The sequence below is a fragment of the Zalophus californianus genome, chromosome 10 (genome assembly GCF_009762305.2).
Source record: "Zalophus californianus isolate mZalCal1 chromosome 10, mZalCal1.pri.v2, whole genome shotgun sequence".
In the NCBI taxonomy this organism is placed as follows: Eukaryota; Metazoa; Chordata; class Mammalia; order Carnivora; family Otariidae; genus Zalophus; species Zalophus californianus.
In genome coordinates this window covers 38,053,977-38,121,599 of record NC_045604.1, presented here as the reverse complement: position 1 = coordinate 38,121,599, position 67,623 = coordinate 38,053,977, and the positions used below count along the sequence as shown (strand labels likewise).

General features: G+C 42.1%; 1 long non-coding RNA gene across 2 annotated transcripts; it reads left to right on the top strand.

Moving 5' to 3' along the window:
• The first annotated feature begins 27,129 nt into the window (after nucleotides 1–27,129).
• On the top strand, nucleotides 27,130–65,265 carry LOC113933013. Of its 2 annotated transcripts, none has more exons than XR_003523208.1 (3): nucleotides 27,130–27,241; nucleotides 36,120–36,223; nucleotides 64,605–65,265. It is a non-coding gene; the product is annotated as an uncharacterized LOC113933013 (long non-coding RNA). The 2 variants fall into 2 exon arrangements; XR_003523209.1 differs by lacking the exon at nucleotides 27,130–27,241 and adding an exon at nucleotides 27,639–27,854.
• Nucleotides 65,266–67,623: the final 2,358 nt, after the last annotated feature.

The window sequence follows — 67,623 nt, the reverse complement described above, 5'->3', positions numbered from 1 at the left end:
CTTCCCGCGGAGCACGGAGCCCGATGCGGGGCTCGATCCCAGGACCCTGGGACCATGACCTGAGCCGAAGGCAGACACTTAACGACTGAGCCACCCAGGCGCCCCTCATTTTTTTAAATAAACAGAATGTTTGTGACAGTAGATGGTAAAACAACACTTGTCAACTTCATCTGCGTGATCCGGATTTTTGTTGTGAAATTTAACTGGTCTGTAAAATGGAGTTGTCTGTGAGCCCCTGCCACACTTCTGTTTGGTTGCATTCATGCTAAGTCCCGGTGACCAGGCAATAGATTAATAGGTTACTTTTGGCAACACTCTCTCTTCTTTCTCCTGAGGTAGGGGCCTGTGAGGGGCCCAATAGCTTTAGCCTACAAAGCACATTCACACCTATTAGCTCCATGCATCTCACACAACCCTAAAAAGGGATCAGGACAGGGAGAGTTATCCCCATTTTACAGAATAGAAGTTAAGAGAAGAGTCTGAGCAGTTTGTTCAAGATCTAGGGCAATTTTATCCAGTATGAGAGCTACCCACCACAGGTAGCCATTGAGCCTCGAATGTGGCTAATCTGAGTTAAGATATGTTGTGAGTATAACATACTGATTGGATCTAAGACTTAATACACCAAAAAGAAAGTAAAATAGCACATCAATAATTTCTATATTAATTACATGTTAAAATGCTATTTTGAATACATTGGATTACATAAAATAATATTATTAAAATGAATGTCACTTCCTTAATTTTACTTTTATTAATATGGCTACTAGAAAATTGAAAATTGTATGCATGGCTCACATTTGTGGCTCGTATTTTATTTCTATTGGATAGTTGATCTAGCATCCAGCATCCTGGCTCGTGCTCTGTTTCTATCTATAGACTCAAGCTCTCCACTTCCCTCCTGCTACCCTCATCTCAGGCTCTCCCTTCCCACTGTCTCTGCTCTGTCTTCTCCCTCCTGTTGCTCCATCCTTCCTCCCTAATAAGGCAGAATGTGGAAGAGGTAGACTGACTTTTTAAGACTGGCACCTGTTGGCCTCTGCTAATTTATAACGACACAAAATAAGCACAATATCAATTCTGAACTTTGGAAAATGGTCAGGACCTTTGTAGTTCATATTCTCTGAATATTTACTTTTTAAAAAACAGCTTATCTATATTTAATTTTAAAAGAAAAATAAACCCAACCTGGGAAGTTACAATAAAACATATTCTAGTCCTTGCCAATCTTTTGTTAAGTTCATGAAGCATGTAGGCTATCTAAGATGTGTCTTAGCCTCGTGCATCATGTCCCCAGACCCCGTCTGCAAGGGAGTCTTCAGCCCCACCAAGCCACAAACAGAGGAAACAGAATTCAGCTTCTAGACCGGGCAGAAGGCAGGCTTACTCTCTGTGAAACTTAGCCATTAGAACAAGCATTCACGGCAGGTGGGAGAGGGTTCTTTTTAGGTAGATCTGTGTGGCTCGGGGTGGGTTCCCATTTGTAGGCAACTCAAGGACTAACTGGAAATAGGGAGCTGTCTTGGATGAATCCTGAGAGCTCAAGAATCCTAGGAGTGGCTCTGCAGCATCAGAGGTTGAGCAGGAACAGTGGGGAGTTTTGAGGATCTACAGAACAAATAGAAGACAGTTGTGGGGCTGAGCATGGCGGCTGATATAAATACATACACAGAGAGACACAGACACATATGTATGCTGAAGATCACTTACAAGGACTTAAGAACACTTATTTTAAAATGCCAAATTATCAGCAGGTGGATCAGGCTGACAGCCCTTGAACCCATTGATCCACCTTAATATCCTTAGATGTGGGACCACCAGACACCAGGGACCTCTCTTGCTGAGGTGTAATAGGATTATTGCTGTGATTATTACTTCGAAATCCTTATGAGTCTTAAAAAGGAATGAAATTCTGATACATGTTACAACATGGATGAACCTTGAAGACATTATGCCAAGTGAAATAAGCCAGACACAAAAGGACAAGTGTTATACGATTCTGCTTGTATGAGGAATCTAGAATAGGTAAATTCATAGGGACAAACAGTAGAGTAGAAATTACCAGGGTCCATGGTGAAGGGAGAATGGGGATTTAGTGTTTAATGGGTATAGAGTTTCAGTTTAGGATGATGATAATGTTCTGAAGATGGCTGTCGGTGATGGTTGCACAGCAATGTGAATGTACTTCATGCCACTGAATTATATGCTTAAAATGGAAAAATGGTAAATTTTAGGTTATGTATACTTTACCACAATTTTTTAAAAGTACTTCTCTGTTGGAGATATATCCTGAGATGCCTGGGCTTTGTTTTAAAATACTCCTACCTCCTTCTCCATTAAAAAAGGAGTGGGGAAGGAAAGATAAAATAAGATTGGCAAAATATCCATCACTGTTGAAACTGGGTTTTGGGTATATGAGAATTGATACGTGCATGTTTGAAAATTTCCACAATCAAAAGATTTTAAATCACAGCAAAATGCCTGACTCTCAAGGGTAAATGAATTCAGGGGAAATCTGTTGGCAAACATACCCGAGTCCAGCCGATTGGGAGGGCACATGCCATGGACCGGGTGCGGGGCTGTGAAGAGCCTCTTCTACTGCATGCCCCCTGACTGATCCACACACCATCCGAGTGTAAAGCCTGCTTGCTTCTTCACAACTCAGTTACAACATTTTCCTGACCTCTGCCCTTGCTGCAACACCTAACGTCTTTCTCAACCAGTTTGATGAGCTTCTGGATTATATTTTTCCTGCAGGTATAAACCGAGATATCACTTTAGATTTTCCTCACAATAGGGTCCTAGACACAATGGTTGAGTAGAGTTAAGGAACATCTGTTAAGCGACAGGACGGATCTCTATTGAGTTCCACTCTGCTGGAAACACTGAGAAGGGGTCCTGTCTGCTAAGGAGCTTGAGGAGGCTGCAGTGGGGGAGGCTCCTTCAAAGACAGTGGGTCCAGAAGACATTGCCTTAATGGAATGCCTGGAAAAAAGCGTTCCAGGTAGAGGAATCAGGACATGCAAAGGCATGGGATCACAAAGGAGCGTCTCCTGGTGCAGGGACATGGAAGGGAAGAAGAGGCTGGAAAAGCTAGCTGGGGTCAAATCGTGGATGCTTTTATATCTTGCTAGGAATTTCATTCTTTTAACAAATTGAGAGCCTACTAAGGGGCACATTCTTTGCAAAGATGGACACTGCTCCTTTCCCTCCTGACTAAAAAGTCTGACCAAGATGAGAGATGATGAAGGGAAATGTATTCTTTACGCACAATGTGGGACACCTAGCTACGGGGGCCCAAAGTTATTTGAATTGAATGGTCCTTTAAACCCAGCTTTGCAGAAATGGGTGGGACTAAAGCAAATAAGAGAGACCTGCTTAGGTAATAAAAGAAGATTCCAGATGATAAATTGGGCTTAGTACAAGAAACCAGGTCCATCACAGAGAAGCTATTTCCCACTTCTGTGCAGACTGTCCTCATTATCTGAGTGGTTGGCTCACTTACCTTGTAGCCAACACTAAGAGCTATGAAAATACATTATCTACTCCGCTCATGTTGCCCGTATCCAATGCTAACTTCGTAAGCCTCTCAACAAGAGGCCCATCAAGCTTATGTTACCATTTAAAGAAGTGCCTGGAAAATGTGCCATTTTTGAAGGAATGATAATACAGATTGCTACTGCAAAATGAACACTTGTACTATGGCTCTGTATTCACGTTGGAATCGACTTTTAAAAATGTGTGCATTTCCCTCTTTTCCATTTGAAAAATTAAGGTAATACGTGCCCAAAACTTTTCAAAATCCAGTCATTTGGGAGAAAGCCCACAGTGCTTGCCCTACATGCACGCTGCTTTCCAGAGACCACGGCTTGCGCCCACCTCTTTAAAAAATTATTTAAAAAAATATTCAGATTGTTTTTTAAAACAATTTCTTGGTCAGTTTAAGACACCGTCTCCTGACTCACCTCTAGTAAATATGAGGATTTAGCTTCCTACTTCCTTGCTCCCAGCTCTCTGATTTATAATTTAGTTCTCCTATTGGCCCCCTCTGTATACGTATATGACATACTTAATCCTCCTTTTCTTCTATTGAGGCAGCACGTCTCGACTCCCTACAATGTTACTTCCTCTATTCTCATCATCTGCTATTTGCACTCTTTTATATCAAGAATGAAATCTCTACAATCAACTCTGTCACCATACTTAAGTCTTCCTTGCTTTGTGGACGGTTTGATTTCTTTTTTTTTAAGATTTTATTTATTCATTTGACAGAGACAGAGACAGCGAGAGAGGGAACACAAGCAGGGGGAGCGGGAGAGGGAGAAGCAGGCTTCCCGCTGAGCAAGGAGCCCGGATGCGGGGCTCGATCCCAGGAGCCCGGGATCATGACCTGAGCCGAAGGCAGATGCTTAACGACTGAGCCACCCAGGCACCCCGGACGGTTTGATTTCAAGAGTGGAAAGCGAATAGACAGGGTCTGTATGATTATGACCATGTAAATTTGGATTACTGTGATGCCCAGGAGCATGCGAGGACCGTATTTCCCTCTCTGCCTGGTCAAAGTCACCGCCTTTCTTGCCACTTACAGGAGAACATGCTCAAAGTAAAGCCAGTCCCATGCATTCTCTCTTACGCTCCAAGTGATGCTATGTTTTAGTTGGCTTTCAATTGGGGCAATAGTTTTCTTTTTCAAAATATGTCTACATAGTCACAGAAAAAAAAATCGTACCTGTATGACTTATATTTTTGAGAAGGAAATTCTAGACCAAATATGAGAACAACTAAATTGTGGCATTATTTTGAGCAGTTGAGGGAGGGATTATGAAGATGGTGAGGAAGAAAGCTAAATCCAAAATGTCCAAAGTGAGAAGTCAATAATAGATAATATCCAAAATGGAAAAATCAGGAAATTAGCAGTTATAAATAATAAGCACGTTATTAATAAATATGGAGGAAAAAACAGCTAAAGGAATGAAAAACCGTTGCCTTTGGAAAATGGAAATCAAGGGTGGGGTTGCCTGGGCCGGGAGACGGTGTGTTTTTAACAGAGCCCTGCAGAATAGTTGGAATTTCTAACTTGGTCTATGTGTTGCTTTGTTAATTTGTTAAATTGAAATTAAGTTTAAAAAGAGAGTAACTGTCCCTCTCATCCCATTCCTCAAACGATCCCTGCCCATCCAGTCGAATAGCTGAAAGCAAGGCACCAAAAAGAGAGAGACTGGGACTCTTCGTGTGAGGCGAGTTTGCGCGTGGTGTTGCGGACCTTGAGGGTAGCAAGCCCAAGTCCTTTTTCTGGCTTCCCTCTGGTGGGGGCTGGCTGTAACATGCATGGCTGGGGACTGTCTGTGAGCCGGTTGGCAAGTGTGCTGAGCACCCCAAAATTCATAATGTGTAGCCTCATGTAATCCCCTCAGTAGCGTCCAAGTCCATACCCTGCCCGCCGTCTTCATATCCTGAGCCTCTCCAGTTTTAATTTCTTCTTAGAAGAAGCTTCTCAAGGTGGGAGGAGTAGTTACCTGGCTACAGGGGGTAAGGGCAGCCACTTACAGGTCACCCTCTTGATTCAGATGTGTAAGTCTCCCTGGTTTCAGCCTTGTCCCTCACCCTCCCCGCCCTCAGTTACTGCTGCCCCCAGATGCTGAGCCTGGCAGGGTTCTGTAGAGAGACTCCCATCCCCTCTGGCAGGCACCTCATTTGGACTCTTCTGCTTTCCTAAATTAATCACAGGTGACCCACCCCACCCCTACTTTCCATCTTCTGCAATTCTGTTGGCATCTCTTATCTGCTGATCTCTAACCCCCTGTCCTTTCTGTCCTTATAAGTGACTACATTCTTTATCCCTTTGGTGTTATTTTCAGGAAGCTTATGGGGAGAGAGAATGGAAATATACATGTATTTTTAATGAGTGAGTGAGTGAGTGAATGAATGAATGAATGGTTAATTCTCCCTTTTAACTGGAGTTGCAACTGACTTGAAAACAGAAAGGCTGGATTTTATTTACCATTTCCTGTCCTCTGTTGTAGGTTCATATTTTGAGGTATTTCCCTCTTAGCAAGACTTTGTCACTTTGGCCAATGACGGCTTCCCTGAGCCCAGCCTGTGGGCTTCTAAACGTGTGGGTTGGTCACAGGAGGCCCAGTGGCTAGTGGCTATAGTATCTGTCATGTAACCCACCCCCATGGCAGCAGCCCCAGGTTCTGCAAAAGTCTCAATGCAAGTCAGTTGTTTGGAATGCAAAACATTTTCCTATGGGAACAAATATAAGAAAGGACTATTTTAGTTCCTAGGCCAGCTTTTGAGAGTCTATTTATAGCTCATAGATACGAATATTCTTTATTTATTAATATACTCATCCCTCAAATTTATTGAATACCAATTATGTGTAATTTGAGCATTATATTATTATCATATGATTTTATCAAACACAGTTTCTTAAATACATCACTTTGCTCAATTTTTAGCTTCTATTGTTTCTAACTTCCAAATGGTCATTTCTTTTCCAAACATAACCCCCTTTTTTTCTCCTTCCCCCAACTCACCAGCTCCACCTTAGAGAGAAAAGCAAAACTTATGTCAGAGTCAGTGAAAATGTTCATTTATCAGAGACAGAAAGTTCTCGATGATGCTGGAAGGGAGAAGTGCCCAGAAGGCTCCTCTGCCCAGTGAAGGGCCAGCCTAAGAAGTCACTCAGCGTGTTCTTCAGCACACTGTGGTGACTTGGGTCAAATTGGGAATTAGCTCGATATCAGTATCTTTGGGATTCCTAAGGCTGCAGCATTGACACAAACAAAAAGGTGCTTTTTTAAGGCTTAACACTCATAACCATTGGCTATTTTTTGCCTTCCCAGTGCAGCACTTCATGTGTTTATTTTCTTGTACGCTGGGCTGCTTCTGGCTCACAGAGAGCAATGTTCTCACTCATGAGGAGAGGGGACAACTACCTTGCAGTGGACATTTGAAACTCTTACCAAATTAAGTTCCTTGGCACTTTCTCCAAGGTTATTCTGGGCAAGAGTCTCATCCAAGATGGCAGACATTTACTGATAACAATCATTTGTTCATTCATTCTTTTATTCATCAAATCTCACCAGAGGCTATGTGCCAAACACCATGCTTAGGGCTGAGAGTACCTTCCTGAAGCTACCTTTACACCATCAACCCTGCACTGTGAGCAGCAGAGAGGAAGAAAGCACCATGGCCCAAGAAGAGTGTTCCCTCCCGCTGACCTTCCCCTTGCCCCAAATAAAGTTCTACCAGCGGGTAGCGAAGGGAGAAGCAGGAGAGGTAGAAATAGGGGAGCTGGCTCTGTGGGTCTCCTTCTATCTGCTGCCAGATAGCTCTGGAGTCAGAAGATAAAAGAAATTCCATGGAAAATTGGAGAATCTCAAGGCAGAGGAGACTTGTACCCCACTTCCACAGGTAAGTTCCCAGAGGAGCCTGTGTGGGAGAGTAGAAGAGGTGTGGGTGAGGCAGGCATCTGGGTGCATGGCCCGGGGCAGCCTCACAGCATGTGCAGCCAAAAGAGTAGCCAAGACCTCGCCTGCTCACAGGCAGGACCCAGGAGAGGTGAGGGAGGCCAGAGGCCCCATCAAGTTTGGGAAAGGGAGGATGCAGAGGGCTTCAGAGGCCACAACAGGACCTGGGTCATTTAGGAGGCAGCCAGGTGGATGGATATCAAAGACCAACAGACCTTCCCTTGTAGGGTTCCTCCTCACCTCCTCCTCTTGGTATGTGGCAGGTTGGGAGGGGGCATATTAGGTGATTAAGGGCTTAAAAATGAGTAGATTTTTAGGTTTCCCTGCGGGCACTCTCACGAAGTAGGCCTGGGTGGGGCCTGCACTCTGCATGGTTAACAAGCTCCCACAGGATTCTGATGCAGGTGGCCTGGGAGTCACACTCTGGGAAACTCCAGGTGAAAGAGGGGAGGCCATATTTAGGCAGGAAGGAAAAAGAGTGGGGCAACTGAATGAAGAATTTTGACTCCAGAGTAAGTGTGACAGTTAATTTTATCTGTCAAGTTAACTGGCTCATGGGGTGACCAGATATTGGATCAAACATTATTCTGGGTGTTTGTAGATGAGGTCAGCTTTAAAATCAGTAGACTGAGTAAAGCAGATTACCCTCCATAAAATGGGCCTTATCTAATCAGTTGAAGGCTTGAAGAGAACAAAAGGGCTGCCCCTCTTTCCAGTAAGAGGGAACTCCTCCTGCCTGACTGTTTTTGAGCTGGGACATCATTTTCTTCCTGCCTTAGGATTTGAACTGAAACATTGACTCTTCCTGGGTCTCAGGCCTGCCAGTCTTTTGTCTGGAACTACATGGCCAACTCTCCTGGGTCTCTGGCTTGCTAACTGCAGATCTTAGGACTTACCAGCCTCCATAATCATGTGAGCCAATTCTTATTATCTATCTATTTTTTCTATCTATCTATCCGTCCATCCATTTAATCTCCTATTGTTTCTGTGTCTCTGGAGAACCCTGACTAATATAAATAGTAGTAACTGCTTTTTCCTTTTCAGCATGCTCAGAACTTTATAGTATGGTGGGGAAGCCTGTCCTGATGGCAGAAGTTGTTCGCAAACATTGGTATATGAAATGAAAAAGGGCTATGTGACTTGGGCCTCTTTGGGAGACTTTAAAAAATAATTATAGCTACTATTTACGAGTGCTCTTGGTGATATTTTATGTCCTCCCCCTTGTAAACTGGCTTTCTTGTAAGTATAATCTCCATGAGGGCAGAGATACTCTCTGTTTTGGTCACACCATATCCATGAGAGAGAGCCTGGCACACAGTAGGTTCTTGGTAAACACTTGTTGAAGGAGTCAGTTGATCCATGGCTAATCTTCATCACAGCACCACATGGTAGGTACTGTGATTCCCATTTAAAAAAAAAGCAAACCAGAGCTCAGTTTGAACACTGTTATTCTCTGATTACAATGCCTCACCCCCTTCTTCTGTGTCTGCCCTGCTCTGGGCCCTGGGAGACTGACCTCTCTCTACAGACACGCATACAGTGGAGTCCTGGCCAGGGAAAGAGAGGTCAAAGTTAGGACCACTGTTCCAAGTGTGGTGCTGAGACAGTGGCTGTGTTCCTCCAGGGCCATGGCTCCTGTCAGGTGGCCCCCCTTTCATGGCCCCACCTCTCAACAGGATCCAATAAAATATTCCCTTCCCCCCCATGCCCTTCAGGCCCAGTGTGGTAATGGCTTCCTGCTCTCATCAGTTTCTCGGTACTTCACCATCCCTTGTTGCCAAATCCCTTAATGCAGCCAAAGTCTCAGTTAATAGTCCCTTTATTAAACTCTCCTCAGTTAAATCATGAGTGTGTGCCATCATTTTCCTGCTGGGATCCTGACTAATAAAGAGAAATTAGGTAACAAAATCATGCAGCTAAAAAGGTGGTAAAGGCAGCATTCATACCCAGGTATGTCTAGCTCTGAAGCCCATTTTCATTTTGTTATACATCATGACCTCCACTCTTCCCTCACAAATTGGTTAGGAATGAACCTACCCCATGAACATCCTATAATTTCTTCTAGAACATTCTACAACCCTAGCATTCTTTTTTTAAATAATATTTTTATTTATTTATTTGAGAGAGAGAAGAGAGAGAGAGTAGGAGGGAGAAGGAGACTCCCGCTGAGCAGGGGGCCTGATGTGGGGCTCGATCCCAGGACACTGCGATCATGACCTGAGCCAAAGGCAGCCTCTCAACAGACTGAGCTACCCAGGCGCCCCAACCCTAGTATTCCTTAGCATCTCCCTCCTCTTAGAGAGAAAGATTGGTAGCATGGAAATTGGGCTTGGCCTTCTGTAGCCCCAGACACCCGAATTTGAATCCAGGCTCTGCCACTAGTTATGTGTCTCTGAGCAAATGGCTTGACTTCTCTGAGCCTTTGTCACCTGGTTGTAAAGTGGGGACATGCTACAGCAGGGGGGAAGGAGGAGTAAAGAAATCAAGGTATTTGTATCACGAGCTCAGTAACATTGGTGTTTCCTCCTGGTTCTCCTATGTTTCTAAGTCCCATGGCTATGCCTGAATGAACACCTGACTGAAATCACTCAGTCTCTTTTTTGGTTAGAAACATGTTGCTCGGATGTGGTATATATATACAATGGAATATTATGCAGCCATCAAAAATGAAATCTTGCCATTTGCAAAGATGTGGATGGAACTGGAAGGTGTTATGCTGAGCGAAATAAGTCAATCAGAGAAAGACATGTATCATATGACCTCACTGATATGAGGAATTCTTAATCTCAGGAAAGAAACTGAGGGTTGCTGGAATGGTGGGGGTTGGGAGGGATGGGGTGGCTGGGTGATAGACATTGGGGAGGGTATGTGCTATGGTGAGCTCTGTGAATTGTGTAAGACTGATGAATCACCGACCTGTACCTCTGAAACAAATAATACATCATATGTTAAAAAAAAAAAGATAGTAGGAAGGGAAAAATGAAGGGGGGAAATGGGAGGGGGAGACAAACCATGAGAGACTACGGACTCTGAGAAACAAACTGAGGGTTTTAGAGGGGAGGGAGGTGGGGGGATGTGTTAGCCCAGTGATGGGTATTAAGGAGGGCACGTATTACATGGAGCACTGGGTGTTATACACAAACAATGCATCATGGAATGTATGGTGACTAACATAAAAAAAAAAAGAGAGAAATAGTATTTCGGGAAGACGAATAAAACCCAAAGCTGGTTTTTTGGAAACAACTTACAGAAATAGACAAAACTTGAGTAAAGTGATCAAGAAAAAGGGAAAAAAAAAAACCCTTACAAACAGAAAATAGGAATAAAAAGGGGTTAGAAATAGAATGGAGATGTATTTCTACACAATTTCATGGTGATAAATATGGAAACTTAGAAGAAAAAGATATTTTTTAAGGAAAAACAAAATTTTAGTAATGTATTCAGATGAAACCCGAATAAAGCCTTAGCCATTAAAGAAATTAAATTGGTAACCAAAAGTTCTCCCACATCTGAGGACACCAGGCCCTAATGGTTTCATCAGATCTTCAAAAAAAAAAAAAAAAGATAAATGTCATTTTTAAAATCTGTTTGTAAGAATGGGGGTAAAAGGGAAAAAGACTACATAATTTATTTTTTAAGATACTAAAGCCAGACAAGTACAAGTAAAGTATAACTTAATCTCACCTTTCATGTAGATAAAAAATCTTTAAAAACATACTACGGCCAGACAGGATTTAATCTCAAATTGAAAGCATAATTCAAGACTAGGAAACCTATTAAAGTTAACAGACTAAAAGAGAAAAGTTTTTTAAAAATCTTTTAGTATCATCTTGATAAATGTAGAAAAGATATTTCATAGAACGTAGTATTTATTCACAGTTTTAAAAAAAGTCTTTGCAAACTAGGTATAGAGAGCAATTTTCTTTACCTAAGGCCACATATCTAAATTCTATAGCAAATACTACACTAACTCGTGATATGTTAGAGAAAGCTCCAAAAAGTCAGGAATAACATAAGGATACCAGTTATAAGTCTTTTTTTCAGCATTGTATTGAGGGTCTTCACTGATGCAACAGAAAGGAGAGAGGCAGAGAGGGAAAGGGAGGGACAGAGAGGGATTAGAAAAAGAAAGAAAACTGTTCTTGTTTGCAGAAAAGGTGATTGATTGCCTGCATAAAGAGTTACAGAAAATTCACAGAGAAACTCCTAGAGCTAAAAAATTTTCAGCAAGGATGCTAGATATAATAGTCACACAAAAATCAACAGCATTCCTACACCTTAATAACTAATTAGAAAATTTAACAGAAAAAAAAGAATCCCATTCACGGTAGTAGGGGAAATTATGTGGCACCTCAGGATAAATTTGTTAAAAGATGTGCGAGACTTTATGGAGAAAACTAGGAAAGTTATTATTGAACAATATAAAGACCTAAATACATGGAGAGAAATACCATGTTCATTGATTATTCAATAATGTAAATATGTCAATTTTCTCCATATTGACCAATAGACTTGATGCGATTTTAATTTTAAAAATCTCCAAAATGTGTATGTGATTCTTTTTTTTTTTAAAAAGATTTTATTTATTTATTTGACACAGAGAGAGAGAGAGAGCACAAGCAGGGGGAACGGCAGGCAGAGGGGGAGGGAGAAGCAGGCTCCTTACTGAGCAGGAAGCCCCATGCCGGGCTCGATCCCAGGACCCTGGGATCATGACCTGAGCCGAAGGCAGACACTTAACGACTGAGCCACCCAGGCGCCCTGTGTGTGTGATTCTTAACAAGCTAATTCTAAAATGCATGTGAAAGGGACAAGAAGAATCAAGACAAGTTTGAAGAAGAAGAGGGCAATAAGACTGTGGTGGCATCGGCACAGGAGACAGACATACAGATGAGTGGATCAGAATAAAAGCCCAGAAATAACCTACACACATGAGGGAACTCTATACCTAAGGCTAAGGTGGCAATCACAACACAACGAGGGAGAAAAGAGAAACTAGAGTCCTACTCACACCAACCACAAAGATTAAAGACCTAAATGTGAAAAGCAAATGTTTGGAACTTTTAGAAGAAACCATAGGAAAATAGATTTTACTATCACCAAGTAGGGGAAGATTTTTCCTATAAGACACAAACATACAAACAATAAAATCAGAGGGATATATTTGATTACATTAAGACAAAAAAAAGACATGGTAAACAAAATGGAAAGAAATTATAGAATGGCAGAAAGTATTTACAACGCATAGGACCAAAAAGGGGAAATATTTTAAGGAGGAGAAATTATACAAGCTTAATTCTTTGATTTCAGGACAATAAAACAAGCTATTAATACTAGCAATTAAAATTAAAATAACAAAGTATAAGGACAGAATAAAAATTAAAACAACAATCGAAGTATAGGAGCATGGCACTTAGAAGATAATTAAAATAAGAACACATCATATCCAAAGTTATGAAATGTTATCAAAGTATATTGAAAGATGAAATTACAATCTTTATGTTTTCATTATTTTCAAGGAAGGGAAAAATGAAAGTATTCAACCTAAGGATTTGTAAAAATGATGACAATAAAATTCCGAGAAAGAATAATAAAGGCAAAACCAAAACTACATGAATTAGGATATAGGAAAATTTATAGACTTAATTTAAGAGCTTCTTAAAATAAAATAGACAAACCTTTACAGAAAGTAAAGAAGGGAAATAACCCCTGTGGATAAAAAAATTAGAAGTAAAAAGAGGGATCCAACATCAGAAAAGGAGATACTTTATACATAAGATAATACTTTGTAAAATTTTAAGTTAAATTTGAAAACTCTTTCTTTGGGAAATATATACATTACCAAAATTAGGAATATAAAATCTAAATATACTAATCATAGCTAGAGAAACTAGAAGAGAAAAGAAGGAAAGAACTCTCTCCAGAAAAAAAAAATTGTCTAGGCCTAGAAACTTTAGAGGGAATAATCTTTCAACTCTTAAGGAATGGGTAATTACTATGCTTCAATAATTACTTCCAAACATTGAAAAATAGAAAAAGTGTACCTAATTTACAGAGATAACCCAGATGTCAAAACCCGGAAAAGATGAAAGACAGAAAGAAAGAGAGAAAGAATGAAAGAAAGACAGAAAGAAAGAGAGAAGAAAGAAAGAAAAAAAGAAAGAAAGAAGAAAGAAAGAAAGAAAGAAAGAAAGAATCTAAATTATGAACATAGAGAAGAAAATCTAAACACAGATAACAGAGTATCAAAAGAATAACCCCAGTTATTCTTAGAATAACATAGAATGAAAGGTTTTATGTTCAATATTTGAAAAATCCAACAGAATAATATACTACATCCACCAGTTAAAAAAGAAAATCCAGATGAGATTCTCAATCGATGCAAAAAAAAAAAAATTAAAATCTAACAGCTGGTCTTTATTAAAAAACAATTACAAACTTAAGAACTTTTTAACATACTAAATAGTATTTATTTTAAACACCCAATACTATTCTTAAGAATGAAATACTAAGGCAATATTAATAAAATCAGGAACAAAATAGGGATATAATCTATTGTCATTTTTATTTAATTTTGATCTGAATGTTCTGACCAACTAAATAGCACATATATAAAAATAATATGCATATATAAAAATAAGATGCATAAAATAAAAATTAGTTCTGACCAACTAAATTGTACATATATAAAAATAAGATGCGTAAGTGTTACAAGGGAGAAAACAGTTTTATAATTTTTTGTAGATGATATAATTACACTCCTGGAAGCTCAAAAAAATAATTCAACTAAAAATCTTTAGAAGTAGTATGAGAGTTCAAGAAAACTGCTAAATAAAGAGACACAAAAGCCAGTAGCTTTTCTACACAGAAATTTTCTACATAGCCTTTCTATATAGAAATATTACTCAGAAAATACAATGAAAAATAATCAAATTATAATAGCAAAAAGCAACAATGATGACACTGAAAATCTCTATTAAATGCCCTGGGATAGCTTTCATAAGAAAGTGAAAGATTCATTTAATAAAAACTCCAAAATGTTACTGAGAAATGTAGAGAAAATTTAAATATTAAATTCGTGGCTACAATGCAGGGTTTTTCAAATTCATTTGTGTGCTCAATATACTTTCAATAAAAATCTCAATAAGATTCACTTTAGAATTTGACATTATCATTCAAATGCTTACTGAAAGAATAATTAGGTATGAATGGCAAAGAAAATATTGAGCACGAAAAGGAATGATAACAAAGAGGCCCTGCCAGATATTAAACCATTTTAAAAAGGAAGTATCAATAAAATAGTGTGCAACTGACAAAAGGACAAACATACAAATGTACAAATCAATTTTCCATTATATTTTCTAACAGAGTAGATATTTTGAGACCACGTTATTATACATAACAACTTCATCTATGATGAAGAAAGCATGATAAGTCAGTAGGAATAAAATTATTATTTAATAAACTATGCTGGGCTCATGGATTATTTAGAAAAAAATAAACTTAGAGATTTACTCCAGATCATAATTGAAATAACTTTAGATGGATAAACAGATGTAATTAGATATAAAATACAGAACTATTAAAATAAAACTAAAAGTAGAATCACATAAAAAAATGTTCAAAAACTTAAGTCATCAAGGAGATGCAAACTAAAACTACAATAAGCCACCACTGCACGCCTCAAAAAATGGCTAAAATTGGAAAAGACTGACAGTCTCAGATGTTGGCAAGGATAAGGAGCAGCTGAAACTCTCCTGCGCTGTTGCTGGGAATGTCAAATGGTATAATCACTTTGGGAAAAAGTCTGGCAGTTTCTTATAAATCTCAACGTACATCTATCTATTCCATGACCCAGCAATTCCACCTGAAGGTATTTCCCCAAGAGAAGTAAAAGCATATGTCCACTAGAGGACAGATGCAAGAATGTTCATAATGGCCCCAAACTGGACACAGCCCAGGTGCCCATCGATAGAGAAATGGATAATCAAGTTGTAACATAGACACATAATGAAATATTACTCTTAGCAACAACAACATAAAACTCCTGATACACACCAACACAGATGAATTTTTAAAACATGTTGAGTGAGAGAAACTTTACCCAAAAGAGTTCATCCTGTATGTTTCCGTTTATATGAAGTTCTAAAACAGGCAGATATAATCCATGATGAAAAAATTAAAACCTGTGGCTGTCTCTGAGGTAGAGTTGCGAGTGAAGGACTACTGGAAAGGGATGCTATGGAATGTCTGGGATGATGTTAATTACTCTCTCTCTATATTTTAACAGCTTTATTTAGATATAATTCATATACCATATAGTTCACCCATTTAAAGTGTACAACCCAGTGGTTTCTAATATATTCATATGTCTGTGCAACCATCAGCTTAAAAAAAAACACAACCCATACCATTTGAACTTCTAAATCTTTATAGGTTTATGCATTTGTCATTTGTTGAGATTCAATGAATGGTCCACTTAAGATTTGTGCATTTCACTGTAAATATATAAAATATATAAACTTTATGGTTGCCAGAGGGAAGGTTGGGGGTGGGGATGGGTGAAATAGGTGAAGGGGCTCTGAGTAATGTATGGGACTACTGAATCACTATATTTCACACCTGAAGCACTGTATGTTAACTACACTGGAATTAAAATTAAAAACAATTTTTAAACCCTTTTTATTAGAAAAAATAGGAAATAATTTTCAAACTTCTATATGGAAAAGCTGTTTCTTCAGAAACGAAAATACTGATAGATTTTTTTTTTTTTAAGATTTTATTTGTTTATTTGACAGAGAGAGAGACACAGCGAGAGCAGGAACACAAGCAGGGGGAGTCGGAGAGGGAGAAGCAGGCCTCCCGCCGAGCAGGGAGTGAGCAGGGAGTCCGATGCGGGGCTCGATCCCAGGACCCTGGGATCATGACCTGAGCCGAAGGCAGACGCTTAACGACTGAGCCACCCAGGCAGGCGCCCCAGTACTGATAGATTTGATCACTTTAAATCTAAATGCCTTTGTATGTAAAAATATATAAATATAATCAACATTAAAGTGCAAATATCAAGCCAGAGTATAATTATTATTTAAAAATATTAGACAAGGGAGTCTTTGTATATTTGATATATGTGGAAACATCCTAAGTCATTGCAAGTATTAAGATACCAACCAATATGTGGGCAAAAGTTCTGAACAGGAAATTCATAAATAGGAAATAAAACTTATTAACAAACATGGGGGAAATTTCTTCAGGAGTGACATATATCAAAGGCTCTAGGATTTGTATACCCTGATGTATTTTCCTTCGAGAAATATATTTATTCTCTGTGAGAAGACATATTTAAAGTAAAAAGGAATAGTTATGCACAGAGATTTAAGTACAAGAATGTTTACTGTAGCACTAGTTGTTATAATGACAAATCAGATATTACCCAAATGTTTAACATAGAGTATTAATTAAATACAGTACAAAGATAATAAATTAACTTAGGACTCTTGTATAACCATTAAAAATGATGTTGTAGGAAAATACTTAATGATGTGGGAAGATGTTTACATCTTGAGTTATAAAAAAGAAAAAAAAAATCAAACTTCCTTGATCCTATTGGGCTAACCCATTCCCCTATAACCTTGCTGTGGACACAGAGACATTTAGCTTCTGTTAGCTTTCCCCCTTCCCTTCTTCCCCATTTCCCTTTGGAAGCTGTTTCTGTCTTTCACTTCTGGTAAGGAGGAAATAGACTGGCATTAACATTGGGGAAGAAAACACTTAAAAACAGGAAGGTATGAAATACTGCTTCACTCACTATTTTTTTAATTGGGAAAAGGCATAGGTGTGCATGATTAAAAATCGGAACAGTGGGTGCCTGGGTGGCTCCGTTGGCTAAGCGACTGCCTTCGGCTCGGGTCATGATCCCAGAGTCCCGGGATCGAGTCCCACATCAGGCTCCCTGCTCAGCGGGGAGTCTGCTTCTCCCTCTGACCCTCTTCCCTCTCGTGCTATCTCTCATTCTCTCTCTCTCAAATAAATAAATAAAATCTTTAAAAAAAAGTTGGAACAGTAAAAGACATGCATATGATGCAAAGTCTCTATCGGTCCCAGGTGCCTTGATCAGTTTTCCTTAACCCCTAGGTATATTTTTCAGAAAGACACCTACCATAGCACCAAACAAACAAAACACAAGAAAACAAAGAAAGAGGAAAGAAGGAAGGGAGGAAGGAAGATGGGGGGAGAGAGAAGGATACAGGGAAAGAAGGAAGAGGGGAAGAAATCAAGAAAGGGACAATATGCGGGAAAATCAGAATAAGCTTTTTCTATAGGAGTTTAAAGAGCCAACATTTTTTTAGAATATATGTTAAACATTTGTATCTCAAATGTTCAGCAACCTGTCACTAAATAATACTGTTAAATGAATAGTAACTATTTACAAATATTTATAAAATAAGTAAATCCAGATAAAGAGTGAGGAGCTTTTTTGCTTGAGATGTCTTAGGGAACGGTGATCATGTCATTCAAACCCAAATTAGGGTTCCCAGCCTGACAAGCATCAATGTACCCATGGGGATGAGGGAGTAGGGGCTGTGAAATCAGGATCGCCCTGGACATGCGGCTCTGATATGTAGAGAGCAGCAGAGGTTCAGAACCTTAGGGATGCCCCCAGCCCGGACTTACCCCACGGGAGAGGGAGTCTAGGGTAGGAGCACTGAATGGTGGCCGCTGGGAGCGCACACATTTTCTCTCCTGACATGGTCCTCAGATGTTTGGGATGAAACCACAGAGCCCAATTCTTTTTAACAACCACTTTGTACGGATTAGCCATGAGTAGACTGGTTTACGTTTACTACTTGAAGTAAGCCTGACGATATTATATTAACGAGTGGAGAGAGGACAGATCGGTCGATCCAGTAGTCTACTAAAACACACCTGGGCCTCTCAGTTAAGAGCAGGCTCAAGGTTCTCTGTGGGTGTCTTTCTTTGGGGCGCCCCCCTTTTTTCCTGCAGTGCAAATGTAGAACATTCAAAAGGATGTATACTCAAGGGACAATATTTAATTACTTTTTATTGTTTCATCAAAGACATTCCTAAGTGAACAGGAATATTTTGGGGTGTGATTAAGCTTGGTAGCTTAAAAATAAACAATTTATTTATGAACAGTTTATTTATAAGTGACCTTATGATTAGTTCAGGGCTTTTTCTTTTTATATGTATATTTTTTAACGCTATTGACCACTCACCCATGTGAGTGACTCCTTGTGAGAAGCTTTAAGAAAGTTTACACAAATGAGAAGGAATGCTGGGGAGGAAAGCAAAATGGGAACAAGAAGGGGAGGAAGGAGTTAACTGAGGGACAGAAGGGAGAGGAAAAAGAAGGAGAGAGGCAGAGAAGCCAAAGCAGGAATGGAAAGAACAAGAGAACAGAGTCATCTGATGCAGATGTCATAAAAAGCTATAGCCACACTTGTAAGCCCATATCAAAATTTAGAAATCTGTCCCCACATATAAAATCAAGTGGGTGTTTTTCCCATGGGAAAAAAAAATGGCAGGTAAATTTTTCATAATTTCTCCTTTTCTTTTATACTTTTAAAAACCTGTCCGAGTGTGGAACTGTTCTTTTTAAGGGCTTTTCCAGCCTGAATACTTATCTTTCATCTGCTATCAGAATGCCCAGACACTGAGTCCACTTTATGGTTATTGCACCTGCGCTGATGATTGCAGTTCAAGAATCAGCAGGTGAAATTAAGCCCAATGGTCTGCCGATTTACCTCCAACATATAAGCAAATTAAATTACTGTCATGCTTTTAAATGAGCCTTCTCTAAAAGAGTTTCTGAGTTGAGTGTTCTACTTTCATCTGATTTTAGCAGTGAGTCCCCAAGGAAATGAACAGTTATTTTTCCTTATTAGTGCTAGCGCCTTCAGCAGACTTGTCTCCAAGTATGGCCCCACTTACTGAGCAACCCCCCCCCACTACCCTCCGCTCCCCGGCTTTGGGCAGGGAGAATTAAAGGCAAGAAGACCAACTAACAGAAGAGCAGAGTTCAGGTGTTCAAAGCTTTTATCTCATTCATTAATTCTGCCAGTATTTACAAGCACGTACTATGTGCAGGGTCCAAGTTGGACAGTGGGGCTACAGTGATGGAGAGACGCTATCCTTGCCTTCCCAGAGCCCGAGAGTCTTTCTCCGAGGTGTGCAGAACAAGTGTTATTAATATTCCCATTAAGAGTCAGGGAGGGGCGCCTGGGTGGCTCAAAAAAAGAGTTGGGGAAACAGAGGCAAGGGACAGACACAGCCCTGGAATAGGACTGGAACCTAGCTCTTCTCTCCTGAGGTCTAAACACTTGGCTAATTGTACTCAATGGCTCTCAAACTTTTATGAGTTTGACAAAAGAAGGCATTCGCTGACTCCAACCCTGGACCCCATGGGCTTCCACTCCCCGTCTTTAAAACTGGGGAAATGATTTGTGTCCCTGCTCCTGTATTAGAAGCAGTACATTACTTCACACAACTTTAGACTATTATTTTAATACTGGCAATGCACTGGCTTTAAGAAATAATCTGCTCAAGTCTTTAAATCTATCTTTCCCTAGAGTTGGGGATATAAAAATTAAGACTATAAAAACATTTTTTTTTCACATAAAATGATCAGATCTCTGGCTGTTCAGATAGCGATGCTAGATCTGGATCCCTCCTTGGGGACTTCTGAGTTCACCTGCTTTTCATATCGGAATCCCTCCTAAAGACAGAAGCTTCCGGAGGGAAAGGTGGTTTTTCCTGAGAGCATTTTCTTATTCCTTCGCTCATTTCAGCTGTTCGCAGCAGCTGGTTTCTTCAGTGTGCCTACACCCTGCTGCCTTGTAAACATACTCTCTAATACCGTGCATTACTCATAGTTTGAAAATCACTTTGACTCCTGAAACATAATTATGTTAATGTCAGATGAGTCAGCAGGAGGACGGCATGCTGCACCTCCTGCCAGCCTCTCAACCACAGCACCTGGGGGTTCAAAAAAAAAAAAAAAAGAGAGAGAGAGAAACCCTCTTTTGGTGGGAGGAAAGAAGCTTATACTTATGGCTTAAGACAGGGCTTCCAAGGAGTGGTCAATTTCATGTTCGCTGCAATGTGAAACGGAAAGTCGAAGTCCAATCGCTCACCCTAGGTTAATCCGTTTACGTAAAGAATAAACAGGAATTTGGAGAGTTTCTCTACAAGATCTGTGATTTTCCCGACGAGATAAGTTGAGACAGGTCACTCTGATCAATATACAGTCGTGATTTGTGATTTCCAGGGCTCCCCTAGGAGGTGTTTTCACACCCTTGGAGGTGATGCTGAGTCGGGAGGTGCTGGACTATTACCCTTGCACATCCGTAGGAAAGGGGAGGCCAGACCCTTGCTGGGCTCCCCGCGACCCTAGGCTTTGGCACTGTGCCCACTTGGACAGCACGGCTCTTTAGACAAGAATTTGTAGCCACTTTCTTGGGCTGTTTTCAGCATCATTTACAAGCTCTCCATTGTTTCCCCTCCCCTAGCTGCCGGGAAATGAAGAGGAACCGAGCAGCACAGAGTTGGAAGTTTCTATGGCTGACCACAACCCCTACCTCCTCATGCTCCTAGCCCTGGTCCAACCTGCCAGTAATCTGACTGTGCCCTTCTCAGCTAGCCTTACACCCCATTTGCCCTTCTGAATTCAAGGCATCATCTGAAAAGGCTTCCTGTGTCTCATAATAACCCATGTTTTATAGGTGGGGAAACTGAGGTTCAGAGAAGGCGTGTCCTTACGCAAGGTCGCACATTGAGTGGCAGAGCCAGACACTCGGACCCTAGGCCCTTTCTACTCTGCCAACAACAGAACAGTGAATCCACACTTAGAAGATGAAAGTGTGTCAGGGTTGGAAGGATCCCAAGAACACATTTTTTTTGCAGATAAGACAAGTAACCAAAATCTAAAGAGAGGCAGTGATTTGTCCAAGGTCACACAGCTCAAAGAGTGGCAGAACCAGCTGCCAAACAAGGTCTCCTAACCTTTGGTCCAAGGGCTTTTTCTCTCTAATCTCCTTACTTCCTCACTCTGGACTTACTCCAATTTAGGCATAGGGACAGTCTGCTCGCCCCAGTTAACATGCCTCTTACACAGTGGGCACAAAGCATTCTATTCCCAAAGCACAAGACCCCACAAGAGCCAGAGATGTCCAGGAGGAGAATACACGGCAAGGAAGGGGTTAACCACGTCCTGCAACTTTCCATTATGCTATGACTAATCAATATCCCAGATTAACTACAGCACTGATCGGTGATATCTTCAAACTATGGCTTCATCCAGGCTCGTTTCAAAGGCTGGGAGGACATCATTGCTCAACGGGGTGCTAGCTTGGCCCCACCGTTGTTGTTGTTATGTAACCTGCGAGAGGAAAAATGCCTAATCCAACCTAGAGACTCTGCAGCACCCTAACTCCCCAGGCCTTTTCAACCCCCCCTCCCTGGGACATCTACCTTGGGTGCCACATAGCCCTCATGTACCTGGTGCACAGAAGGCGGCGCCGATCCTAGCCATGGTGGCTATTCCCCCAGCTGAAGACTTCCTCACCACACACTTTTCTCCTATGACATTTTCCCTGCTTGGCCCCAAAGACAAAGAAAAGTCAAAACTCACATTTTTGGGGTGAGATGCCGAAAATTCTGAGGAAACTGTGGAGCATCCTATTTAGAGGAGGATTTCTCCTCTTGTTATGTCTTTCCAGCTGGTTCTGTCTAATTTATCCTGGAGGTACGGTTGGTCGAAAAAGCTGACCCCGCCCCTGCCCCCCAAAGCAATCAACAGCTGTTACTATATTGAGTGGCAATATGATGTCATATCATAGGTGACTAACTCACTGAGGCTTCCCTGCGAGCCATCATCTAAATATGACAGCCTTCCATCACCCTGACCTTTTCACGGGAGAAAGCTGAGTGAGGGGCTTGATGCTGCCTCCCAGGGCTCAAGTTCATGGCTGACCTTCTGTGGCCAGCATTTCTGATTGAGCATGTGAGAACACACATGCCCACCCCCACACACAGATTCCCTTCCTAGTAGAAGGTCACTTTCATACAGACAGCTTTCTTCCAATGGCCTGACTTTGAAATTGGTATGTTTAATAATCACAGATAGTAGAGAAGAGTTGGGGGTGCTGTATATATTTACCCTGGTGTATATCCAAGGTACTGGGTTAGATACCTTACATAAAGTTTTTAATGCAATACTCAAAATGCTCTGAGGACGGCATTACAGTCCTGTGGAGTTATAGAAACTGAGATCAGGATGGTTAAGTAACTTGCCCAAAGTTACAGAGCTGGTCGTGGTGGGGTTCAGATTCCAGTCCAAGTCTCTGACTCCACAGTGGACCAAATTCCTACATACAGAAAGGTGTAACCACTGCACCTGGATTTTTTTTTTTAAATAGACTTCATTTTGTAAAGCAGTTATAGGTTCACAGAAAAATTGAGCAGAAACTATAGAGATTTCCCATAGACCCCGTGCTCCCACTATCAACATTGCCCACCAGGGTGGTGCATCTGTTATAACTAATAAACCTACATTGACACATCATCATCACCCAAAGTCCATAGTTTACAATATGGTTCACTCTTGGTATTGAGCATCCTATGGGTATGGATTAATGCATAATGACATGGATCCATCATTACAATATCATGCAGACTATTTTCACTGCCCTAAAATTCCTCTGTGTTCTGCCTATTCATCCCTCCCCCCCCAAACCCCGATAACCATTGATCTTTTTATTGTCTCCATAGTTTTGCCTTTTCCAGAATGTCACATAGTTGGAATCATACAGTATGTGGCCTTTTCTGGTTGGTTTGCTTCACTTAGTAACATGCATTTAAGTTTCCTCCATGTCTTTTTGTAGCTCGATGGCTCAATTCTTTTTAGCACTGAATAATATTCTGCTGTCTCTGTGTACCACAGTTTATTTGTCCATTCACCTACTGAACCCCTGGCTTTGAAAACTTTATTCCAGTGTGGTTCACCAGTCTTCCTCTCTTGTACCCCATCCCCACCTCCTCTCTCTTGCTACCCACACAGCCCCTGCCGGGATTGGGGTGTGTGGGGGGTGGACCTTTGGCATCGCTTGGCTATGAACCATTTCAGCAGCCTGGGAACCCAGCTATTCCTCCAGGACGAGCTCTGGGGCCGATCTGAGGAGAGCTCTCACATGCACACGTACCATAAAATCAGAACGTTCCCTTTCCCCTCCATGCCAAGTATACTCATGTTTGCTCTCCAGCCCCCAATATGGTCATTCCTAGTATGTCCCACCACCTACCACATGGGTTTCTCTTTTCTTATTCCATCTGTTCATCCATCCGCCCAACAAGTATTTATTGAGCACCTACTAAATGTTGGTCCTAGATGGCAAGTCCACAGAGGACATTGAATGTACTTACCTTAGTTTGCAAGAAAGAGGAGTTACACGCACCACAGGGCCCCACTCCATTGAGAAATACTATTTGATGGGGGTGTGTGTATGGAAATAAATAGGACTGAAAATAGGCCTGTGAGACCATCTGAATGAATTATCATCATCAAATTATAATATAATTATATCATATATAAAATTGTATGTTAATTATTAAATTATTATTATTGTTGCTATTTTTAAAAAAAGCTCTGATACAGCACTTTCTGGTTTTTAGGACTTAAGTGCTTTTACATAAATGGTAACCCTACTCGTTGCCTGAAAAGGGTGTACAGGCTGAAATAGAAATAGATTAAAGAAAATTTCAAATAAATTCCTGGGGGGCAGATATATAACAAGTTATTAAAGTGGAGTTAGGAATAACTAGGGTGCATTCCTAACCAGTGAGAATGAGGTCATGAAGGGTAAGTGCCATAATCCAGTCCAAGCCATTCTAGTGGCCCCATCAGGGGCAGGTGCTCAAGTGGGAAAGAGTTCCGGGCTGACCCCACGGGCCATTGCTAAGCAGTTACTATGGACCTGGATTCACCCAGGGACCTCTGAGCTTCCACTATGCTGGGAGCGGGCTGAATGGCTTCTCCCCAGTCCTTCTACTCTGCTAGGGGAGCAGCCATATGTAATGTCTCACATCTCTCTCCCAACAAAAGCAACGCTTTGCTCTGTGTCATCCAGTGAGTCACCAGCACGGGTGGGAACAGACCCAGGATTCCTGCTCCTTTCTTTGCTGGGGCTGTTTTCTGGAGATGACAATCCTCCCACATGAGCAGCCAGTTACATTTATGGTTCTTAATAACATTTAATGGGGCTTATGGGATAGGAAAATAATGGGAAGTGAAGGCTGGGAGATAAAAAAAATCAAAATCTGAAATGACACACCAGATCCTGATTACTGAAGGTTTAAAACTGACAATCCAACTCAGCATGTCCTTCCATTGGGAAATGGTTCCTAGGGCTGAGGAGGAATCACCCCCTTACCCGACTCGAGGTTGCATGGGAGAGAGAAGGAAAGGGGAGAAGGGAATGGCCAGGGGTCTCTGCAACTGTGTTCTTGGATTCGCCCCTATGATTTCATCTCTATATTTACTTCATGTCACCGTTTGTTTTCCGTTTCAGCACGTATGTGACATGTCACAGTTTATCATGCACATTTAACGCCCATTGTCCCACCAAGGTCTTGTCACAGAGCTGTGATCCGTAGAAAGAGCAGTGGGTACAAGGTCAGTTGACTTGGATTCTCTACCTAACAGGCCATGTGAGTCCAAGTAGGTCACCCAACCTGGACCTTAGTTCCCTTAGAGAACAGGGCTAGACTGGTTGGCCTGAAGGTACCCTACTGCTCTAAACTGCCATGTCTGTGGGTCCAGCCCCACAGAGAAAGCTGCTGCCCCCATAATCCCCCACCCCCAACTGGCTGAGGCTGCCCATGGTTTTCCCCATCTCCTCCTGAGGCTTTGCTGGAAGCACACAGGACACATTCGGTCACAGGCTCCAGAACACCTGGCAGAGTAGAAAGAGCAGTGGACAGGGATTGATCCGTCAGTATGACACAGAGGACAGGAGCAGGGGACACACAGAGGAGAGCTCTGTGGTGGCTGGAGACTGGGTCCAGGGGAAGAGGGGTCAATTTTCAACATCTCTGAGGGGTGAGCTGCAGGGAAGAAGGTGCTTCCGCTAGACCTGGCCCATGTACTCTGAGGAGGTGGGAGTGACACTCAGCCAAGGACCAGTAATGACTGTCAGAAGAGAAGAGTGACAACAGCTCACCTACAGAGGCACCCGCATTTTGCTCAAAGCTTTGAGAAGCTGTTGATGACTCTAATTTGTTTTTGGCACAAACATGCTGTTCCAACGGGAAATTTTCTGTTGCTTTATGGGGAGGGGATTATGGGAGGAGAAACAAGGTATTTCTTCTGCACTTGCGTGGGGCTGCCCGCTGGTGCTCAGTGAGGACACTGTAAGCAGGATGGTCTCTCTAGTCTCAGGAGAGGAATCACAGAGTCCAGGGCAGGCCTGGTAGGGCTGGGACTAGAGTGAGGAGGGTGAGGCGCCTTGGGTGCAAACCTCAAAGAGGCACTCGCTCTCAGGGTCCTGCAAGTGCAGGATGGGCACCTCCTCACTTGCCTTAGCCTTGTGCAGGCCCCAGGGCCTGGCCTCCTCTGGGCATCTTCTAGCATGCAGTGGTTACTTGTTCAGAGGCACTCGGCTTGTGTTATAAGGGGAAAACTGGTTCTAGGGGACTCAACATACAAAATAAGGCATATTTCACAGCCCACCACAGTCCCCAAAAACATGGACTTGGGCGTCCAACTGACCTGGGAATGGTTTCCAGCTTGCCATTCTTTAGCTGTGTCACCTAGGGAAACATACGTAATCTTGCTGTGCCTCAGTGTCCTTCCTCATCAGTATTAAAATAGGGACAATAACACCTACCTCAGAGAGGAGGTATGAGGATTAAAGGAGGGGGACAAGGAGGGTAATGAAAATACATGCCTCATGGTAAACCTCAGCGAGGCAAACCTCCCTGTGAGGCTGCGATAGCGTTCCATGACCAAGTGTCGGACAGGGCTCTTGTCCTGAAAGCTTCCACAGGCAACATTAGCATCCGAGGACGGTTTGGAGACCAGTTCACCAATGTCACACCCAGAGTTCAGTAACTTGTTACAGCCTGCATGACTAATAACAGTTTGGACACAGTCAAAAACAGTGATAAATGGGACAAGCTGGCCCAAATTGATGGATTACATGAACATTCAAACCACAGCTTTTCCCTACCAACAGACGTATAAACATATGAGGAGGGCTTATAAGTGAAGGGGTAGGGAGTCAAGGGCCAGGAAAACTCTCTGACTTTTGGGTCAAGATCGGATTCTGGTTAATCAAGGAGGGCTTCCAGGAGGAGGTTCTGGGGCATTCAGCAGCCTCCAATGAGGCTCAATTGCTCTCCTTTCTTTCATCACCATCTCAACGGTCAACACATCTCAGGACAAAGGATTGAAGATGGGCTCTGACCCCACGGTTGGCTGACTGCAGTCACCTCTCCAGACCTTTCACGATCCGACGCCTGGTCCCTTTAAGGCATCGAAACTCAGTGAACGTTCTACGGGTGGCCTCGCGGCCTTCGCGAGGCGCGCTGACGTCACCCTTCGGGGAAACGGCTGACGTCAGCGCGTCCTCGGCGAATGGGGGCGGGGCCGTGACTCACCCGAACCGCGCCCCCCGCCCGCGGTTGAGCGCACGTGAGCGCGCGCCGCGCTACTTTCTAAGTTTAGCTCTGCGGCTTCGGTGGGGTCGGGCGAGGTAAAGGCGGCCGAGGGGACCAGGCGGGCTGGGGGTGCGGCTGTCCCCGTCCCTGCTCGCCGACCGTTGGCGGCCCTCCTGGAGGACGAGGGCCCGGCCGGAGGGTGGAGCGCGGGCGCCTCCCGACGCAGCGCCTCAAAGGTCGCGTGCAAGCCCGGCCCCGTGTTCGCCCTGCCCCCGAGTAGGCGCTCAGTAAACGAGCCAAAGTTCCCTTCTGCTCAGCGACTCGGGACTTCCCGGAGAGTCCAGGGTTCTGGAAAGTTCCCCGGTGGATGGGGTCTGGTGTGGGCTGAAGTCCGAACAGGCGCGGGGCCCGAGGCCGTCGGGGCCCAGCCCTCGGTGTCCACGTGGGGTCGTCACTCAGCGTTTCCGAATTCGTGGCGGGGGGGGGGCCCGGGTGTGGCCGGTGTCACCATCAGCGCTTGTTGGGGGGCCTCCCGGGACCCCCCACTTCCGAATTGGGCGTGGCAGTGAGAGGGACTGTTCCCTACGTGACGGGAGGGGCGGTGGTCGTTCTAGGCTCAGCCCAGGCTTAGGGGTCTGAAGGTCACCTGATGAGCCGATGCCACAAAACCCCAGGCTCTCCATCCCGAGCCCACCCCCCCTTACCAAGGTGACCTTCTAGGAAACAAAAAAGAAAGTAGCGCCAGGCACCTTGTGAAATAGACACTCCCCCGTTCTTTTGTTGGGGGAGGGAAAAGTTCTGGAAAGAAGCGCTGTCAGCGTAAAGTGAACTGAGATTTTGACTTTACGGAGTGGTCGGCCATGTTACGGTGACCTGTATTCTGTTGTTGGTGTGGCATCCTCGGGTTTTCACAGGGTTTGTCTCCGTAGGCAGCTTATAAAACAATGTTCATGAAGCTTTTGGCCTTGCTAGATGAAGGGTGTTGGATATTACAGAAGAGTAAAATATGATAAAGTGGGAAGTGTCAAATGGTAATAAGGGAACGTTAACTGTTGGGCCGTTAAAATTTTACATTTCAAGTTTTCGAAGGCTGTAACCTTGAGTTTTTCATGTGTTCTTTTCTTAGAAGTGGTGGAAAGTTAGTTGTGGAATAAAGATAGCTTTGCAGATCATGACCTGAATGAATGACAGAAACCCCTAAATCCAAATGTGTAATTTTCATTTGTTTTCCAAAAATAACCACATTAGCCTTTGTAAATTGGAGATTTTCCGATATAAATATGGAAACTGCAAGTGTTTAGGGCTTTATTTCTCATTCAGTGTCCATCTTAACACAGTTAAAAGGAGGGACAGTTTAGGATCTAACAAATACGTCCAGAAGTAGGCATACTGTTTTATATTGTTCGTATAGCAACAGAAGTCTCTTTGTCCTAATACCGTACAGTTGCTACCACATTTTCCTCAATGTAATGCCTATTTTGGGAGGGACTTAAATGGAGCAGGTGTGAATGATGATGAATCATGTTCTCAAACTGAGCTAATTTCCCTTTGTGTAGGTTATTGTTCTGTGTGTATGTAATGTATAAGAACCTTAACATAAACGTTCTCACGTTCAGAAATTAAGTTTTTTTAGTCCGGAAATTGAGTTTTTGCTTTTAAAAATACCCTTGGAACGGACCACCTGCATCCTGTAGGAAGCCTGTTAGCATTTCTGTAAAGTCCTCCTTGCCCCCCAAGTTGTACCTGTTCTCTTAGAGCTATATCTGATACTCACTAATTGTTCACTATGTTGTGATCGTTTGCTTACATGTTTGTTTCTCCCACTAAGAAAGTGGGACTAAGCTCTTGGGACTATGGACTGGTGTCTGTCTTTGTATTTTGGCATCTAGAACAGTGTTAGCATGTAATAAGAGCTGTATTTTTCATAGTGTTTTGTTTCATTGAAGAAATGTGGTGTTTCCCAAAGCAGATTGCAAATGTTGAGAAGGGAGAGTTTTTTATAGTTAAGGGGATTGAGCTTCAAGCCAATATTGTAGTAGGGGACATAGTTTCCTTCTTTTCCAAGCCCACCCTTCCCCACTCCCGCCACCACCACCACCACCACCACCACCACCCATGAGAAAGACAAAATAAAAGTCAAAGCCTAAATTATTTTGGGATCTAAGTAGTGTGGTGTACCTTTAGATTTGAGATGGTAGAACTTTGTCCTGTTCTCCAGGCCATAACAGTAATCCACACACTGGGTTAGTTAGGTCCTCATCACAGGGAAGTTAGTCATTATTATTTTTTAAATAGGGGTGTCTGGATGGCTTGGTCGGTTAAGCGTCCGACTCACGATTTTGGCTCAGGTCATTATCTCAGGGTTGTGGGATTGAGCCCCGTGTCGGTCTCTCCACCGGACTTGGAACCTGCTTGGGATTCTCTCTCTCCCTCTCCCTCTGTCCCCCGCCCCCCGCCCCCAATTAGGAATTTCAGAAACTCTGCGTCTTTTGTGGATAGTTAAGACTGGTTGCTAAATGGAATGTTTACACTGAAATAGATCTGGTTTCTGCACAATACTTCACACCTACCCTAAGATTTAAGGATATAAAATGAAGAGATTTAACTTACTCTCTCCCTTAAAAGTTACCACGGTCAAAGAGAGGGGGATTTTTACCGTCAAACTTTATTAGCCAGAACTCAGCAAGCTGGAATTGATGCCACACTCAATTTTACAAAGGGTTGATGAAAAAATTAGTTGCTATCAGAGATCTAATTTTGAAAATACATACATAGTATGTTACAGTGGTTACTGATATTTTTTCAGCAATAATTAGTACCTCTGCAAAATCCCATCAGAAGGTCCACATTTTAATATCCACTGTGTTTAATTAAGTCAAGAAAGTATTTGGAAGATTTTTAACGAGATTTTAATTAGGGTTTTAGAAAGTGGTTCAGCTACATTTTCCCACACAAAGAGTTCCATGGGTGTGATGAAACACAGAAAGTAACTTTCATGAAAGCAGAAGAAAGAAAGCTGGAAGGAAAGAACCAAGGGACACTTTGCTATTGGGTAGGTTCAGCTTTGACAATTCCTACTCACTTTCATACCACCCTCCTCACCATTTTTAGGCACTATTTCACCTGGATTTTTTTCTCAAAATAGAGTCTTCTATAATAATATAAAAATAACATCCGTTTGTTGAGCACTATGTGCCAGGCCCTGTGCTCAATGCTTTATGAAATTATTTCAGTTAATATATATGTGTATATAAGAGATTTATTATAAAGAATTGGCTCACCTGTGTATGGAGGTTGGTACCTCCTAAGATCTGCAGCGTGAGTTGGCAAGCTGGAGACCCAGGAGAGCCAATGGTATGATTCCGTTCCAAGTCCAAAGGCAGGAAGAATTCACTCTCACTGGGGGAGGGTCCGTCTTTTCATTTTTACAGGCCTTCAACTGACTGGATGAGGCCCACCAATGTTATGGAGGGCAACTACTTAATCTGCCAATGTAAATATTAATCTCGTCCAAAAACATCCTCACAGAAACACCCAGAATAATGTTTGACCAAACATCTGACCACCCTATGGCCTAGTCGAGTTAATTTGTTAACCATCACAGACCTATTTGATTTCCAAAGCTCAAGGGATGTGAACCCACATCCCATAATGTTATGCCACAATGTCTCCTCACTCTAGGATTCACAAAGTAACTTTAATCCTGGGCCTTTCCCCCCCGTTATCTGGAATGTCTGTGAAAGTTCATCGCACTCACACCCGATGAACACACCTAATTAGGGCAGGTGTTTACCAGTAACTAACTCAGAATCCCCTCCCCCAGTAGCACATACAACATAGCCACTTCCTTCCTTAGGATAACTCTCTGGCTTTCGAATTCACATAACCCTTTAATGCCCTCCACACTAGCAAATCTTACCTGCCTCCTTGTTCAGCCCCCTTCATGTCCTCTTTGAAGGGCACCAAGCCAGTGAGCCCACGATCTTCCCTTCTCTCAGCTGCCTCCTTAGGACCAACCTTTGCTATTGCTTACTCTTGACTCACTCCTACCTTAATTGTCATTGTCATTTTAGAGCTCTGACCTCTCCACCCTCTCAACACAAGCAACTGTCACTGCAAGGACTTCACTTGGTTGAGTTTCAGACTGGTGAACCTACCTCCCAGAGATAGCTGATATAAAAATACTTCCATGGTCTATGTACTTTTAATAAATGCTGTTTACTCAATTTATTTACTTGATTACAATTTTGGAAAGAATAAGAATTCTTAGAGTAATATTTTTTTACTTAGTTGGCACTATTCTGTTACATGCTAGGACACCTTATGTAGGTATCATGGATGTCCTGACACCAGCATTTTTTTCACAAACAGCCTCAGAGCATTTGTTCTTAGCAAGTTAGTTGTCCTTTAATATCTAGAACATAGTCATTCCCAGCGAAGTAATGCTTTGAATACTTTCTCAGATTTTTATGTGGTTTTTCATTGTTGTATATTAGTAAAGTTAAAAACATTAGAGAACACTTAAACACATGAACAAAATCAGATTTTATTGGTATTCAAAAGATATGGTGGAGCCTGTCTAGCTTTTAAAACTGAAAATGTTGGGGCATCTGGGTGGCTCAGTCGGTTGAGTGACCAACTCTTGATTTCTGCCCAGGTCATGATCTCAGGGTCATTGGGCTCCACCCTGGATGTGGAGCCTGCTTAAGATTCTCTCTCCTTATGCCCCTCCCCCGACCCCCTCCCTCCCTAAAACAAGAACAAAAACAACTGAGAATGTTAAGGTGGGTATTGGGAGAGGGCAGTTGTTACAGATGTTATAGATATTAGCACTTAAGGTATTTTTCATTCTTCTAAAAGTTAATTTACCAAACACAACTCACTTCAAGGGCATTTTTATTACAGTCACAAATACAAATACACTTTGCTTCCATATTAGAAAAAAAGTCAGGTGTGTATTTTTTGATAAATGACATCTGCCACAATTATATTCATTTAATCAAAATGAAAAAGTTGTTTCTGTTACACAAGTACCTTTGTTCCAGAGTTTCCGGGGCTTGGAATTATATTAGCCCTCTTAATTTAAACTGACTTGGTTGGCCTTGGTATGTCTGAGAGAATAAGAACAGAGGGTGTTCAAGTCGAGATCCTAAAAATCTAAGTTGTTAAGTTTGATGTGTAATTTAGTACTGTTTTACCAGCCGGATTCCAGTGACTTTGGTCTCTAAAACAATTATGAGGCTGGGCCCTTTGTAAATGGTTTCTCGGATGCTTTTTCATCTATTGAAAACTTAATAAAGAGGAGACATCACTTAATTACCCCTTCCTGTGTTCTTAATAGTGTTATTGTTATCTTTTTAAATCCAGGTTTGTTGAAAACAGTCATGTCTTTTCCTTTGCCTTTTTTAGAAGCAGAGCTACAATTATGTTTTAGGACACAATGGAATCTATCAATTAATAGAGCTAACAGATAATTCTTTGTCTTTAACTATTAAATGTAGAATTTTCAGCATATTATGTAAGCAGCATTTATGGTGATATTCTGGAAATTTAAATCATTGAAATTTTTAACAGATTTAGATTATTTTGTTTGAGATTTTAAAAAATATTATAGGGGCATTTGGGTGGCTCTGTCAGTTAAGCATCTGCCTTCGGCTCAGGTCATGATCCCAGGGTCCTGGGATCGAGCCCCTCATCTGGCTCCCTGCTCAGCGGGGAGTCTGCTTCTCCCTCTCCCTCTGCCTGCCACTCCCCTTGTTTGTGCTCTCTATCTCTCTGTCAAATAAATAAAATCTTAAAAAAATATTATAGAGAACATTGCCTTAGCAACATTATGGTTATAATAAAGATTTTGCAATCCAAATCCTTACTTTAAAAAAAAAAAAACCTCAAAACATTTTTTATATCCTATTTTAAAATGTTGATATTATTATATTGAATTATATAAAATCCAATTGGATTATTAGTGTTATAAATAAATAGAAAAAAATTACAAGATTTATACATATAATTACAAAAATTATAAGATTTGTTTTACACCGAAATTGTAAACTGTATTTTAAATGTTATTTTATTTTTAGCTGGGTAGTTAAGATTTCAGGCTTTTTTTTTTTTTAAGTCACGTTTACTGAGGTGACTTACATGCTTTAGCATGTATTCTTTTAGGTGTGAAGTTCTGTGAATTCTGACAAACACAGCCATATAAGCATTACCACAGTCAAGAGAGACCATTTCTACCACCGCAGAAAGTTCATTTGTGCCCCTTTTAGTTAATTTATTATCCTGAAAATAAAATTTTAAATAAAGTAAGACTTTTAAAAACATGCCTGGTACACTGGCCTTGGGCCATTATTGTTGTAAACCAGATTATAACTTTAGTGGGAAGGCAAATGTAACTGAAACAAACCTAAGTTTTGAATATATTACTCTAAAATGATTGGATAGACGTGTTCAAAACAAAGTGAAAGATTGATTTTATTGTTTTATTCCATCTCCTTGATCTATGTTTACCTTTCTTCACCCTACATCCATCTCAAACATTTTTTTTTTTAAAGATTTTGTTTATTTGTCAGAGAGAGCGAGCGAGTGAGAGAGCACAGCAGGGGCAGCGGCAGGTGGAGAGAGAAGCAGGCTCCCTGCTGAGCAAGGAGCCCAATGTGGGACTCGATCCTAGGACCCTGGGATCATGATCTGAGCCGAAGGCAGATGCTTAACCCACTGAGCCACCCAGGTGCCCCTCCGTCTCGAATATCTTGATGTAACTAAATCCTTAAGGCATTTTCTTTTGCCAGCTTGTATTTTAGTCTTTTCAGTGAATATTAAAAGTGGAATACTATCTCTGCCCTTCTGAAATAAGCAAGTTAAGAGCAAGAACAATGTCATCTTCATTGTTTATTACCATCTCTTCCATACAAAAACAAGCCTAATAGTTATTAAATGATGAAATTTTCTTTGTTCCAAGCTGAGCAGAAAGGGGTTTGAGAATGACTAGGATTTTCTCCAGTAAACATTGAGAATGTTGGTAGTGCTAGGTTAAAACTTAAAGCTCAGTTAAACACCTAGATTTTAGAGTTAGATCTAAATTTCTTTCATCCTTTTTTTAAATTGAAGTATAGTTGACGTACAATGTTGTATTAGTTTCAGCTCTGTAACTCACTAGTGATTTGACACTTCTATACACTCCTGGGCTTACCACCATAAGTGTAATTGCCATCTGTCACCACACAACGTTAATTACAGTGTTATTAACTATATTCCCTAGGCTGTACTTTTTATCTCCTTGACTTATTTGTGACTGGAAATTTGTATCTCTTAATCCCCTTCACCTATTTTGCCCACCCCCCCCAACCCCCTTGGCTCTGGCAACCACCAGTAATGTTCTCTGTATTTATGAGTCTGTGTCTGGTTTTTGTTTGTTTGTTTGTTTGATTGCTTACTTGTTCATTTGTTTTTTAGATTCCACGTGTAAGTGAGATCATAGGGTATTTGTCTTTCTGTCTTACTTATTTCACTTAGCATAATACCCTCTAGTTCTATCAATGTTGTAAATGTCAAGATCTCATTCTTTTTTATACCTGAGTGATATTCCAGTGTGTGTGTGTGTGTGTGTGTGTGTGTGTGTGTGTGTGTATACATATGTACACCACATCTTTATCCATTCATCTATCAGTGAACATTTAGGTTGCGTCGATAACTTGGCTATTATAAATAATGCTGCAATAAACATAGGGGTGCATATATCTTTTCAAATTCGTGATTTTGTTTTCTTTGGGTAAATATCCAGTGGAATAACTGGTTCATGTAGTATTTCTATTTTTAATTTTCTGAGGACTCTCCATACTGTTTTCCATAGTGGATGTACCAGTTTACATTCCCACCAGCAGCGCACGAGGGTTCCCTTTTTCCACACCTTCACCAACACTTGTTATTTCTTGTCCTTTGGATGCTAGCCATTCTGACAGGCGTAAGGTGATATTTCATTGTGGTTTTGATTTGCATTTCCCTGATGATTAGTGATGCTGAGCATCGTCTCATGTGGACCTACATTTGAATACTGACTTTATCATTTATTTAGCTATAAAACTTCAGGCAAATTCATTTCTATGAGCATCAGTTTTCCTATCTATAAAATCACAATAAAAAACCAAAATTCATTAGAACTGCTATGAGGAGGAATTTGAGATTAAAGCACCTGGCAGAGAGTCTTGCTCATAGCCCAATTCTTTCAGCTTGAAATCTTAAGGTATTTTAACTCAGATACCACAGCTGCCTATAGTGGAGGAGAGAATTAGCTTTTAGAATGCAGATGGAGGTGGCTGGATCTGACCTGTGAGCAGTTAATTACTCTCCCAATTTGTGTTTTGATTAATTACGGATTTTCATTTATGGGATTTTCTTGGAGGAAAGAAAGAAGAGTGGCAATGGTGAAGAGAAAGGAAACCAGATGGGGAAATTGAGAAAGGGAGAGATACTGACTGAATGAATGATGAATGAATGAGCAAACAGAGCAAGGCACCAAAAAGGGTTAGTAATATTATCCCATATAAGCCAGCTTGGCGTATGGTATCTATAATACAAAAGGAAAGGAGTAAGGAAGTTATATAAACTACATGGAAAAAAAATAGGTATCTAAATATTTTGAAAAATATACAGTGAGAACTCCACAAAGATTCCCTTTATACAGTGTTACTTTGTATATATTATATAGTATTAAGGTTCAGAAAACTGGTTCAGTTATTTGCCTGCTCTGATTTCCTAAAGGTGTTAAATAATTTGATCAGTACAATGGCATTAGAATAGCTAAATTATAAACATAATGAAACAAAGAATGCTACTTTTTAAATGCCCAATAAGCCCAGAAAAAAAAGACTTTTCTATGGCCAGCCAAACTCTCCAGGATGAGGGTAGAATAAAGACAATTTCAAATAAGTGAGATCTCGAAAAAAAATTATTTCTCATTTACCCTTGTCTCAGGAAGCTGCTAGAGGGGGTGCTCTGTCAAAATGAGAGAATAAACCAAGAGGAAGGCGTCAGATCCTGGAACCAGGGGCTCCAACTAGTGTTGCAGTGGAATACAGGTAACTTTCAAAAATATTACTAACACAGAAGATTAAAATAAAAATTGAAGGAGTACAGGTGAAAGGAAAAATTAGTTAAGAAAATAGAAGCTAAGAAATAAGAGGAAGAGAAACACACACTCTGAACCTGTTTCAAGAATGAGATGGCAAATCTGGCCCTTAAGTCTCCTAGCATCCAAAGCAAAAGGGAAAGTAAGCTCACTTGCAAGTTCTGTAATTCCTTAAGATAAAAATAAAGTGGTTGTTTCCCAAAAGACTTACTGTAGATTTTATGAAAAGGATCCTTCGCTCTTAATTTTATCCCCACAATAGAATATTGTGTTTGATGTGACTTTCTTAGAGTGTACCTTATGGCCCCAAAGCATTATTAAGTAAAGACAATTCTGTAAGGACTCAGGAGTACTCTCCAAGATGAATCAAGAGCATGTGAATAGCTGGTCAGGATATTATTAATTGACGTCCCATTAAACTTCACGGGAGGCTAGAAGGAGGTTGGTAGGTTAGTCTGTTACCCTGAACAATTTAGCTCTTTCCCAGAACTAGCCCCCTTAAAGCAAAACCAGTTCTCTTAACTGCACTTGTCCTCAGTAATAGGCAGTTTAGCAACTGTCTGGATGTTGGAGGATGTTCATTTGGGGGTCTCATGCCCCACCCCAAATGGCTCATCAGTGTATGCTGTCCTATCTCAGTTTCTGAGAGAAATTTTGATAAACGCAGTTTTCTCTAATGCATTACATTTCCACTAATGTTTTAGTACCTTTAGATAGATTTTCTGGCTTCCCCATTAATCTAACTCTCAATACAATCTAGATAGAAAACTTTCTGATTGCCCTGTTCCTTCACCAGGTAACATTCAGGATATCATGTCCATCAAGCAATCTTTCATAAGCATTTATTTCCTATAACCAGACTTATATTAATAATTAAGATTGCATTTACTTAGGAGCTGTAGTTTGGACAACTAACTAGAATTTTCAGTTACCTATCACATATCACCCCCCTAACCATTGATGAGAATTTACGGCACCACCTGTACGGTTGTCAGTTTTGAAAAATTCAGCCCCTTTTGCTTTCATCTGATTTTCCATTAAGAATTATTTTTAATAATTCTTATTATATTCTATCTTATATTATTATAATGATAATTCTTAATGGAAAATCAAACATAACTTTTATAACTCCTTGAGTGTTTACCTTTATTTAACCTATAGTTCACTGGTTCTTGAATAAACCTTAGAAGTGTATTTTTTAAATAGCTTTTGAACCAACCTTTAGAAAGATAAGTTTTTGCTATTAATCTCTTTTGTGTCTAGCAGAATATGTTTATTTACACATAAATAATTAAATTTTTCTGACACCCTAAAATTTGAAACTTTAAAAATAGACTTCTGTTTGTATAGTACTATTACCTGCTCTTTTCCAGGAAGCTTTTTAATAGGATTATACTTCAAAATAATAAACTGCCTCCCTGCCACTTATAACTCAGTTATTACTATGGTAGCATTTCTGCTGTCTTTAATAGAGTCTAGAAATGCTTGAAACTGAGGACTAGAAAATGCGGTGGTAGCCTAAGAGAGTCCATGGTGACATTTTTATTCTGACCCGAAGTAAATTTCCATATATTAAATAAAAATTCAGCGAAACGATATTTCTTCTCTGTTAAATCAACATTTGTCATTGCTGCAAAAATATATCTAACCAGTTCTTTTATTTTTTATGACTCTTGTTAATTTTTGGCTCTTTTTAAAAATAGAAAAATGTTTTTATCAGACTTGATATGATTTATAAGCAATGATCTCTGAAATACTGAATGATGTATTTTTATAAACAAAACTGTCATAAATTTAGAAATCAGTTTTGTAAGTGAGAAAATATCACAGATGTTGAAGAGGATATTTTTTCGTAAAAAAAATTTTCTAAATTTAGGCAAATTATTTTGACTTTAGAAAAATCTGTACAAAAAGAATTTTCAGAAGTGATATTGGCAAGATGGCAAAGTAGGAAGCCCTGGATCCTGCTTCCCTCACAAACACACCAGTTTAGCAACAATTCATGAACAAATTCATTTTATGTAAAATCTAGAGACTAATTGAAAGGCTCTTACATCCTAGGTGAATATGAAACCAGACTCACCAAAGCCAGTAGGGAGATTCAGGACCCCTTTTCACCAGAGTCCCTGCTCCCAGCACAATGCCATACAATCAGGAGGAGAACCCCTAACTCCCAGCTTCTCCTAGGGAAGGAGAGTTTGGTTTATGCATCCAGCACCCTGGAATTTCCCAGGGAGCTCCCAGAGGACTGGTTCTGTCTTTTTTTTTTTTTCTTTTAAAGATTTTATTTATTTATTTGAGAGGGAGAGAATGAGAGACAGAGAGCACAAGAGGGAAGAGGGTCAGAGGGAGAGGCCGACTCCCTGCCGAGCAGGGAGCCCGATGCGGGACTCGATCCCGGGACTCCAGGATCATGACCTGAGCCGAAGGCAGTCGCTTAACCAACTGAGCCACCCAGGCGCCCCGAGGACTGGTTCTGTCTTGTAAGTCTTAGAACTCTGATGGGTCCAGCATAATCTAGCCACCTGAGGGAGAATGGAAACAGCAGCTTTGGTTGGTAGATGTCATAGATCTTCCTTCCTGCTAAGCAGAAAGAGAACAGATGTCAGTCTTGGAGCTCTGATGAGTCTGGTGCTAACCAGCACCTCGGGGAGAATGGGGACTGTGGTTTGGACTGATAGATACAATAGCTTCCCCACCCCTGACTTAGCATAGAGCAAGCAGACAAAAACCACAGCTTCCTGCTTCTCCCTGTGGAGGGAAAGAGTTGATAGAGGCCCCCCAAATCCTGGGCAGGGTTGATAGGTGGGAGTCTTCTCTTATACAAGGTCAGTCCATGAAGACTGGTGCAGGTGCCTGCTTTGTTCAGTGTACAGACACCAACACAGACAAAGAAAATGAAGAATCAGGCAAAGGTGTTCCAAACAAAGAAGGAAAATAAATTTCTAGACACCCTAATGAAATGGAGTTACAGGATTTACCTGACAGAATTCAAAATAACTATCATAAAGATGCTTTTTGAGGTCAAGAGAAAAATGCATGAACAAAGTGGGAATTTCAACAAAAATATAGGCAGTATTAAAAAGTACCAAACAGAAATCATGGAGCTGAAGAACACAATAACTGAACTGAAAAATTCACTAGAGGGGTTTAATAGCAGACTAGATCAAACTGAAGAAGGAGTCTGTGAACTTGAAAACAAGCCATTGGAAATAATTCAGTCAGAGGAGCAAAAAGAAAAAGAATGAAAGAGAGTGAAGAAAACTTAAGGGACATCATCAAACAGAGTAATATATGCATTATGAAAGTCCCAGAGAAGAGAGGGAGAGAGAAAGGATCAGAAAGCTTATGCAAAGAAATAATGTCTGAACAAACCTTTGGAAGGAAATGGACATCCAGATCCAAGAAGCCCCCAAAACACTAGTTAAGATGAATGCAAAGAAATCCACACTGAGACACACGATCAAATTGTCAAAAGCAAAGACAAAGAGAATTTTGAAAGCAACAAGAGAAAAGCAACTTGGCGTGTACAAGAGACCCCTCATAGGACTATCAGTGGATTTTTCAGCAGAAACCTTGCAGACCAGAAGGGGGTAGAATGATATATTTAAGGTGTTAAAAGAAAAAAAAATGCCAACCAAGAATACTGTACTCAGCAAAATTGTCCATCATAAAGGAAGGAGAAATAGGCTTTCCCAGACAAAAGTTCAGGGAGTTCATCACCACTAGCCCTGCCTTAGGAGAAATGCTAAAGAGAATTCTTCAAGTTAAAAGGATGCTAAATAACAACATAATAGCATAAGGTAGTATGAAACTTTGGTAAAGGTAAATATATGGACAAATACAGAACATCATATTACTGTAATAGTAGTGGGTAAATCAATTTTAATTCTAGTATAGAAGTTAAAAGACAAAAGTATTAAAAGTAAATACACCTAAAAATATGTTAAGAGATGCACAATATAAATGCATGTAAATTGTGACAACAGTAACATAAAGTATTGGGGGAGAAGTTGAAGTGTAGAGTTTTTATATGCAATTGAACTTAAGCTCTTAAAATAGACTGTTACAGGGGCACCTGGCTGGCTTAGTTGGAAGAGCATGCAACTCTTGATCTCGAGGTCACAAGTTCGAGCCCCATGTTAGGTATAGAGGTAACTTAAAAATAAAATCTCTTTTTAAAAAAATAGACTGTTGTAACTATAAAATATTTTATGTAAGCTCCAAGGTAATCCTCATACATGCACACAAAATTCCTATAGTAGTTACACAAAAGAAAAAAAAGGGAATTAAAACATACCAATGCAATATATTTAGATAGACATATATATAGACACACACACACACATATATATATATAGATATAGAGAGAGACATATAGAGACTATATATCCATATATACATAGGAAAACAAGAGGTAAAAACAGACAAGAGGAGTACAAGACTAATAGAAAACAACAAACACAATGGCAATAGTAAATTCTTCCCTATCAATAATTATACGTAAATGGATTGAATTCCCTATCAAAAGGCATAGAGTGGCTGAATGGATAAAAAAAAAAAATAAGACCCAACAATATACCGTCTACAAGAAACTCACTTTAGATTTAAGGACACACATAGGCTAAAAGTAAAAGGAAGAAAAAGATACTCCATGTAAATGGTAACCAGAAGAGTACAGAGGTGGTTGTACATGTATTAGAAAAAATAGATTTTAAGTCAAAAAATGTCCCGAGACAAAGCACATGATATAATGATTGAAGGGTCAATCCACCAGGAAGGTATAACAATTATATATGCATACAACATCCTAGCACTTAACTATATAAAACAAACATTGATAGAAATGAGGGGAGAAATATATAGAGATACAGTAATAACAGGAGATGTCAATATCCTACTTTCAATAATGGATAGAACATCCAGATAGAAAATCAATAAGGAAACAGAGCACTTGAACAACACTGTTGACCAAATGGACCTCATAAACGTTATACAGAACATTCCATCCAAAGCATATACCTTCTCAAGTGCATACAGATCTTTCTTCAGGATAGATCACACATTAGGTCACAAAACAAGTCTTAGGAAATTTAAGAAGATTGAGATCATATCAAGAATCTTTTCTGACTACAGTGGAATGAAACTAGAAGTCAATGGCAGAAGGAAAACTGGAAGAAAATGCACAGATATGTGCAAATTAAACAACACATTCTTCAACAACTACTGGGCCAAAGGAGAAATCAAAAAGGAAATGAGAAGTACCTCAGGACAAACAAAAATGAAAACACATCATACCAAAACTTACAGAATGCAGCAAAAGCAGGGACATTCATAGTGATAAACATCAAAAAAGAAGAAAGATATCAAATAAACAATCTAACCTTATACTTCAGGGAGCTAGGAAAAGAAGCACTAAGCCCAAAGTTAGCATAAAGAAGGAAATATCAAAGATTTGAGCAGAAAGAAAATAGAAAACAGAAAAAGATACAAAAATGAATAAAACTAAGAGTTGGTTTTTTGAAAAGATAAACAAAATGGATGAATTAGACCAAAGAAAAAAGGGAAGCCTCACATAAAATCAGAAATGAAAGAAAAGACATTACAACTGATACCATAGAAATTAAAAGGGTCATAAGAGACTACTGTGAACAGTTATAAACCAACAAACTGGATAACCTAGAGGACATGGATAAATTTGTAGAAACATACAGCCTATCAAACTACATCATGAAGAAGAAGACAGTCTGAACAGACTTATAACCAGTGTGGACATTGAATCAGTAATCCAAAACTTCCTAACAAAAGCCCAGGACAAGATGGTTTCACTTAGGGGAGACCCTAAGTTGTCTTTGTTCTGCTGTTGGAATCTAACTTCCAGCTTTTTGGCAAATGCGGCTCAGAGATAGATGGATGTGGGGTGAGATAAAGACCTGCATGTGTAGTATGATGTAATCACAGGATTTAGTTCTGATTGCACGGAGTAAGATTTATTCATTTCTTTATTCTTCTTTACTTTTGTGTATAAAGTGTGTTTTGCATTTGAATAAAATGCCCTCAAGTATAGGAAAAGATTCTGAAACTCTACATGGTACACATATCCTAAGACAACTCTACGCCTCAAAGATACTCATCCAAATATAGAGGTGGCCAAAAGATGAGTTATGTGATGTTTACAGGTTTAGGTTTAAATAAAATGGCATCTCACCCTTAGTCCCATGCAAGAGAGGCTTTCTGCCCTGGATGCTGGGCTTCAGAGGGCCCTGTAAATTCACACACACGCGCGCGCACGCACACACTGTACTATAGAACACATGGGTACCTCTGAATTAGGATCTGGTGCTCAGCCCTGACATGGTATAGCCTACAGCCCTAAATATCTGCTTCAGCGACTAACACAATTCAGGTGAAATAGAACATAAATTATGCGAAAATCTTGATTATAACCACATACCAAGTGATTTTACTAAAATGAAAGTAATTATATAGCATTTATGAATTATGTATGTCTTTATTTTATTATTCATCCAATACAGCTCATCAACAGAACGCTCAGACATATGAAATAATAAGGAAATTCTGTTGTCTTTCATATTTTGCTCTCGTAAAAAACCACAACTTTCACCGATTTTTCAGCTTGGGTGTTGTATTAGTCAGCTGGGGCTGCCATAACAAGATGCCACAGATTGGGTGGCTCAAACAACAGATATTTATTTTCTCACAGTTCTGGAGGCCAGACATCCAAGATCCAGGTGCCACAAGGTTGTTTTCTGATGAGTCCTCTCTTCCTGACTTGCATACATCTACCTTCTCCCTATGTCCTCACATGGCCCTTCCTCTATGCACCTGCAGAAAGAGAGAGATCTCTGGTGTCTCTTCCTCATATAAGGATACCAGTGCTATCAGATTAGGGCCCCACCCTTTTGACCTAATTTAACTTTCATTACCTCCTTAAAGGCCCTATCTCCAAATATGGGCGGGGGGGGGAATTAGGGCTTCAATGCATGAATTTGAGGGGAGATGACACAATTCAGTCTATAACAGGTGTTAGGAAGGTGTTTTTGTCAAGGTAGATATATAGAATAAGCTTTACCCAACAGTTTGCTAGCTTGATTTATAACTTTTATACATTTAGTCATATGGCATGTGGTCCTCCATTTGTACTCTTGCCCCAGACCCGACAAATATGAGGGGCAGGCCTCCAACATAGAATAAGTATATGCTACAATTTGTGGCTAAGAGTGGCTTCCATCAAACCTAGCTCAAGGGGTGTTTACAGAAGAATTTGTCAATGAGTAAGGCTGTCTTTCAGTGGAATGATCTAGAGTATGAGGTGGTAAGCTCTCTGTCACAGGACACTTGAAAGCAGAGGATGGTTGACCAAATGGCAGGAATGTTGAGAGGTATGCCTATGCTGAGTCGAAGGTTAAATTAGATAATCGTTAAGACCCTTCCCAATTTTAAAATCCTATGAAAGCTTCATTATCTAGAAATATAGGCTGTCAGGTCTTCTTCCTTAGTTATATCTTCTAAAACAATACAAACTTTCTAAATTTTCCTAGGGCATTTAGTTTCTTCTGAATGTTTTGTTTAATATCTATATAACCTTTTAAGCCACAAAAGCTGTTTTTGAGTTGTATATGCTTTCAAAGACAGGAAGACTTTTAGCCTATTTCAGGTTAAGCAGTAAAACTGCTATTTAATGAGAAAACAAAAATAAAATCCCAAACCAAAAATGCATTGCTTTCTGTAAGTGTGGTTCAGATAATTTCTAAATAAGGTATTTGCTTCATATATAATCACAATCATGAAGGGATATTACAACAGATTTTACCTGCTCTAGGAAAAAGGTATTATACACCTATGGGGAGAACTTGAAAATTTTATTTACCAAGATCGAACTATGAAAACGCTGGAGTTGTGATGGTCTTCCTTACCCCAGAGCTTTCTTTCACTAATGAGAACTGTCTACGTTTTTACAGGAAAGGGAATCAATATCTTGTATTGAGAACAGTGAAGTAGGAGAAGACTTTAGTGGTGGGTCGCCTAATCCTTTCAACTCACTGTGCTGGTAGAGAAATAGACTCCAAGGAGACAGACAATTTGCCTGAGGTTACACAGCTAGTTACTAGTAAAACCAGGGTGAGACCAAAGTCTCTCCTGCTTCCAGTACAGTATTTGTTTCCATATGCTCTGCTGGCTTGTCAGTTCATTAAACCATTTAGAAGCTGGACTGCCAGTAATAGGGGTCAGAAGCGCACTGGGTGGAACAGTGTTCTTGTTTACAAACAAAACAAAACTTACCTAACACCGTATCTAATGTTGTGATGATAACTTCTATGTCTGAGCTCTATTATTCTAGGTTTTGAAATCATACAAACAGTCCAGAATTTCCCAGCTAGAAGGCCATGAGTGGAGGCCATCACATTCTTTCTCTCTCTCTGCATCTCCATGAATGACATTCAAATCCCACCATCCTTCTTCTTTCTGTCACTGTTTATTTTTTCTTTACAAAAGCAAAAACAAATACAAAACCTGTAGGCATTTATAGTCCTTTTCAATAAAATATGTTAATACACTGCAGCATGTAAATCAGAAAATTCTTTTTGAAGTTTAGGGGGCTCCAGAGGAAACCCCCATAAGTCACTTGTATGTATGGCAAGAGAAAATAGGAAAAGTAGAAAAAAAGTGAAAAAAGGAGATGGAAACCATAAAAGGTAACTTCACTTGCTAAACACAGACCATGCAAGGAACTGAAACACGAAGGAAAAGGCACCAAAACTGGAACTTGGGTCACATCCACCGAGAAGAGGAGTGAGAGAGCAGGACTGAAGGCTCGTGGTGGTAGCAGCAGAAAACCCAAAACAGGAAGTGAAAGTCAAATGACAAAAGACAGAGGGAAATTAAGAATTCTTTATAGAAGGAACTAGAGGAATAAAAAGGAAAATATTACCTTATTAGGTGTTGGGGAGGGAAGTCCATACTCACTAAGCCCAGTCAGCACGCACACAGATTCTGAGGGAGTCGATGCTCTCCCTCTCTCCCAAGAGGCCTCACAGCCCAGCATGTGTTACTCATGGGGAATTATCTCCAAAAGTCCCAATTTCCTGAACTGTAAGTTGGTAGTAATAGTGCCTTCCTAAAAATCAGATAATGTGGATAAGGCATTTAGCATAATGCCTGGTACCTAATAAATGCTGGATACATGGTAGCTGTTATTAATGTCATTATGAACTTATTAAGCCTAATTTTTATTCTTTCCCTGTGCTAATAATTATTTATTACAGATATAGGATGGTAGTTTATATGACCTGCAAATACTCAGGTAACTACCCTTCCAGTAGATGAGGCCATCATTTGTAATGATCTGTTTTCATCAACATTCTTGATGATGGGTCATTAGTTACAAATTTTACTGTCTCAAGTGAAAAAAAAAAAAAAGAGTCAGCCTAAGCAATTTTCCCAACATGATACAGTAAGTCAGTGACTTAGCTGAATACGAGATCTGCATCTCAGGGTCCTGTACTCTAGCTAGGATGTCCTGCTAGGATAAAAATAGCCAATTAGTTATTGTACATTCTTATTTATAAGCTGCATCATGAAGCATAATCTAAGCAATGATTTAGACTGATTTAATTATAGAAAATCTACATTTTCCATGTGGTATTAAATATTTCTTGAAAGGAATACCTAAAGCACCATTTATATTTGCAAACTAGGGATGGCAAACATTGAAGGGATGGAAGCATTTAATATTTAAGGGTATGTTCATATCACTGCAAAACCAATCATTCACAGGTTGATGTACTGATTAGAAAATCTCCTGATCTTACATTCTTAGCACATGAAAAATTTCTGGTTTTTTTTTTTTTTTGGCCCTATTTTCTGTCCCTCTGCAAGACTAATATAAATACTAGTGATATTAATATTAATAACCAGTATTTTTTCCTGAATTTTTACCACACCCTTCCCTACCTCTCAGGTCTCCAGCTTTTAGTTGTAAGACATTACATAGAAGAAGGATATAAATTGATAAAGAGGCTACGGGACGGGCATTTATTCATCCCAAATACTATAGTAGGGACCAGAAAGGCCGGAGAGGCTATAAACATCTAGATGAGTCATCCCAGATTTACGGTTTAGACCTCAGTGAATTTCCAGAAAACTGGGCATTTTAATTTTGCCAAGTTAGAACATTTAAACAACAACTACTACCATATACTAACAACATTCTTTACTGAAAGAAAGGCCATGTGAACTTTATGAAAAGCCTACTAGGGAGACACCTGGGTGGCTAAGTGGGCTGAGTGCTGGACTCTTGATTTCGGCTCAGGTCATGACCTCAGGGTCATGAGATCTAGCCCAGAGTTACACTCCACAATGGGCTTGCAACCTACTTAAGATTCTCTCTCCCTCTCCCTCTCCCTCTGCCCCTCTGCACCACTCCCCCACTCCTGTGTGCACATGCGCGCTCTCTTAAAAAAGAAAAGAAAAACCTACTAGGACGGGACAAAAATATCAGTGTAAAGGCAATTAAGAAATGATAAATAATAAACTGTCTCATATGCATGTGTGTGTGTTTTCTAAATTTTTAAGTTTTTTCTCATTTTGCTGGAGACCAGTGAAAAAAGACTGGCCTAATTCATGGACTGGTCTTTGAGAGCTGCTCCAGAGACTTTCAAAAGAATCCTTTTTGGGGCCAGATAAATGCAAAATACAGAAATAACCAGGTGACTCTTACGGGGGGTGGGGGGTTACTCTATTCCAGGCCCTGTGCTAAGCATGTGGCTTGCCTGAGGGGTGAGGTTTGAGGAGAGGAACATGCCCCTGCTTTTTTCTGGTTGTCATCACCATGAAAGCCACTAGGACCCCAAAGATCTCATTGGTGACCCACTCTTTCCAAAAACATGATCATCATATGAACGTTTAAAACTGTAACATAACAATAGCTTGACTAGCCTTTGGAGGCAGCAGAATCTAGCCACAACTGGGATACAATGTTCTTCTTTCACAAAGGGACAGAAAGTTGCCAGGTTTTTTGCCACAAGCCTCCGTGCTGTGACAAAGCACTGCTTTGACCAGTGTGCTGGGCCTGGTCTGAGACCAAACAGCCAGTCAGTGGTGACAAATCAAAAATAGCCCCAGAGTCTAAATCAAGACACATGGTGAGTGACCACCCTGAGTCACCCAGACCCATTTGTTACATGCTTTATTTTTGGATAATTTTAGTAGGGACCAAAAGTATCGTTTGCTGGTTCTTCCCTCCAAATAAGAGTACAAAGAAAGGAACTAAGTCATGTGGTTTTGTTTAACTTACCACGAAGGTTGCAGCTAGTAGAGATGATGTGACTGACTCCTCAGCTTTGTAAAGCCCAGGGCTTATTGGTCGGGATGATCTATCTCTCTGAATCACTTAAACCAGCAACAAGATAGTGGCTCACAATCTATTGCATAAGAAAATTTTGCTCCCAGGAATGCATGCTATCGTCCTAAGATCTTTGTTGCCATTCAAGGTGACAAAACACAAATGAGAATGTTGATGTAGGGTAGAATGTAGAGAATGTAGGAGAAAGTTTGTTTGCCTTATCTAGGTTTATTTCCTGTTTAAGACTTGAGTTAATTCTATGAATGTTTATAATTTGCATTGTAAATATTCTAAGTATAAATACTTCACCTTAGCAAATGTATGATTATCCTTACCCTTAAAAATGATTTCTGTGAGTACATGTAACCTAGATTTTCCACCATCATCTGGTCCTCCTACCACTCCAGACCCATATCCTATTGTTTTCCTTCCAAGAGCTGCTCCTCAGCCTTCTCTTTGTTCTTGCAAAATGCCAAGATCATTCTCACCCTAGGGCCTTTGCATTTGCTATTTCTTCTGCCGACAGTTGTCTCCCTATCATCTTGACAGAGCTGGCTGTTTCTTGTCACTTAGGTTTCTGTTCAAATCCCATTTCTTGGAGAAGCCTTCTCTGACCACCTTGGCTGGAGTAACCCATCCTATCAGCCCCTTTCTGATACTTATCTTTATAGCACTTGTGAATATTGCAAATATCTTGCTCACTTATTTGTTAGTTTATCGTTGCCTTCTCTGGTATGAGAGCCCTGTGAAAACAGGGACTTTGTCTTGTTTGTTCCTATAGCCCAGCACTAGAATAATGTCTGGCACACAACGGCACTCAATAAATGTTTGTTGAATGGATGAGTGAAAGGATAAAAGAATTCACTAGCATTTTCATATTTTGTCACCTTTATCCCAGAAAGTTCACATCTAAATGGTACAAAGGCTAATCCATATTCATTAATTCTCTTGATTATTTTATCAGTAAAGTTGGCCAAATGACTCATGATGTAAATTATCTGGCTTCACTGTCTATAATTGATCATATCACTGAACAGTTGCCAAATCTCCTCTTCACTTAAGTTATATGGCTCAGTCTAAAAGAGCAATTAGATAAAAGCACAAATAAAATTTTAATATAAAAAGGAAAGATTAGATACAGTGATTTAGGATACCCAATACTTCTTAAAACAAATATCTAATTTAAACCAACAGCTAACATGATCATTTTTCGTAGGCAAAAAAAAAAAAAACCACTAAAAGGAAGAGGCCTATTCTTTCCATTTTAAAAATATTGATCTGGGAATTCTGACTAATGCAATAAGATAAGAAAAAGAAAGAAATGATATAACTATTTTAGAGACAAAATTATCTTTACAAATAATGATTATCTACCAAGAAAACTTAAGATAACTTTTTTAAAGAACTACTAATGAAGTTCAGTGAAGTAGAGTTAGAAAATAAACACAAAAAAAGTGATAGATTTTGTTACAAAGAAGCAATAGTTCTTTAGGAAGCATAAAGAAAAAAATAGCTAGGAGCACCTGGGTGGCTCAGTCAATTAAGTGTCCAACTCTTGATTTCAGCTCAGATCATGATCTCAAGGTCATGAGATCAGCCCTGCCTCCAGCTCCGTTCTCAGCAGGGAGTTGGCTTGAGATTCGCACCCTCCCTCTCCCTCTGCTCCTCCCCGCCTCCCCCCCCCCCCCCCCCGGCCTGTATGTGCCTACGCTCTCGCTGGCTCTCTCAAATAAATAAAGTCTTAAAAAAAAAAAAGCTAAAGAATGTTATGGATGTTAATATACCAGCTACAGTTTTGTTTTTCTTTCCCTAGTGTCCAAACATGGTATTAATCTTAGACTGTAGAATAAGACTACGGATTTTAACATGATACTGTTTTTCTATGAAAATGCATAACTTATCACTTGTTCATTCTGCTAACATTTATACTTGTCCTCTATATGTAGTTCTGTACAAGAGCATGTAGAAAATGAAGGGAAAGGAGGAAACATGGTCCCTGCTCTTGAAGGCTCTATGATCATGATGGAAAGAAATAATGTAAAATATGAAACCATTAGAAAATCATTTCTGGTAACATTTATTTAGTAAATACTTATTCAGCATCCATATCCATAATGAGAAAGCCCCTTTACAAGTTGTATGTGGGGCAATGGGTAGACTTCTCATAAATGTGATTAGAACTCAGTCCTCAATGTCTTTGCAAGCTGTTAGGGAGAATAAGGCACACATCTTTATAATGATGAAGCAAGTGAGCTGTAACTTGAAAGAGAAGAGAAGAATTTGAGGGGCGCCTGGGTGGCTCAGTCAGGTAAGCCTCCGACTCTTGGTTTTGGCTCAGGTCGTGATCTCAAGGTCATGGGATTGAGCTCTGCATTGAGCTCTGTGCTTAGTGAGGAGTCAGTGTAAGACTCCCTCTCCCTCGGCCCCTCCCCCCTCCACACGTGTGCACGCGCACACGCTTCCTCTCTCTCTCTCTCTCTTGAATAAATAAATCTTGGGGCACTTGAATGGCTCAGTCAGTTAAGCTTCTGACTCTTGATTTTGGCTCAGGTCATGATCTCAGGGTCATGAGATCAAGCTCCGAGTCGGGCTCCCCACTCAGCATGGAGTCTGCTTGAGATTCTCTCTCTCCCTCTCCCTCTGCCCTTTCCCTGATTCATGCTCGCTCTCTCCTCTTTCTCTAAAATAAATAAAATCTTTAGAAAAATCTTTAAAAAAATAAGAGAAGAATTTGAGAGAATAGTGGTGGACCAGATGGCATTCCACTTGAAGGGCATAACTTTGGGTAAGATAAGAAAGTGTGGGATATGTTTGTAAACACTGAGTAATCCTATCTGGATGGAAGACAGGTATATGTGAAAGGGAACTGGGTGGTAAGACCAGAAGGAAAGTTTAGAGCGAGGTCAGGTCGCAGGATGGGTAGAGCGAGGTCAGGTCGCAGGATGGGGGTCTTGAATTCCTGACTGCAGAATTGAGATTATATTTGCTGAGTCTTCAAACATTTCAAAGCAGGGGAGCAATTAGAGCTCTGTTGTAGAAATATCTGTTGGATGGTGGCATCTGGGCTGAGTTGAAGCACAAAAGAGACAGAGGATGGAGGGTCTGTTAGTCAATTTCAGAAGATAAGGAAACAAGTTTTAATACAAAAATAAAAAAAGGAAAAGTTAGACATTATGATTTAGGATAAACAAATACTTCTTAAAAGTATCTATTTTAAGCCAACAGCTAACACGATAATTACTAGTAGAAAAAAATAAAATCCTAAGACCACAAGCCCATTCATCCCATTTAAAAAACATTGATCTGGAAGTTCTAACGATTATTCTCTAAACTCAACTGAAGTAGACTTGAGAGACACTGCAGAGGTGGGATTGAAGGACTTCGTACCCAGAACAGTGCCTAGCTTTTAGTAGTTATTCAAGAAACTTTCATTAAATGAAGGAATAATTTTTTGTCCTTCCCTTATAATAAGTTCTCTGGGATAAGATCTCCCTCTCCCCTCACCCCCCCTTTATTTTTTCCACACTACATCCCCAGAGTCTGGCATTGGTAGGCATTCAGTAAATGTCACTTCAGTGAATGTCACCTCATTAGATATGGGACTGAGAGAAATGAAGGAGTGGACAATTATTCAGTTTTGGATGTATTTCAATGTCAGTGGCATGTTTTCTTTCACAAGTATTAACAGGGGAGTTAGGAGGGGGCAGTTTGAAGAGAAGTTGATTCGTTCACTTTTAAATGGCTGCTTTTGAAAGACTAGAAGGATTATCTAGACAATGTGGCCCAGCAGACAGGTGAAATATGAAAGAACTCTGTAGATACGTTGGAGGGTAAAGATCTGGGAGCATCTGCACAGAGGTGTTAACTGAAAAAGTAGGAGTAGTTGAGATCACCAGTGAAGAGGTATGGACAAGGAAGAGACATTCAGTTGAGGACACATCTTAGGACACACGATGTTTTAAGTAAGGCACGAGAGGAGCCAAGAAAGGAGACAAAAATGAAGTTAGTCAGAGATGGGAGGCAAACTGTATTCCAATCACTCCAAAGATGAGGGAAGGAGATTTTTCAAGAAGATAGTTAACAGCAATGTCAAATTCATTGGGAAGGCTAGTGAGGCTAGAACTCCAGAAAAGCTATTATATCTGGATGTTAGAGCATTTCAGAGAGTGTGCATCTGTGTGGAGGGATTGTGGGAAATAAAGTCAGATTAAGTGGACAAGGTATGAAATGAAGGGAATACATACAGATTCCTCTCTTAAGAAATTTGCTGGGAACAGGATGGAGGACAGGGAAAAGACAGAGGTGTTTGACTGGTTTCTTTGTAGATGTTCCAGCATTAAGAGGTTAACTTGCCCCCAATTTTCAAACTACACACCAGTCCAGTTTCATGTCTGTCTGTTACATAGCATCCCATCATATATTCCATTGCCAATGGCCAGTCAACAGGTAGTTGCTGATGACCTCCTAGAGTAGCAGCATGGACTAGATTCTGTGGAAGAAGATAAAGATGTGTAAATACAAGGGAAAGCAAGAAACAGCATGTCAGAAGAAACTACATATGAACCAGGAAGGAGCCACACAATGAGCCCAGCCAGAGTAATTAACTTGGGTCACTGACATCATGGACCCCTGTTCCGTGCTAGGCACTGGGATCGTGTTAAATGATGATCTGGGGGTTGACTGTGGTCTGCACTTAATGGTGGGATGAGTCTACTGATGGCTTCAAAGCTGGAATAATGAGGGACTGAAACAGCAGGAGGAGCCTTTCTAAGTTGAATTTGAAGGTTGGCTTTAGTTAGAGTGGGGAAGAGAAGGCAACTTCCAGCCTGTGGGACACACCTGAAGACAACACAAGTATGAGGGCTGTCTTCCTGTGGGCCGGTGAAATGCCCTCCTGACCATGGTGGATGTGGAGGTCTTAGGGGTGAATGAGATTACAAAGGTGATCCTGAAAGCTATTCGCTGACGGGGCAATGAGAACCTCCAAAGCTTTAGGAGAGCGTGGTTGTAAGGAAGTGACTTTATGGTATTCTACCAAGAGCTCTTTCCTCAGGATGAAACATCAGAAAGCAGAGAAGATGTCCACTGCGAGTGAGGACTGTGGATCTAGGCAGTAATTTAGAGGACAGATGGGGGTTCCTTTCACGTGTGATATTCCAGAATGGCTATCCTTGAGTTAGAATAGGGACTCAGAGTGCTCACTCACCTTGTGTTAAAGGCTTCTCAAAGGGCCCCAGGGTTTGCAAAGGAAGCAGGACCAGAGAAAGGGCCATGCACATGAGAGAGAAGGCTCATCCACACTCACAGTTAATCCTTCAGCCCTCTACCCTTCTCTAACCACTGCTGACCCTACTGACCTTGTGTTATTTTCTCCCCTAAATTGGCGCTTGAAGTTGACTTTAACTCAATTTCACCTGGATACAGATGTTAATAGGAACAAACTCTATTTCTGGACACGAGAACTTGAATTTTTCATGGAGTCCAGATCTAGAATATAATACCCGGAGCAAGGATGCGGGGGTGGCAGGTGTAGCAGGACACAGGTTTGCTCGGAGTGAAGATTTCCCTGTTCTCTCAAAAGCAGATGACTCTTGGATTAGCTCTGGCCACCTGATCAAGTCTGGAGTCTTGGGGTTTCATCCTCCCACCTACTTCAGTGTGAGGTTGATAAATCCACAATATGAATTCTGAGAGACTACCGAATTTCTCAGACACTCACTTTCTTACCAGCGTAAACGGGGGAATAATGTTCCTCCTCTCTTGGGGTTGTTAAGAGAATCGTGAGCTAAGGTATTTTTGGAAGTGCCTGACATAGTGCTTCTCAAGAGTTTGCCTCTTTGTCAGCTTTTACTTGAGCTGCTGGAAGCACTCTTTCTCCTGAAGAATGCTCGGGAATGCAACTGCAAAGTGACACGTTGGCTTAGTATCATGGGGAATACGGTTAATGGGAAATGACTTCAGTTTACTGCATCTGCTAGTAATCCTGTGATGCCATCACAAAACAAAAAGCACATGACTACTCGTAAGCCCGCTGCACCTGAAAAATAAATTGGATTCGACTCAAAATCAGACTGTAAAGCTAATTGCTCTGATCCAATAACGTGGCCCTGCAGAGTGGCATCATCAGCCCTGAGACACAGAGAGGAGGAGGGAGGGCGAGGAAGGAGAGTGAACACTCGGGGAGGCAGCTGCCCAGCTCTCCAGACACTCAAGCCAATGAAAAATTCATAAGGAGATGCTTTATAGCCAATGTCTAATACCACTGCTGGGTCACAAGCTGATCTGAGCCAATCAATAGGCTTCATCATCCTGAAAGGAACTAGTGATGGCATGTTTACAAGAACTGGGAGGATTTCCAAGCCAAGGCCAGTTTCTGGTTACTTGGCATGTGTCACCCTTAAAAAATACAGAACTTAGTTTGAAAATGGAGCCCAAGACTTTTAAAAATATTACACAGGGCGGAGGAGGAAAGGTCCATTTCAAATCTAGGTACGGGGAGGGCAGGGGGGATTTTTGAATTCTTTTTTTAAGTCACCTTAAGGACTAGTTTTTAAATTGAAGCTCGTTTTTTGTTTCAATCTTTAGTGGCCATTCTTTGTATCTGATTTCTTTTTATGTAGCTCCAGAATTATTTTAATATACCTTAGCACCTGTGTCAAAATCCTCCAAATACAAATGGAAATTTATGAGAACGTAATCACAAAAAATTAAAAAATGGAGTCAACTTTATCATTATAAATCACCAAGTTTCAGATTGGTTGATTTTTTTAAAGCTTTTAAAGATCGTAGGAACTTCAACTTGTGTTTGAGGGTTTGCTTTCTAAAGAGGTAATCATTTAAGTGCAGAGAGAGGTAGAGCAAAATGAGCCTCAAGGGTTATGTGCTCAGAAGTCTGCTGAGGACTTCAGGGGAAAGCCCACATCCACCTGGCCGGGGCAGGGGAGTGGGGGGTGGGGAGAAACTCAGAGGAGACCAGGGCTCCCGTGTGTGTTCCAGGCATGGTTAAACTGCTAAACTAGAGCCCTCCCTGAGGGCGTCAGAGCAGACCCCCCGGGAACCATTGAACGCCATCTCTCCCACCCCCACAAAAATTATTTTTCAATAGGTAAAGTAAACATCAACAACTCCCAAATGAAAAGTCTTGGAAAGCCAACTTGTGAAGCAGGAAGGCAGGAGAAGAGGGTTGGGATGAGGGGACGTCATCCTCTCTCTGATAGATGGCGTCAGGAAAGAAGCTCAGCCCTTGCATCTTTGTAAACAAACTGGATTTCTTTTGGTGGCTGTAAAAGTAATGCAAGATTGTTGTGTTTGGGAAATACAGAAAGAAAAGTAAAAAAGAAAATAAAAGTCATTCATAAGCCTACTGTCCTGGGAAGTCCACTTAGCTAGATAGTGTATTTTCTTCCAGGCTGATATAGATATAAAACATATGTGGCGCGTATATATAGGAGATACATATATATGTTAAATTGAAATCTTAAATAGTAATAGTAAATAGTTTTATATCCTGAATTTTTAATATGTACTAATTTTGTAATCCCTTTTGCTTGTCACAATATTCAGATGTGATTTTTTTATAAACATTTTATTTATTTATTTGACAGAGAGAGATACAGTGAGAGAGGGAACACAAGCAGGGGGAGAGGGAGAGGGAGAAGCAGGCTTCCCGCGGAGCGGGGAGCCCGATGCGGGGCTCGATCCCAGGACCCTGGGATCATGACCTGAGCCGAAGGCAGACGCTTAACGACTGAGCCACCCAGGCGCCCCCAGATGTGATTTTTTTAATTGTCCAGTTAGAAGTCTATTCAAGAATATGTCATTATGTGCCCTTCCTCTGTTGACATATGGGCCGTGCATTTTCACGCCCCAAGTGTTTATTCATCGCAGGCTTGTAGCCCTGCTGTCGCTGTCCACTGAACAAACAGCTGACCAGTGCCACCTACGCTGAAGCCTGCCTGTATCCCCCGTGGCAAGGAACGTCTCCTGGGAAGTATACTGGTAGATGTGGGGGCAGATGGGCTTTGGGGGCTCACAGGCCTGGGCTTCATGACTGGGGCGGCTCTCACCAGCTGTGTGACCTTGGGAAGCTTCTTCACTACGTCTCAGTTTCCTTGCCTATAAAACGGCGATAGTTGTCCCCTCCTTGGAGTGTTAATAGAATGGTTGAACTAAGGAAAACGTGCATTTGTTTCCTCCCCTCTGCCCTTTTTTAGTTTTCTGGCTTCTCCCAGGAGTAGCTGCAGAGTGGTCGTTAAGAGCTTGAGTGGGCTTGAGCAAGCACCCTAGCCTTTGTGCCTGAATTTCTTCATCTGTTCCATGGGGATGATAATACATATTATCCCAGCTCTGCACTCATAAGTTTGTAGGGAAGATTAAATCAGGCGATCAACGTAAGGTCCTCGGTGCCTGGCATTAAGTAGGAGTGCAGTTAAGTGTTGGTTCTTCTTTTATAATCTTACAAGACCTCTCACCATGTCATAGTGTTTTCACCAGAGCTCCTCTATAGCTTCTCGGTGGATGGTAAGTTCCCCACTGTTGGCTGCCTCTTGGCTTGAAGCAACCCGAGACCCGGGGAAGGGCCCTTCCTTACTTATGGCCCTATCCTGTGGAGGGTCACCCAGACTTCCCCAGCAAGCCCTGCTTCATGGCTACGCGGACCGGAGGAGCGCTTTGGAGCCTGTGGTCTGAGACAGGGAGACGCTCCTTAACACACCACTGCTCAGCATCCAGGTGTCAGGCCAGAGGAAAGCAAGTTAGACTGTGAGAGAGAGAACCGCCTGAGCGCGGACGGAGTCATTTCTCAGAAAAAAGCCTTAGCGACCTCAACCCCCTCTTGGGCCTAATCCTCTTGGGAGGGAGGTCTTTTCCTGATGGAACATGGTAACATCCTGGCTTTGGTGCCACGAGGCAGGATCACGGTGAGAGGGTGGGATTCACTCAGAAACCAGGGCATGGTAGCCGTCTTGGAAGGTGTCTGCCCTGCACCAGCAGCCATATTGTACTCTAGCATTGGTTCTCCCAGCGTAGTCCTTGGACCAGCAGCGTCAGCATCACCTGGGAATGTATTAGAAATGCAGATTCTCGGTCCTGCCCCGGACATGCTCAGTCAGAAACCCAGCACTTGGTGTTTTAATGAGCCTGTAAGTGATTTTGGTGCGCTCTCAAGTTGGAGACACACTGGTCCATGAGAAGCGATGAGGAGAGGAGAGAGAGGGAGAGGAGAGGAAATCTGGTATTCCTCTTTCCCAGGCCCTCTCTGAGGACTGGCTAGGTTCCTGCCTGACAGTCTTGTCTCCGTTTCTTGAGCTGGTTTCCTCAGATTTCTAAGCTGAGGAGTTCTGAGTAGTAAAGCAGTGTCCTTCAAAGAAAATCTGTAGGAAAAGTGAAGATTTGGGGCTTCGGCATGTCCCCCTTTGGGTATCCCTAAAGTTCCTGCTCAGAAAGCCTGGTGGTGACACTTGCCGTCCCCATCCATCCTTCCTTTCTGGGCAGAGAGACAGATCATGCCAAAGTGGTTTGTCATACCGTGTCCCTCAGAGTTCAGCCCAAGGGAAAAAGTCAGATGTGTGTGCAAATACTTACGTTCAAAGGGGTTCATCTCAGCATTATTTATTTAGGACAAAACGGGGATGGAGAGGACACAGCCCAGAGAAATTATGGCGCACGCATGCGATGGAATCCTGTGGGGCTGCTGAAAAGAACCTCTTCCCGAAACAGTTGCTCAAGTGGGGTATCAATATAGTGTGAAGTGATACAATTTTTTTAAAAGATTTTTTTTAAAAAGATTTTATTTATTTATTTGAAAGAGAGAATGAGAGAGAGCACGAGAGGGAAGAGGGTCAGAGGGAGAAGCAGACTCCCTGCTGAGCAGGGAGCCCGATGTGGGACTCGATCCTCGGACTCCAGGATCATGACCTGAGCCGAAGGCAGTCGCTTAACCAACTGAGCCACCCAGGCACCCTGAAGTGATACAATATTGCCACAGAATAGTATGTACAGAATAAATTCGCATGTGTGCACAGACAAAAATCTAGAGGTAAACACACAAAATGTTAACTGTAGTTATCATCTCTGGGTAATGGAATCACACAGTGTATTTAGTTATTTCTTTACACTTTTAGTAATTGCCAATTTTTTTTACGTTCTTTTTTCTTTTTTCTTTACTTTTTAGTACTTTCCAATTTTCCACAATGACCACAATGTATTACTTTTACAAATAGAAAAAAAATGCAGTTACATTGAGTAAACTTGGGTTTTACCCCTTTTACCCCTCCCCCGCCAAGTCTCCATTTCTTGTGCCTCCATGGCGCCCCTCTAGGACCCTCCATTCAGTGAGCAGAGAGTGACTATGGGCAGCTCATCCCCCCCCTCCCCGCCCCAACGCACCAAATATGTTCTCTTGTAATCTCCACTTTCACCATATTGTTTGTCAAGAATCAGATGGACCTGGTGGCTGTTTCACCTCTTTCCCGTCCTCGGAACCCCTGAGTGATGACAGCAGTGGCTAGTGGCACTGCCGGTACTGGGACAGCCTCAGAGGCAGCCATGCCAGGCCCAGGCTGCAAACAGGTCAGCGGGCCCAGCTGTGGGCAAATTGAGGCAGCAGAAAATAACAGAGCAGCCCAGCACGGTGCCTGGCCAATAGGGGGTACTCAATAAATATTTGTTGGGTGGAGTAATCAACGAAGCTTCATCACAGGCTTTGGCGATCAAGACCCTTCCCCAGAGGATGCCATCAGAGCCAGGGATCTGGGCGAAGACAAGCTTGCAGGCAGCGGAACTAGGGAGAGAGAGCTCAGCTGTGTACAGAGAAATGGTGCACAACAGCGGGAAAAGCGGAGGCCTTAGAATCCAACCCAGGTTGAAGTCCCACCTCTTCCACTAAACAGCTGGGTCATCTGGGGCAGTTTTCCTAACTTCCCCGGACCTCATTTCCTCCTGAGCTACCTGGGGATATGTGTCCCCGCCTTGTGGGCTTGTCTGCTGCCTCCGTGAGGTAATGTAAGGCTTGTGAGGGACAGGTATGGATCTGCTGCGTGGCCAGCACCACCCAGGGCAGGTGGGATGTGCTGCCACTCGCCTAGAAACCTGGGCAGTTTGCTGGCGCCAGGCACCGGCGCTGGTTGGCAACTGGGGCCACGGCCTCTGCACTGCCTGGCTCGGGGCGCTGGCCAGGCAGTGCAGAGGCTGGGGGAGGGGCAGAGAGCTCCCCCTGAGCTGGGGGAGCGGAGGCTGCAGGAGAGGAGGGGGCCGGCTTCAGAGCCCAAAAAGCTAGGAAACGGGGGTAAGGTGAGGGCTCGGGTGCCCAACAGGATCCGCAGACAGACGATATGGGTTTGGCTTTCTCTTTCTCAAGGGTGGGTTTGGAATCTCATTTACTCTAGGTGACTTGTCTCCATGAGGAGTTCTTACAGCTCATTGGTGGGTGTACTTCAAGGTCTCTCAGACCTGTGCATACCCTGTTTTCCAAATGGCTCCCTAAAGCCATAGCAACAACCAAAGGCCCCCAAGGCCAGGTCATTTTCAGAGATAAGAGGTACTTACGCTACACACACATTCCTTCTTCTCACACCCACTGGCTTTTCTTCCTGGAGCTTTCTTGTTGCCAAGGGCTGCCCTCACATCTTTGGGTTTATCCTTGCTTGGAAGATGCATCATGTTCATTGTTGCCTGGCTAATCCACCAACCCTGTCATTCCTGCCTGCATCCTGGGCAGGATTTGCCAGCACGCTTCCCACTCTCTCCTGGCTGCCTTCTGACATAATCCCACCTGCCTTATGTCAGACTGTACCAGACCGTAAGCTTACTTGGCGTGAGGGTTGTACGGTTCTCATCTTTCTGCCCTTCGCAGATCCTAGCACACTGCCTGTCACACAGCAGGTGCTCAGCATTGGCTGGGGGTAATAAAGAGGGAGGGGGTGTAGCAGACACTGTGGATTGACCACCCAGAGGCTTCCATCACTTTCTCTCCTGGCCTCCTCTATTTTGGGGCTGGAAGCAAAATACAGTTGATCTTGAACAGCATGGCTTTGAACTGCACGGGTCTACTTCTGTGTGGAATTTTTACAGTACACTACTCTAAGTTTCTTTTCTCTTCCTTATGATCTTCTTAATAACATTTTCTTTTCTCTGGCTTCTTTATTGTAATAATACAGTATGTAATACATATAACATGTAAAATATGTCTTGACTGTTTATGTTCAGGGTAAACCTTCTGGTCAACAGTAGGCTATTAGTAGGTAAGTTTTTAGGGTGTCAAAAGTTATACATGGATTTTCCACTGCACAGGGAGTTGGTGCCCCTGATCCCCACATTGTTCTAAGGTCAACTGTCCTCAGTTTTCCCAGCTACTCTTACAGCTGGAAGTGGCCATGTGAAACAGTTCTAGCCAGTGAAGTGTAAGTGCAAATCTTCAAGAAAATCTTTCTTTCCAGAGTAAGAGGCAGACCTCTCTAGAGAAAGCCTTTGATCCTTTTGCCATTCCCTTTCCTTCCTGGCTGGAATGCAAACATGATGGCTGGAAGTGCATTAGCCATCTTACAATCATGATGCAATAAGCAACAGTCAGAAGGGCCAACTTAAAAAAAAGAAAGTAACTTGGTTCTTGATGGCATCATTGGTGACCATTATTGCTAGGTTGGCCAACCTCTTGGTTTGCTCGGGACTGAGGGATCTTCTGAGATGCAGGGTTTTTTTTTTTGTTTTGTTTTGTTTTTTATGTTATGTTAGTCACCATACAGTACTTCATTAGTTTTTGATGCACTGTTCCATGATTCATTGTTTGCGTATAACACCCAGTGCTCCATGCAGTACGTGCCCTCCTTAATACCCATCACCGGGCTAACCCATCCCCCCACTGAAACCCCTCTGAAACCCTCAGTTTGTTTCCCTGAGTCCATAGTCTCTCATGGTTTGTCTCCTCCCCTGACTTCCCTCCCTTCATTTTTCCCTTCCTTCTCCTAATGCTATTCCTTATGGTCCACATATAAGTGAAACCATATGATAATTGACTTTCTCTGCTTGACTTATTTCACTTAGCATAATCCCCTCGAGTTCCATCCATGTCAGTGCAAATGGTGGGTAATTAACCAGGCAGGAAACAACAAATGTTGGAGAGGACGCGGAGAAAGGGGAACCCTCTTACACTGTTGGTGGGAATGCAAGCTGGTGCAGCCACTTTGGAAAACAGTGTGGAGGCGCCTCAAGACGTTAAAAATAGAGCTACCCTGTGACCCAGCAATCGCACTACTGGGTATTTACCCCAAAGATACAGATGTAGTGGAAAGAAGGGGCACATGCACCCCAATGTTCATAGCAGCAATGAGATGCAGGACTTTTTATACTAAAACAGGAATAGTCATGGGTGAATCTGAACCCTAGCCTACAGTTGGTCACCCCATCCTAGCCCTGGGTGCTTATTTCCAGAGACAACTTATTATATAATAAAAAAATAATTGCAGAAAGTTGGTATTTCTAAGATTCAGTAGACAGACATGGATAGAGTTTCAGGTCATCGGTGCTAGCTGCCTTCACTGAAGTTCTCCCAACTGAGTCTCATAATGATTCTTCATGGTGGGTTTTGCTATACCCATTCTACATATGTAAAAACTGAGGCACCAAGAAGGTTAACCCAACTGGAATTTAAGTCCTATACATTAATGCCATGTCCTTATCCCCTAAAGCCATTCTGGCTCATTTTCTCTTAATATGTGATCATTCAGTGTTATTCTAGGAATGGGCATCACGCTTTTCAAATGAATAAAGTCACTGTGAGGGCGCCTGCGTGGCTCAGTCGGTTAAGTGAGTGCCTTCGGCTTAGGTCATGATCCCGGAGTCCTGGGATCAAGCCCTACATTGGGCTCCCAGCTCAGTGGGAAGCCTGCTTCTCCCTCTGACCCTCTCCCCTCTCATGCTGTTTCTCTCTCTCTCTCTCTCTCAAATAAATAAATAAATAAATAAATCTTTTAAAAAAAGTCACTGTGAGATGCAATCATTCCCTTTCTTTTTATGATTTCTTTCTGAACAAGTCAAAAAACCCCCAGTGATCTGACTTGTTTCTCCATCACTGCTGTCAATGAACAAGAGAGAATTGGTTTGCATAGATTTAATGTATTTTTTTTTAATTACAGCTGAATGATTCAAAAGATGCAAAGTGGAGTGTAGCAAAAATGTCTCCTTTCTACCCTGTGGCTTTATAGATGAATATTGGGAAAACTTCCATCGGTTTTGAATTAATGGTTTTGAATGTGGGTAATAATGATAGTATTTGTTTTCAGCCTTTGAGATTGCGAAATACTCTCAAGGACAGAGTCTCATTTTCTCCTCCCAGCTTGTTGGGGACGTTTTCTTCAGACCCTCCTTCGTAGTCACAGAGACTCCCCCCAGGCCAACCCCCTCCAACTGCTGAGGCCAAGACTGCTCTCTGGGTCCCTCATATCTTTCGCAGGCTATGTGCCTGTGACCGAGACCTCACCGCAGCTGGTGTGCTCTCCCCCAGGGCCTCTGGAGTATGACTGTAGGCTCTCCATGAGTTCTTTGTATCACTCACCAGGCTGAGGACAAGCCCTCCTAGAAGACCTGTTGACGGGCCAGTGGCCTGCTCTTGTGCTTGTGTAGCATGGGAAACCCTCTTCCATTAGCACGTCTGACTCACTTTCTCTGACAGGTTGCGTATTTATTCCCAGTTTGCCCCTTATTAAAAATAATGTTTAAGAAGCATCTGTAATAATGTGGGAAAGTATTATGTTAATTAAGAAAGCATAATTTATCAGTATCCACGTATAGCTACATCTCTGAAAATCATACAATTTAGACTCAGAACAAAGCCAACATGTAGAAAAATTCTGGAAATAACTCATTCTTCCCTCTCAGCCCAACTGTACCTCTTCTTCCAGATTCCAGATTCATCTTAACTAGGATCCACCTGGCTTCCTCAGCCAGATCATTCTCAGCTCCTTTTCCTGTACCTGCATCACCAGCACCCCTGGGTCCCTGCCAGGCCAGGCTGCAACTGGTCCTGTCTGTGCTCACTCCTTCCCGCTCACTAACCCCTCTGCTGTTCTCTGTGCTCATAACCAACCCCCTAGTGCAGCCTCAGCCAGCTCACACCCAAGCTTCTGTAATAACCTTAACATCAGTCTTCTGGGTCCTAAGTCTTGCTCGGGCTGGGTGCATTCTCTCCATTTCAGTCAGGGGCCTCTGTCTTTAAAAGAAGAAAAAAAAATAATAATCCTATAACAGACCCTGCTTCAAGGTCTACTTGTGCCCCATGTCCTCAGGAAAGAGTTGAATTCCCTGGCTCCTGCTCACGTCTCTAGCGCCTCTCTTGCCTTTGCAGACGCTGCCCATCGCCTGCTGGCTGTTGCTAAGCCCTCAGCTCAGGCCCACAGTCTCACTTCCCTCTGGACATTGCTCACCTGCCCTGCACAATTTGACTCTTCCCTGGTTTAAGCTTCATGGACTTTAAGGAAATAAGGTTAAAACTGAAACATCAATCAAGTTTTAGCTGAATAGTGATGATGGATTTTCATCATGATGTATATATAACTCAGTCCATCAACCATTCATTCATCAAAGAAACATTAATTCAGATTTATTAGGCATCGTACATGCAATGGCACAGGGCCACACTGGTTCTGGGTGTTAGCCCACATGTTCCTGTAGCAGGAGTCTTCTTGCAGATTTGTTCATGCCATCTGCATTGCCATCTTTCATTTGTATTTATTCAACAAATGACCATGCAAAAACCAACAGCAAGGAATCCCTGTTCTCAAGGGTCACAGACTTATGAACTCATCATCATGCCACATGCCCAGTGCCGTGCAAAGGAAGGCAAAGCCCTGCAGGGGGCACGGGTGGTCTCCTAATGGAAGGGAGGTTGAACTGACCAGTGTTAACAGGTAGATGGGGCATGAGAGAGAGGGGGACAAGGAAGCAAGAGAGAGAGGTTCTTTCCAGAAGAGGTAACAAAGACTCAGAGATTAAAACCTGGCTCTTCCAGGACTCGGGGAATGTGTGCGCTGTGGCCAGAGTGCTAGGAGCCATGCATCCCTCACACTCCACCTGCTGTTGGCACTTTATCCTCCACCAGAATGGAAAGCCTCCCCCTCTAAGTTCTACCCGTTCTCAAGACCCGCTCAATACCTACTTCCTTCATGAAGCCTTTTTGGATTCTGTATCAAAAAGATGGGTACTTCATTCCATTCTGTTTTGTTCATTGCCATTCAAAATTTATAACAAATCTCACCTTCCTATCAAGTGTAAACTTGAAGATAGGGACTATGCTACACACTTATTCTTAAATTTGTGGGCATCCAGCGAGGAACCTTGTGCTGCTCTGTGAGTGCTTGTTGAAGCACCACTAGGTGCTGGGCCACTAGCCCAGCCTGGGATCTCTAAAGACAGTCTCGGGCAGCACGCAAGCACCTAACCTCAAGCAGTGACTGGTGAGTCTCTTCATACATGACTCTGTCCTCACACAACACCTGCTAAGACATCGGATCATGGGTCTGTGATAAGGGTAGATTAGATGCCATTAGCCTGATTTTATGATTCTAGAGAAAAGTAATAATGTTACAAGGAATTTAAAGTGATCCCCATTAGAAGTGCCTCGCTCTAATCAACCTTGGAATTTACTGTTAGTAAACTTCTCCCCCATGGAAAGTAAAAAAAAATGTTGCCATCTGTGAAAAGCCTTGAACCTGTAGACAGAAGAACCAGGTCTTTGGTCCATCACTACCATGTATCAGCTGTGTGACTTCGGACAAGTCATCTATACCCTTTTAAACCTCAGTGTCCCCAGTCTTTAAAATGGAATTATAGTGCCTCACAGGGTTATAACTACTCTCACAGGGCTATGGTAAGAATTAGATGTGGATTGGTAATATGTGAAGTGTCGTTTAAAAATCAGAGAGCACATTCGTTTTTAGCATAAACTAAAGTTCCCTTCCCTCTGTTTTATTCTCAGGATTCAGAATCCAGACACAAGCTCTCCACAGGGAAGTACATGCACTGTGCTTATTTTAAAGAGAGAGAGTGTCCATCATCTTGCACCTAGGAGATCTACTGTAACCACCTTCTCAGCAACGGTAGATGTTGGAAGGGCCATGTCTGCAGTCCTCAAGACAGCGTGATGCCCAGGAGGGAAGGTGCCCTGCCTTGCTCAGGATCCCAGTGGAACAGCACCTGCTCAGAAAGCTGCCCAGGCCCACCTTCCCCAGGGAGAATTCTGTGTTCCAGGCCATCCCCTTCCGGAAGACGGTTCTGCTTAGATTTGTCAGGGAAGGTGGTTAAGCAATGCAGACAACAAAAGTGGGCCCCAAACCACAGACCCTAGAAGAGAAGGAGAAGATGACACTCTGGAAGGTGAGCAGTTCTGTCTACCCAGCAGGCATCAGTCTAACCTGCAATCAGGAGCCTGGACGCAAAGCTTGTCTCTGATACAAACTGGCTCTACAGCTTTGGGAAACTCACCCAACCTCTCTGATCCTTTAAAATCATGCTTTGTAAAAGAATAATCATGCCAATCTTCTAGTGTTAGTTAAGGATTACATTTGTATGAGTTTTACAAAGTGGAAAATGCCATGGGATTATAAGCTGATTATAAATTTATCTGCCTAAAGTAACCATTCAGAACAGCCCAAATGAACTGTTTGTCTGTGTGTGTCCATAAGCTTGCCCGCCAGGGAGCCTGAAGTGGGATTCTAAGAACCGCCTGAAGATCTGAAAAGGCATCTCCTGCAGATGAAGGGTGTGCCGTGAAAGCCATTTGGTTTCCATGGGTGACTACAGGCCACCCTCACATGCTTGGCTGTTGTTTCCAATGCACAAAGCCCTGGGACAGGGTGGGGGACCGGGCAGCATCCCTCCCGTGCCTTCCTGCACTCCAGGCTGATTCCCAAGGCCCTTCCTTTTGCCCCATCTTTTTAATTTTCCCAGTAAACCTGTTAGGCGAGCTGAGTAGATAAACCTTCTCTTCACCCACATACACCTCTTATGGATGACTTGCCTGAGGCCACAGAGCTCAAAATGACAGCGCCTGGAACCCCAGCTTGGACAGTTAGCTGGGATTTGAGCCCAGGTTTTTTAAAATCTTTGCCTATAGACCAGGCCATGAGCCCATGAGCCCATGAGCCCGAGCTTAGCCAAAGCCCTATGGGCCACAGCCTTTGCGGTCAGCGGCCCCCCACAGACACACAATTCCCTGGCAAGCCTGGCTAGACCCAGACATCTCCTTCTACTCATGCCTTTTTAATTTCTTGCATGTGTTTCCAAGGGGACCAGCAGGCACTTGCCCTCCCCACCTTGGTCCTCGCTCCCTGTGTGTAATTGGGCTGCACTGTGTTGGCCCTGCACAGTGATGAATGGGCTTCTTCAGGCAAGCCGGCAAGTGACTAAAGCCCCGCCAGCCCTGCGGGCCGCTCCTAGGCAGCGCCGTGCCCTCAGATGCAATTAGCCCCGTGTGTCATGATGCTTGGCAGCAGTTCCAGGAGGCAGGGAGGCCTTTGTTCGTGCCATTGTCCTGTCAACTGGCCATAACTTCATTTGGCTGCCAGCTTGCTTGGCCTTTTGCATCATCCTGGCCTGCTCTCTCCTCCCTCGGGTCAGTGTTAGTCCATCATTCCAGATTTTTCAGGGACTATCCAGGGTGTATGTGTGAAGCTCCTGCATCTTCCCCCAAAGCAGCTTTGGAATTAACGTTGTTGACAGTGAACAAATCCTTCGTGGTCCAGGAGGTAGGCTCCCGGGGACTGCCCCCATTCTCGCTGGTGCAGAGGAGGAGAACTTGTGTGTGGTGGACTGGCTCTCCAGGCTGTAGAGCAGGGGCGCGTTCAGACATTCAGTGCTTCCACACATTTTAATTGAGCACATGCCATGTGTCAGGCACTTTATTCCCTGGGAATAAAGCAGTGAACAATAAAGACGAAAAGCCCCTGCTCTATGGAGCCACATTCTGAGGTGGGGAAGGGAGTGAGGAGAAGAGACAGGCAAATAAACTGAAAAATGGGTTAAAAGATGCTATGGAGAAAAATAGAACAGTGAAGAAAAAGTTGGCTGTGGGGGATGCTCATCCGAGCACCCCCCCAATGCCTAGCACAGAGTTGATCCCCGACTCTGATCTAGCCGGCTCCTCAGTGCGGGGTCTGATTCCCACACCCCCAGCTACGGGTGGTTAGAGCTGCTAGGTTGGAAAGACCCCGTAGAATTAAGCCCAATAACCCTGCCAGTGGGGTTACCCCCATGAGCCAGACTCCAGCCGGTGCAACCCCCTCCACCCAAACCTGCCCAAACATCTCTTCTCGTCTATCTCTCCCCTTCTCTCACCCGCACATATTGACTTGGCAGCCACCCAGACCTTGTACAGTCGAGTGGGGAGACGGGCTCGCCAACAGACCATAACAGCGCAGAGATCAGTGACCAGCAGGGCCTGTGCGTGGGCTCTGGAAACCCTGAGGGGGGCAGGGCTCTTCGTAGAGGGCTGTCCTGTGCACGGGAGGATGATGAGCGGCATTCCAGGCCTCCACCCATGAGCTGCCTGTAGCACCCCTGCCCCGAATGAAGACAACAAAACCATCTGCACACACGCCAAATGTCCCCTTTTGCATTTGGGGGCGCCATCTGGACCTCTCACCCTTCAGCAACCCAGCAAAGAACCACTGGTTGAACTCAACATCATTCAACAGATTTGACCGAGAAGCACTTTTCTTGTGCTTCTTGGGGGTGGGGGGAGTGCCTATCAATACTGCATGTACCCTGTGCCATTCTAAACACTCTGGGTGGTGCTACTTCTGGACAAAGCCAATTCCCTACCTCAGAGTCCAGGGCTTTGGACTCTGGGAACTGCCTGGTGTTCTGGCCATGGCTCGTACCATATCTGTCTCTACTTTTTGCTTCAGAAAGCCTGACAGTCTGTCATTGCCTATATACGCTCTGCATTATATGTCCTGGGCCTTCACTCAGGTGCTCCTGCTGCCTGCAGTGCCTTC